Below are 68,435 nucleotides of genomic sequence, written 5' to 3'. Positions count from 1 at the left end.
ATTCCCACCAACAGTGCAGGAGGGTTTCCCTTTCTCAGCATCCTCTCCAACATTTGTTGTTTCCTGTCTGGTTAATTTTCCCCATCCTCACTGGTGTGAGGTGTTATCTCATTGTGGTTTTGATTTGTATTTCCCTGATGGCCGGGATGCGGAGCATTTTCTCATGTGCTTCTTGGCCACGTCTATGTCTTCCTCTGTGAGATTTCTGTTCATGTCTTTTGCCCATTTCATGATTCCATTGTTTGTTTCTTTGCTGTTGAGTTTCATACGTTCTTTATAGATCTTGGATACTAGCCCTTTATCTGATACGTTATTTGCAAATATCTTCTCCCATTCTGTAGGTTGTCTTTTAGTTTTGTTGACTGTTTCTTTTGCTGTGCAGAAGCTTTTTATCTTGATGAAGTCCCAATAATTCATTTTTGCTTTTGTTTCCCTTGCCTTCATAGATGTATGTTGCAAGAAGTTGCTGTGGCCAAGTTCAAAAAGGGTGTTGCCTGTGCTCTCCTCTAGGATTTTGAAGGATTCTTGTCTCACATTTAGATCTTTCTTTCATTTTGAGTTTATCTTTGTGTATGGTTTAAGAGAATGGTCTAGTTTCATTTTTCTGCATGTGGATGTCCAATTTTCCCAGCACCATTTATTGAAGAGAGACTGTCTTTTTTCCAGTGGATAGTCTTTCCTCCTTTCTTGAATATTAGTTGACCATAAAGTTGAGGGTCCATTTCTTGATTCTCTAATCTGTTCCATTGATCTATTTGTCTGTTTTTGTGCCAGTACCACACTGTCTTGATGACCACAGCTTTGTAGTACAACCTGAAATCTGGCATTGTGATGCCCGGCTCTGGTTTACTTTTTCAATATTCCCTTGGCCATTCAGGGTCTTTTCTGATTCTACACAAACCTTAAGATGATTTGTTCCAACTCTCTGAAGAAAGTCCATGGTATTTTGATAGGGATTGCATTAAACGTGTAAATTGCCCTGGGTAACATTGACATTTTCACAATATTAATTCTTCCAGTCCATGAGTATGGAATATTTCTCTATCTTTTTGTGTCTTCCTCAATTTCTTTCAGAAGTGTTCTGTAGTTTTTATGGTATAGATCCTTTACCTCTTTGGTTAGGTTTATTCCTAGGTATCTTATGCTTTTGGGTGCAATTGTAAATGAGATGACTCCTTAATTTCTCTTTCTTCAGTCTCATTGTTAGTGTAGAGAAATGCCACTGATTTCGGGGCATTGATTTTGTATCCTGCCACATTGCCGAATTGCTGTGTGAGTTCTAGAAATCTTGGGGTGGAGTCTTTTGGGTTTTCTAGGTACAGTATCATGTCATCTGCGAAGAGGGAGAGTTTGACTTCTTCTTTGCCAATTTGAATGCCTTTTATTTCTTTTTGTTGTCTGATTGCTGAGGCTAGGACTTCTAGTACTATGTTGAATAGCAGTGGTGAGAGTGGGCATCCCTGTCATGTTCCTGAACTTAGGGGAAAGGCTCCTAGTGTTTCCCCACTGTGGATTATATTTGCTGTGGGCTTTTCATGGATGGCTTTTAAGATGCTGAGGAATGTTCCCTCTATCCCTACACTCTGAAGAGTTTTTATCAGGAATGGATGCTGTATTTTGTCAACTGCTTTCTCTGCATCTTTTGAGAGGATCATATGGTTCTTGTTTTTTCTCCTGTTGATATGATCTATCACGTTGATTGCTTTCCGAGTGTTGAACCAGCCTTGCATCCTGGGGTAAATACCACTTGGTCATAGTGAATAATCTTCTTAATGTGCTGTTGGATCCTACTGGCTAGTATCTTGTTAAGAATTTTTGTATCTGTCTTTACAGGGATATTGGTCTATAATTCTTCTTTTTGGTGGGGTCTTTGCCTGGTTTTGGAATTAAGGTGATGCTGGCCTCATAGAACGAGTTTGGAAGTATTCCATCTCTTTCTATCTTTCAGAACAGCTTTAGTAGAATAGGTATGGTTTCTTCTTTAAACGTTTGACAGAATTCCCCTGGGAAGCCATCTGGCCCTGGACTTTTGTGTCTTGGGAGGTTTTTATTTATTTTATTTATTTATTTTTATTTTTTTATTTTTACTTTATTTTTTTTAATTTTTTTATTTATTTTTTATTGGTGTTCAATTTACTAACATACAGAATAACCCCCAGTGCCCGTCACCCATTCACTCCCACCCCCCGCCCTCCTCCCCTTCCAACACCCCTAGTTCGTTTCCCAGAGTTAGCAGTCTTTACGTTCTGTCTCCCTTTCTGATATTTCCCACACATTTCTTCCCCCTTCCCTTATATTCCCTTTCACTATTATTTATATTCCCCAAATGAATGAGAACATATAATGTTTGTCCTTCTCCGACTGGCTTACTTCACTCAGCATAATACCCTCCAGTTCCATCCACGTTGAAGCAAATGGTGGGTATTTGTCATTTCTAATAGCTGAGTAATATTCCATTGTATACATAAACCACATCTTCTTTATCCATTCATCTTTCGTTGGACACCGAGGCTCCTTCCACAGTTTGGCTATCGTGGCCATTGCTGCTATAAACATCGGGGTGCAGGTGTCCCGGCGTTTCACTGCATCTGTATCTTTGGGGTAAATCCCCAGCAGTGCAATTGCTGGGTCGTAGGGCAGGTATATTTTTAACTGTTTGAGGAACCTCCACACAGTTTTCCAGAGTGGCTGCACCAGTTCACATTCCCACCAACAGTGTATGAGGGTTCCCTTTTCTCCACATCCTCTCCAACATTTTCCCAAAGATTTTGAATGGTTGTATCTTCATTCTCATTAGTTTCCCTGAATCTTTTTAATTCTTCTCTAATCTCCTGGTTGACCCTTTCATCTTTTAGCAGAATGGTCTTTAACTTCCACGTGTTTGAATTTCTTCCAAATCTCTTCTTGTGATTTAGTTCTAGTGTCAAAGCATTATGGTCTGAAAATATGCAGGGGACAATCCCAATCTTTTTGGCATCAGTTAAGACCTGATTTGTGACCTAGTATGTGGTCTATTCTGGAGAAAGTTCCATGTGCACTTGAGAAGAATGTGTATTCAGTTGCATTTGGATGTAAAGTTCTGTAAATATCTGAGAAATCCATCTGAGCCAGTGTATCGTTTAAAGCTCTTGTTTCTTTTGGGATTTTGTGCTTATAATATCTGTCATTTACAGAAAATGCCATGTTGAAGTCTCCCAGCCTAAGTGTTATTATCTAAGTATGTCTTAACTTTGGTTATTAATTGAGTGATATACTCAGCAGCTACTACATTAGGGGCATAAATATTCATGGTTGTTAGGTCCTCTTGTTGGATAGATCCTTTAAGTATGATATAGTGTCCCTCTTCATCTCTCACTACAGTCTTTGGAATAAAATTTGAATTATCTGATATGAGGATTGCTACCTCTGCTTTCTTTTAAGGACCATTTGAATAGTAAGTGGTTCTCCAACCTTTCATTTTCAGGCTGGAGGTGTCCTTAGGTCTCAAATGAGTCTCTTGTAGACAGCAAATAGATGGGTCTTGCTTTTTTATCCAGTCTGAAACCCTGTGCCTTTTGATGGGATCATTAAGCCCATTCATATTCAGAGTTATTATTGAAAGGTATGAATTTAGTGTCATCATAATACCTCTTCAGTCCCTGTTTTGTGGATTGTTTCTTTGGACTTCCTCTTTCCTTAGGAAAGATATGTTTCCTAACCACCAATATTTTGGTGGTTACATATTCTTTCAGTTTTGGCCTATCTTGGAAGCTCTTTATCTCTCCTTCTATTGAATGAGAGATTGAGAGCCTTGCTGGATAAAATATTCTTGGCTGCATGTTCTTCTCATTTAGGACCCTGAATATAACCTGCCAGCCCTTTCTGGTCTGCCAGGTCTCTGTGGAGAGGTCTGCTGTTAATCTAATACTTCTTCCCATATAGTTAAGAATCTCTTGACTCTCGTTGCTTTAAGGATTTTCTCTTTATCTTTGGAATTTGCAAGTTTCACTATTAAATGCCAAGGTGTTAAGTGGTTTTTATTGATTTTAGGGGGGATCTCTCTATCTCCTGGATCTGAATGCCTGTTTCCCTCCCCACGTTAGGGAAGTTTTCAGCTCTATGATTTGTTCAAATACACTTTCTGGCCCTCTGGCCCTTTTGGTGCCCTCTGGAACCCCCATTAAACGTAGATTTTTCCTTCTGAGGCTGTCATTTATTTCCCTTAACCTTTCCTCATGGTCTTTTAATTGTTTTTCTCTTTTCTCCTCAGCTTCCTTCCTTGCCATCAACTTGTCTTCTATGTCACTCACTCTTTCTTCTACCTCATTAACCCTCGTTGTTAGAACCTCCAGTTTGGATTGCAACTCATTTAATTGATTTTTAATTTTGGCCTGATTAGATCTAAATTATGCAGTCATGAAGTCTCTTGAATCCTTTATGCTTTTTTCCAGAGCCACCAGTATCTTTATAATTGTGCTTCTGAATTGGCTTTCTGACATCGAATTGTAATCCAAATTCTGTAACTCTGTGGAAGAGAGTACTGTTTCTGATTCTTTCATTTGTGGTGAGTTCTTCTTTCTAGTCATTTTGCTCAGTGCAGAGTGGCTACAAACACATTGTACTTGTTAGAAGCGCAAACTCTTCTCTCTGTAGCATTCCAGCTGTTCTCTCTTTAAATCTCAGGCCGAATTAGTAGGTTTTCAGGATGATTTGAAAGTTATCCAGGTAAGTTGGTGGGGACAGGTGACTTGGGGACCCTACTCTTCTGCCATCTTGCCTATCCCTCACATGTCCTTCTTAATGCTCATCACCTAGTTACCCCATCCCTACCCTCCATCAGCCCTCAGTTTGTTTCCTATAGTTAAGTGACTCCCATGGTTTGTCTCCCTCTCTGATTTCATCTTATTTTATTTTTTCGTTTCTTCCCCTGTGATCCTCTGTTTCGTTTATTAAATTCCACAGGTGAGTGAGATGATATGATAATTATCTTTCTCTGATTGACTTATTTCACTTAGCATAAGACCCTCAGTTCCATCTACATCGTTGCAAATGTCAGGATTTCATTCTTCTCAATGGCTGAGTAATATTCCATTGTATATATACCCTATATCGTCTCTATCCATTCATCCGTTGATGGACATCTGGGCTCTTTCCATAGTTTGGCTATTGTAGACATTGCTGCTCTAAACATTAGGGTACAGGTACCCCTTCGGATCACTATATTTGTGTCCTTTGGATAAATACCTAGTGATGCTAGTCATCTATGTTGTGAATGAACTGTAATTGCTGTTGTTGCTCCTTTGAAAGTAATGTGCCCTTTCTTCCTTCACTGCTTTTAAGATTCTTTGTGTTTCAGCACTTTTACTGTGATGAGTCTTGGGTGTGTTTGTATTTACTTTCATCGAGGTACAATGGACAAAGAGCACGCATATCAAATGCACAGTTTGATAAAACTGCACGAATGGAGCACTCTCATGTCACCATCACCCTGGTTCATAAACAGAGCATTACTAGCACACACAAGGCCCCCTTATTCTGCTTTCCAGTTACTTCTTTCCAAAAGTAATGCATATCCTGATTTCTAACAGCATGGATTCAATTTGCTTGTTTGTGTTCTTTACCCAGAGGTGAATATACTCCACAGTCTCTTTGTATGTGTTTGGCTCCTTTTACTCCACCAAATTTGGTAAGATTGATCCATAATAATGTGTGGAAATGTAAACCATCAATTCTCGTTGCTCTGGAATATCTTGTTGTGTGATAACCACAATGTATTTATCCATTAGTGTTAATGGGCATTTATTTAGCTTCTTGTCTAGGACAGAGAGTATTGCTCTGAATAGCCTAAGACATGTCTATTAGACATGAGTCTAATATAGATGAGTGTATAGGTGCATGTCAGTTGGTACAAATGTAGGAGCGTAATCCTTGTGTTTTGTGTTGCGTTCTTATCCACTGTTAGCAGGTATGGCCAACATTTTTCATGGTGATTGTATCGATTTATACACGGTACGTTTGAGTGCTTTGGTTACTGTACGTCCTTACCAACTGCTGGAGTTTTACATATTCTGTTGCAGACACGCCACTACCGGTGGTGGTATCTCCCTATGGTTTCAGTTTGCACTTCTTTGGTGACTAATGCTGCTGGGAATATTTTCATATGGTTTTGGTCATTTGGATATCTTTTTTTGTATTTATGTGAAATGTCCCTATGAGTCCTTTTCTCATTTCCTCATCTTAAAAAATTGCATTGACTCTCTTTTGTGAGTAAATGGTAGGAAGCTTTCTATTTTTCTTGTTAGCACAAAGTTCTTTGTCAGGTATATGCATTGTGAATATCTATTCGAGCTCTAGATGAGGCTTGATTCTCCTATGGTGTATTTTGAAGAACACAATTTCTTGCAAACGTGGTTGCAAGGGAGACCATCTCCCAAGGACACTCCTCCTTTGCGAAGGGAAAAACTCACACATTCCCAGTGAGCAAACAGACACCTCCACCTCATGTGGGAAGTAAAGAAGAAATACATGAGTCTGTATAGCAACGGAGTGTACTATTATAACCCCTCCATCCTATGCACCATCTGGGCTGACTGACTCTTCAAGACATAAGAGGAACTGGACAAATGGGTGTTCCGAGTAACATCACAGAGACACGAAAAATAACATGCATCTTGGTTAACTTGAAGAGACTTGTCACAACCAAATAGAAGAGAGAGAGATTAGTCATGTGAGTGGGGGTCAGTTCCCATTCTCTGGGTTCTTGACTTTGGGCTTGAAGGACTCCATGGGGCCCATTCATTTTCCTTTTGGTCTGAACACAAGGAACAAGACCCAAGATTAGGCAACATCTGGGTATCTGTCCCACCAGAAATCACCAGCTGTGATCACATGACACTGTGCTAGGCTGCCACAGTGACTGTCTCTTGCAGAGACATGGCCGTGTTCCTATGCAGTCAGGCGTGAAGACAGATGGACAGAGTGTGGGAGTCAAAGACTCAGTCCCAATCATCTTGTGGTTTTCTTACCAAGGGTCTTACAGAAAGGTCATCCACAAGACCTAGTCCCTCCTTCCTTTGACTGGAAGGATGGGACAGAACTGCTCCATCCCACCCCCTGACTTTCTTTTCCACACTCACGCCCTCCTTGAACATTATTTCAGTCTGAAACGTGAAGTCCAGATTGGCAACCCTGGCTCTGGGGTGTGGAGAGGGATTCCGAGCACTGACTCAAGTGTTAGATGTAAGTGTCTCACAAAGAATGCAGTACCTCAAGCCAGTTATCTCCCCAAGGAATTTTAATAAATGTGATTTGGTGAGTTTTCTTTTTTCCCCCCAACTAATACATATTTATTGGGTACCTCGTAAGGGGCCTGTGCCTGTCCCAAATGCTTGAGATACACAAATTAATGGAGCTCATGGTCTAATGAGGAAGACACCTATCGAACTGACCTATTGAACTATTCAAATAATTATATAATTGCAGTGGTTATATGTAACCTACAGTAACCTTAGTTTTTTTAAAAAGTTTTTATTTATTTATTCATGAGAGACACATAGAGAGAGGCAGAGAAATAGGTAGAGGGAGAAGTAGCTCCCTGCAGGAAGCCTGATGTGGGACTCAATCTCAGGACCCCGGGATCGTGCCTTGAGCCAAAGGCAGACACTCAACCACAGAACCACCAAGGTGTCCCAGATTTTTTTTAAATAAATCAACCTCAAAAATATCAGTAGTTCATGGCAATGGAATGTTTATTGCTCAGTCAGGTATGGGTGTCCCAGATTGACACTTGGAGCTCCTCCATGGGGCGACTCATGCTCCCAGGATTCTTCTATATTTTGGCTCCAACACCTCCCAAGACCTTGGAGTACTCTGTCACCAGAAAGGAGAGAGAGTAAAAATGGTACATCCATTTCAAAACAAAACAAAACTCTGAAGTGACACATATCTCTTCTGCTCACATTCCAAAGGTGAGGCCAAGTCACAAGTCCACGGTGGGTGCCATGAGGCAGGTAACACTGTGCCCAGTAGGGCGGCTGTCTCTGGTGATCATGCCATGCTATCCAAGAGAAGCCATGACATTCTGGTGCTCAGTAAGCCACCCCTGCTCATGGAAGAAGGGCACTAAAGAAAGCAGTGGCCTTGAGCTTGGGTGAAAAGGGGACTTGACCTTGTGTGTGGATATAATAACACTGTTTCGGCAGGAGTGCATGGACCGATAAACTCCTGGCCTGGGAAAGCAGAGTGGAGGGCTAGGAAGAGTCTGGGCAGAGGGGAAAGCTTCTGTGGGAGAGTCAGGAAACAACTTTGCCAGCTCAGACAAGTTGTAGCAATTCCAGAAGAGCCAGAGATGGGAGAACTAAGCGGGAAATAGTGGGGACTGAATTACCGTGTAAAGATTTGGGATTTTATCTTTAAAGATTATGGGTGAAGTGTGAAATATAAGCCTGGCATAATCAGATTTTTGTCTGAAACATTCACTATGAATCATTTATGGAGACAGAACCCAAGGAGGCAGTAAAAATCATGGCAAACATTTTTCTGAGCACTTATGTGGCAGATGCTATTGTGAGTCTTACAAATGGGTAGTTCACTTAATCAGCATCATAGCTCAGGAAAGGAGTTTCCATTATTAGACCCATTTTATAAATGAGAATACTGATGCTTAGAGGATTAATTAATTTGATTAGTGTATCCAAAATCTATAAAGAACTTATCATATTCAACACCCCAAAAATAAATAATCCAGTGAAGAAATGGGCAAAATACATGAACAGACATTTCTCCAAAGAAGACCTACACATGGCCAATAAGCCCATGAAAAAATGCTCAGCATTGCTTGGCACCAGGGAAATAGAAATCAAATCACAATGAGGTACTGCTTCGTGCCAGTCAGAATGGCTAAAATTAACAGCACAGGAAACAACAGATGTTGGTGAGGATGCAGAAAAAGGGGAACCCTCTCACACTGCTGGTGGGAATGGAAACTGGGGCAGCCACTCTGGAGAACAGTGTGGAGGTTCCTCAAAGAGTTAAAAATAGAGCTACCCTATGGCCCAGCAATTATACTACTGGGTATTTACCCCAAAGATACAGATGTAGTGATCTGAAGGTACACCTGCACCCCAATGTTTATAGCAGCAATGTCCACAATAGCCAAACTGTGGAAGGATCCCAGATGTCCATCAACAGGTGCCTGGATAAAGAAGATGTTATATATAACATTAGCTATCAGAGAGGATGAAATCAGAAGGATGAAATCTTGCCATTTGCAACAATGTGGATGGAACTAGAGGATATTATCTTAAGTGAAGTAACTTAATCAGAGAAAGACAGTTATATGATTTCACTCATATGTGGAATTTAAGAACAAAATAGATAAACATGGAGGGGGAAGAGAGAGAGGGAAGGAAATCATGAGACTCCTAATGATAGAGAACAAACTGAGAACTGATGGAGGGGAGGTGGGGAGGAATGGGTTGGATGGGGGATGGGCCTTAAGGGAGAGCACTTGCTGTGATGAACACTGGGTGTTATGTGTAAGTGATGAATCCCTGAATTCTATTCCTGAAACCAGTATTTCACTGTATGTCAACTAACTAAAATTTAAATAAAAACTTGAAATTAAAATAATAATAATAATAATAATAATAATAATTTGAATAGCATGTTCATCAAGTAAGAGGTGGACCTGGATTCCAATCCTGATGATCCTATGCTCTCACCTAGTATTGCTACACTATGTTTAACAGTAATTTAATAAATTATACTTTACATTTATTAAAGGAAACAAAAGCTGTGTAATTAGATCAGTTAGGAAGCTCTCCACCTCCAGGAGAGAGATGAGTTGTTTGGATTTATACAAATGTATGGACTTAAGACAGGAAGGTAGTCCCCCAAAAAGAAGCTGATGGAAAGTTTGGTTTCCAGAAACGTCTGACTAGGTTGTTTTAAACTACATTTTCCACTGTAAAACACACACACACACACACAAACAAATAAAATAAAATAAAATAAAATAAAACAAAATAAAATAAAAACATGTGTTTGCAGGCCTTGGAGAGCTTCCAAGCAGGCAGAATCAATGATTCTAAAATATCAGAAAGGGAGACAGAACGTAAAGACTGCTAACTCTGGGAAACGAACTAGGGGTGGTAGAAGGGGAGGAGGGCGGGGGGTGGGAGTGAATGGGTGACGGGCACTGGGTGTTATTCTGTATGTTAGTAAATTGAACACCAATAAAAAATAAATTAAAAAAAAATAAGATGTAAAACAGAAGAAAGCCAAGATAGGGGAATTTATTTTTGAGGGTAGTTTTACATGGACAGTTTACTGATTCTGAAAGTAAAAGCAGTACATGTGCGGCTGAAAAGGTGAAGGAACATTTGAGTTTTTTTTTAATTTTTATTTATTTATGATAGTCACGGGGGGGGGGGGGCGGCAGAGACACAGGCAGAGGGAGAAGCAGGCTCCATGCACCGGGAGCCCAACGTGGGATTCGATCCTGGGTCTCCAGGATCACGCCCTGGGCCAAAGGCAGGCGCCAAACTGCTGCACCACCCAGGGATCCCAAAAGCTGAAGGAACATTTGGCAGTCTAATTAAACGACATTTCAAATCAAGGGTGTCAAGCTGAAGGACCCTTCATGGTTGAGGGACACCATAAACACCCCAGGCTCTGGGATGGGATCTGAGGGGATGAAGGTCAATTGGACATTAGTAAGATCTCAGTAGGGCAGAAATCCAGTTTTAAACAGAGGCACCTAGTCCCAAGCCATCTCCCTGCCAGAAGCAAAACCAAACCGGAGAAAGATTGCCACAAAGAGGCAAAGCAGCCTTGAACTTGTTGCACGGCATTTTTGGCAAGTCATCAAAAACAACCATGTATCATGAGTTCAAGAGGAGGCCAGAAAGCTCAGAGGAAAGAAATGTAATAAGAATAGACCACACTGGGCGTTGAATAACCATAATTTATGGTGTCAAACAAAGAAATGGAGAGTGTTGGAGGATATAAATGCAAATAAATGAAAATTCTGGGGGCACCTGAGTGGCTCAGTGGTTGAGCATCTGCCTTTGGCTCAGGTCGTGATCCCAGGGTCCTGGGATCGAGTCCTGCATCAGGCTCCCTGCGGGGAGCTTGCTTCTCCCTCTGCCTATGTCTCTGCCTCTCTCTATGTGTTTCTCATGAATAAATAAATACATAAAATATTTTTAAAATAAAAAAATAAATGAAAGTTATAGAATTTTGAAAAATGTAGCGACTGAAATTATGAACTCAACTGATAGTAAACTGGACTGACAAGGGACATCGTGAGCTGAAATGTGGCCAGATGACTGGACCCAGGTGGAGGCATAGAGAGATTGAAGAATATTCAAGGAAGGATGTGAGACAAGCATAGAATGTGGTGAGAAAGTCTAACATTCGACCAGAGTCGGGCATGCACCCCCAGGCCCCAGAACTGGGAGGAGGCTGTCAGGTGAGACCCCCTGGCTCATTTGACAAGGAATGTCCAAGCTGTGTGCCACCGACTCCTAGTACCAGCCCCAGAAGGGAAGTGTGAGGATAACACCTAGGTATTTACACAGAGGTGCCCAAGGGATGGGGCAGCAGCAGCTCACCTCAGAACATGGGCTGTGCTTTTATGAAAATCGGCATCCTCGGGGCGCCTGGGTGTTTTAGTGGTTGTGTGTCTGCCTTTGGCTCTGGTCGTGATCCTGGGGTCCTGGGATCAAGTTCCGCATCAGGCTCCCCACAGGGAGCCTGCTTCTCCCTCTGCCTGTCTCTCTCTCTCTCTCTCTCTCTGTGTCTCTCATGAATAAATAAATAAAATCTTTAAAAAAAACAAAATCAAAATGTTGGATAAGAGTCCTCCCCTGTGAGCTCATCCTGGCGTCCTTTGATGGTTTCCTGGTAGTGCGATGATTTGGAGGTGGGTTTCTCCTCGAGTGTGACTGGGTCTCCACCAACACAGAGAGATAGGCACATGGGGGCTTTGTGTCTCCCATGTTTCAAAGAGGTGCTGAAATCCAAGAACAGGAGCAGGTTCATCATCAAAGACCACCCACCTGGGGCCGTAAGGAATTAGCATGTATCTTGTTCTCCCTCTTGTGGGCAAAGTGGAGAAATGCTTTTAGAAGTCAAAGGGAAAACAATTTTTTTTCATCTGAGAAATTATTTTTTCTTTCATTCAGTAAGTATTTGCTGATCCTCTACTGTATGCCAGATACTATTCAATACTCTTGAGATTCATCAGATGAACAGACAAGGATCCCTGCCCTTGAGAAGCTTATATTTCTGCAGAGGGAAACAGGCCATACACCATGGACAGCAGTAAATTCGAGGTCTACCAGAAGAAGAGTGATTTGGAAAATAGGAAAGTGGAAGACACCTGGGTGGCTCAGTGGTTGAACGTCTGCCTTTGGCTCAGGTCATGTTCCCAGGGTCCTGCCATCAAGTCCCACATTAGGCTCCCCACAGGGAGCCTGCTTCTCCCTGTGCCTATAACTCTGCCTCTCTGTGTGTGTCTCTCATGAATAAATAAATAAAATTTTTAAAAAATGATTTAGAAAGTGGAGGGGAGGTCCAAGAATCTAGAGCACCTGGGGGCAGGGGAGGGCTTTGATGTTCATGAGGAAGCCAGGGAAAGCGTGAGGACATGGCATGTGGCAACAGTTGGAGCAAGAGGTGAAGTTGGTCAGTGGTCAGCTGGCGGTACACAGCTCCCAGTAAGTAGAGGCAGCAGCTGGAGCAAAGCCTGCAGTGGATGCCTGTGGTGCTTGTTCAAAGATGACCAGGGGGAGCAGTGTGGTTGGTGTCTGAGTGAGGGATGGGGAATTTGTATAATCACGCAAAGTTACTGAAGGATGCATAGTCACTGGAATGAGCTAGGAAATCATGGCGTAGTCTCAGGAACCAGCTGGATAATTGCATGAGGAGCTCCAGAGCAGGCCTGGATGCCTGTCTGGGAAGTCTCAGAAGTGGTCTTGCATTCAAAGTTTCCAAGGGACTGTATTGAAAATGGAGTTTGTGGGATGGTGACCTGGAGTTGTGCAGGGCACAAACTACCCAGCTGTCCAGGAAGCCCTGCTGTCTTCTCTCTACAGTCCTCTGTGGTCCCACCAGGTTCTGTGCTGGCTCTGTCATGTCTCTGGGTGATACAGTGCCTTAATTTCTCTCCTTCCAACAGCCTATAAGCTCTTTGAGGACAAGATAGAATCAGAATTCCATCTATGTTCCTGCTACCCAGAAAAGGGACTGAAATCCCAGAGACCTCAGCAGGACTCTACATAATACATAAAGTAAGAAAACTGGGCAATTATGATTGGATTTCTATAGAAGGCCAGATATTATGGCAGTGTTCTAGGAATTGGCCATAATTATGCAAAATCACTGAAGGATGTAAAGTCACTGGAATGAGCTAGGAAATCATGGTGTAGTCTCAGGAACCAGCTGGATAATTGCAAGAGGAGCTCCAGAGCCAGCTGGGTAATTACAGTGGAGTTCCCAGAATCTGCTGGGTGACTAGCATGGAGTCATAGAATCAACAGTAATAATAGAAGAGTCCCAAATACAGGCATCAGGGAATGTCTGGAGACAGTTTTGATTGCCACAACCTGAGAGAGAGGAATCTCCTGGCATCTAGCAGGTGGAAGCCAGGGGTGCTGCGAGGCATCCTGAGATGTGCAGGGCGGCCCCCACAGCAAAGAATCACCCAGTCCAGTCTTATTTTGGGCTGAATACCACAGGCAGGGTGGCTTAAACCACAAACATTTGTTTTTCACAGTTCGAGGGGCTGGGAAGCCTGAGATCAGGGTGCCAGCAGGGTTGGGTTTTAGTAAGACATCTTTTCCTGGTTTGTTCATATGGTGCAAGAGAGAACAGCCCCTCACCAGACACCAAAGAACTGGCGCCTTGATCTTGGGCTTCCAGCCTGAACTGAGGAATACGCATCTGCTGTTCATAAGCCACCCGGTCTATGGTATTTTGTTCCAGCAGCCCGACAGACTACGACCAGTGAATGAAAGCACTGTCTACACACTGAGCTCTTATGCCAGGTTAGTTGGTAAAAGTACCAGTGATTGTAAGTGACTGTACTCCTATTTGGACTGTACTCACTCAGAGTCCTGGTTCACAAGCAGCAGAAAACACTTGGCTAGTTATGGCAGAGAAGGAATATATTCCCAAGATGTTGTGTAGCTCATGGAATCTAAGGAAGAATGAGAGAATCAAGCCCTGAAAATGAGCAGGAAATAAAGGGGCAAAGCATCCTGGCCTTAACTCCCCCTAGAGGAAGGTTTCACCGTGTGAGATTACGTGTAGGGTGAGCCCAGGACCCATGCCCACCATCTACCTGTGATACTGTGATTTATAATAAGAAATATGTATTTGGCCTTCACCCAGTTCCTGGCACAGAGCTCCTAAAATCCTTGGAATTTCCTAAGTGAGAACGATAAATATGTTTTTTGTTACGTGAGTAAGTGACTTTGGGGAAACACCTAATGATGGCTGGAGGTAGAATCAATCACCAGCGGCCAGTGAGTTCATCAGGCATGGCTACGTGATGAAGCCTCCATTAAAAGAGCAAAAGGACAGGTGCTGGGTGGCTCAGTGGTTGAGCACTTGCCTTTGGCTCAGGACATGACCTCCAAGTTCTGGGGTCCTGGGATCGAGTCCCACATTGGGCTCCCCACTGAAAAACTTGCTTCTCCCTCTGCCTGTATCTCTGCCTCTCTCTCAGTGTCTCTCATGAAGAAATAAATAAAGTCTTTTTAAAAAGACACTTTCAAAAAAAATAAAATAAAAATAAAAAGACACTTTCAAACATACAGAAGAGTTGAAAGCATTTTACAGCAGACACCCACATGTGCAACACAGAGATTCAGCACTAACAGATTCCTCTACGTATTTTATCACCTAACACCCATCTTGGGTGTTTTGCGTGCATTTCAGAGTAAGTTGCAGACATTGGTATGCTTCACCCTGGATGCTTCAGCAAGAGCCTCACTACCTAGAGTTCAAGCTTTGCTTGGAGTTCCTTACTTTTTATTTTGTGTTAAAGTTTGCATACAATGAAATGGAATGCACAGGTCTTGAATATACCAGTAGCTGTGTTTTGACAATTAGATACCCAAACTCAATCAAGATATAGAATATAGGGACGCCTGGGTGGCTCAGCGGTTGGGCGTCTGCCTTGGGCTCAGAGCATGATCCCAGAGTTTTGGGATGGAGTCCCACATCGTGCTCCCTGCAGGAAGCCTGCTTCCCCCTCTGCCTTTGTCTCTGCCTCATTCTCTGTGTGTCTCTCATGAATGAATAAATGAATTTTTTAAAAAAATTCAATAATTAAAAAAAAAGATATAGAATATAGCCTGGGGGTTGCCAGGGGCTGGGCGAGAGAGGCTGGAGAAGTGGTGTTTAATGGAGACAGTTTTAGTTTTGTTTTAGAAGGTGAAAAAGTTCTGTGAATGGATGGAGGTGGTGACAGTACTATGATGTGAATGCATCTGATGCCACTGAACTGAACATTTAAAATGGTTAAAATGCTAAATTTTTATGTTGTGTGCATTTTACCACAATTTAAAAATTAAAAGTTAAAATTAAAAAGAGCCTTATGCAAACCAAAACCAGACTCTTAACTATACAGGACAAAATGATGGTGACCAGAAAGGGGTCGTGTGGGGGGATGGGGGAAACAGGTCATGGGATGTGGGAGGGTACTTGTGATGAGCACCGGGTGATGTATGGAAGTGATGAAATACCATATTGGATGCCTGAAACTAATATAACACTATGTTAACTAATTGGAATTTAAATAAAAACTTTTAAAAAACCAGCCTTCTAGAAGTAGGGATCGTTTTTTGTTTTTGTTTTTGTTTTTTTCAAATTTTTACTTAAATTCTTGTTAGTTAACATAGAGTACAATACTGGTTTCTGTAGTAGAATTCAGCGATTCATCACTTACATACAGGTGCTCATCATATCAAGTGCCCTCCTTAATGCCCATCTCCCATCCAGCCCATCCCCCACCCACCTCCCTCCTCCAGGTATCATTAAGAGACTCTTATGGTTCCTTTCCCTCTCTCTCTTCCCCCCTTCCCATACATTCATCTATTTTGTTTCCTAATCCTACATAGGAGTGACATCATACGGTATTTATCTCTCTCTGATTAACTTATTTCACTTTGCATAATGCACTCTAGCTCCATCCACATTGTTGTAAATGGCAACATTCCATTCTTTCTGATGGCTGAGTAATTTTCCATTGTGTAAATGTACCACATCTTCTTTATCCCAAAGTGGGGATCATTAGCCTCATTTTGCTGCTAAAAGAAAAAAAAAAAATCAAGGCCGGATCAGGAGTGTGTTCTCCATGGAGTCACAGACCTATTACACAGGGAGGGTTTCGGGATTCGAAATCATGTCAGTGCCCTCCAGACTCGTCCACTTTGCTTCTCCGTCCTCTTTGGCAAACATCCCCAAGAGTTGTAACAACAGTAGCAGGGATGATAGTGGTAATAGTGGTAGTCACCATGAAAATAAGAATAATAAAGAAAATGTGGTCTATCCACACAACAGATGGTTAGTCATAAACAGGAAGGAGGGTGAACCTCAAAACAGGATGCTTAAAATGGTTCCTTTATGTTTTGTGAATGTCAGCTCAGAAAATAAAATAACTATCACTTATTGAGCATTGACTGCATGCCACATGCCACGGATGCCTCTGGACAAGCATTGATTTATTAATTCGTGGCACCTGATGAAGTGAGAATGGTCATCTCCATTTTGGGCACTGGGTATTCCTAGTCATAGGGTCCAAGGCCTGCAAGCAGCAGATGTGAGATCTGAACCCGGCTGTGTCTGGCACCCCCTTTAAAACCTACCCTGTGGGGGCAGAGGAAGGCCATGGTGTGGGGGCGGGGCTTCCCTTCCTCCACCAAACCAGCTCTGTTTCATTTCTCTGCCCAATCTCCTGAGCAAAGTTTCCGGTCTGGCAGCACCATGTCGGAGCCGTCACCCCACCAAAGACAGCAAGTGCAAAGCAGAGAAAGCAAAAGAAATTAAAAAGAAGAGAGAGAGAGGGAAAGTCCTTGAATGTTCCTTTTTCTGCCAGCACAGGTGAGGCATACCTGTCTGGCCTCGTTCAGAAGGGATTATAGGATCTGCAGGTTATGCTGCCTTTTCTTGAGCTGGTGGCCAGTCCCTGTCCCTATGTGCCTGTCAGGCTATAGTGAAAATGGTTTTATTCTGGCACACCTACTAGAGCTGAATGCATCCACGGTGTCTGGGCCTGCGCACCTTGTCCTGTCAAATTGCATTCACAGACTCACTGCCATGCCCAGCATTACTCCAAATCCCCCAAAGGCTTCTGTTGCATGAAGAGAAGCTCTAAGCTCCTCTAGACTGCAGGCCCTGCAGGAGGCGGCCCTGGCTGCATCTCCACCAGTGCCAGCCTCTAGCACCCCGCCCCTCTTGCTCACTCCGTCCACATCACCCCCCACACATAGTTTTTCCCTATTCCTCCAGCTGGAAACTTATCTCTGCCTCAGGGCCTTTGCATCTGCCATGACTTCTGCCTGAAACTCTCCACAGCTTCTTATCATCTTCAGGTACAATCTTGAATCACTTCCTCTAAAATATTTCCTCATCAGACCAAATAAAATGAGGCTCTGGTTTTATTCCTCATGGCTCTCCACCTTTTTTTTCCCCATAGCTCCTTCCACAATTTATACATAGGTAGTGCTGTGCACAGGGGTCCCCATCACCACCAGAAAATAACACAGCATCAGGGAAAAACAGCCTGTGTAACGAGAAGGGCACATCACTTTGGGGGGTTTCTTCCCCCCCAAATCCACAGTCTCAGTCCAATCATGGAAACACACACACACACACACACACACACACACACACCCCAAAACATCAGACAAAACTGAATTAAGGGAGTTTGGACAGAATCCCTGTTCCTCAAAGCTGTTGAGGTTGTGAGAAACAAGGAACAAGGACTGTCACGGCGCAGGGGACATTAAATGTCACATGGGATCCTGGATTGGAGACAAGACATCCGGTGGGAGCTGGGGTACCAGGATACAATTTGTAGTTCATCTGATGCTCCTGTGCCTGTGTGGGTCCCTTAGTTTTGACCGTGACCGTGAACCCTCCTCACATCAGACATTAAACCTCAGGGAACACAGCACGAGGGGTGCCCGGGAACTCCGGACTGTCTTTGCAACTCTCCTCTAAATCTAAAAGTTACTTCAAAATAAAAAGTGGAACATACAAACACAAAGCAAACACGCACTGGTGATTTCCATCCTGGACGCACCCTCAGTTGGAGAAGGGAAAGCAGAATCTCCAGCAGAAGCTGGGTACCCTGCTCGCAGCAGCACTGTTCACACACAGCAGCTGGAGGTGGAAGCACCCCAAGGCCGCCAGCAGGTGAGTGGGTAAGCCAAATGCCATGCATGCACACAACCGAATACTATTCAGCCTTTGCAAAGGAAATGGTGACAGAGTCTGCAACACAGAGTCACTTGAGGACATGACGTGGAGTGAAACAAGCCAGTCACAAAAGACAGTTAGTGTACAATTCCACTTACGTGAGGGACCCGGGAGTCAAATTTATGGAGACAGGAAGTAGAACACCAGGGGCTGGAGGAGGGGAGTGGGGAAAATTCGTGGGAATAGTTTCAGTGTTGTGAGATGAAAAAGTTCTGGAAATTGGTTGTGTGACATTGTGCATGTATATAATGCCACTGAGATGCACACTTAAAAATGGTTAGGATTGGGGGAGCCTGGCTGACTTAGTGGGTTAAGAGTCTGCCTTTGGCTCAGGTCATGATCTCGGGGTCCTGGGATATCGCTCCCTGCTCCCTGCTCAGCGAGGAGTCTGCTTTTCCCTTTCCCCTTTTCCCTCTGCTCATGTTCTCATTCTCTCTGTCACTCTCTCTCTCTCTCTCTCAACTGAATAAATTTTAACATCTTAAAAAAATGGTTAAAATGCTAAATTGTATGTCATGTGGATTTGACTCCATTTAAAACATTTTTTATTTAAAAAATGTAAAACAGCATAAAGCAAAAATAAAAAAGAACAAAAACAAAACTCTGATCTATAGGTAAAGTTCTGGAGAGCTCGGTGGTTGTTTTTCTGGAAGGATGCAAAAGCCTTCCCACAGGAGAGTATTTAAAAGTGTGTTAAAGAGACAGCAGCAAACTGGGAAGCGTTGGCAGCACAGGTTACCTGGATTGTGGTGAAGACGTCATGGTGTTTGCACGCATCCAGAGTCAGCAAACCAAATATGAGACATGTGTACCATTTTTTCTATGTCAGCTATACCTCAATTAAGCTGGTTTTAAGAGAGAGGAAATTTCCCCACCGTCTCTGCTCTATGGTTGAGGTTCTCAACAATGTTTCCCATTGAGGGAGAGGCTTCAGACGTCCCCACAGAGCCTGTCCCTAGCAGCCAGCAGTGCCACATTGACCCAGTTCCACATTTTGAGGTGAGACTCATAAGAGGATGGTATTCTCTGAAGTATACTTCGCAGAGTAGGGCCTGCATTCCCTTCTCGTAGGGTGCAATGGACTGAACGTTTGTTCCCCTGCCCCAAATTCATATGTGGAAGCCCTAACCCTGAATGTGACACCTTTAGGAAGGGAGGCCTTGCAGAAGTGATTATTAGCCAAGGCTATGAGATGGGGTATACGAAGAGAAGAGATTAGAGCATGCCAGCCGAATCAATCTCTCTCTCTCTCTCTCTCTTTCTCTCTCTCTCTCTTTCCCTCTCTCTCTCTTTCCCTCTCTCTCTCTGTTCTGGAAGGATGCGATGAGATGTCCATCACCTGCCACCTAGGAGGAGGGTGTCTGTCCTGTTGGAGTCTGTGACTATAACCAACCATCTTCCTAGTACCAGCTGCCTGCCTCCTGGTCTGTTGGCCATGCTGTACCTGAATAATAACAAAACTCATAGCGTAAAGCATCTTGATGCCTGCAGGGGATTGAGCCAGAGCATGGTGTCCCCGAAGCATGCGGGTTCAGGTGAGCAGCTGGCTGGACCGCTCTGGCTGGCTCCACAGCACATAGCAGAAGCCTCCTCTAACAAGGCAGGAGCTGCTGGAATGGAGCCCCCACCCCTAGACCCCATGTGTCCTGCCGAGTGTGGGCAGGAGAGTCAGGCAGAGTGTGGCAAAGAGCAGGTAAGCCCACTTCCCAGGTTTGGCACAACCTGTGTGAGGGTCAGATGCCCGAATTCTCAGGCCAGACTGGACCCTGCTGCAGGTGGCCAGGAAGAAGGCACACCACACAGGCAGGAGTTCTGGGTCCAGCCTGACGCTGATGCCCATCAGCTCTGTAGGTGTTCCAGGGCCGGAAGCAGTCTCTGGGCCTGGGTGGGACCAGAGGACATGAGAGTGGGGACCTGGCCAGCAGGCTGCTTCCCACTGAGACAGGGACAAAAGAGCTCTGGACTTGTAGCATGAATGTGCAGCTCTCAGCCCCGCCAGGATGGCCTGGAGATGCAAACAATCTCATCGAAACCCCCCACTTTCTGACAATACCCAAATCTGGAGCAAATCACTCTTCTTTGACCCTGTTCAAAGTGACCCAAGTACATTGGAATTCCATGAGAGCTCATTTCCAGCACCCCCTGTGCTAGTCTCCAGGCTGTAGCAACAGAGCACCACCAACCAGCGGCTTGAACAATAGAAATTTATTTTCTTATAGTGCTGGAGGCTGGAAATCCAAGATCAAGGTGTTAGTATGGCTGGTGTCTTCTGAAGCACCTCTCCTTGGCTTATAGATTGCTGCTGTCATATTGCAATTTATAATAAGAAATGTGTATTTGGTCTTCATCTAAAGCCCTTGTTATTTCCCCAAGTGATGAGAGACATGAAGGTGTGTCTCACTGTTGGTGGGAGTGCAAGCTGGTGGAAAACAGTGTGGAGGTTCCTCAAGAAGTTAAAAATAGAGCTACCCTATGACCCAGCAATTGCACTACTGGATATTTACCCCAAAGATATTGATGTAGTAGGACACCTGGGTAGCTCAGTGGTTGAACGTCTGCCTTCCGCCCAGGGCGTGATCCACAGTCCCGGGATCAAGTCCCACATCAGGCTCCCTGCATGGAGCCTGCTTCTCTCTCTGCCTCTGTCTCTGCCTCTTTCTCTCTGTGTTTCTCATGAATAAATAAATAAAATCTTTTTTTAAAAAAAAAAGATACTGATGTAGTGAAACGCAAGGACATCTGCACCCCAATGTTCATAGTAGCAATGTCCACAATAGCCAAACTGTGGAAGGAGCCTTGATGTCCTTCAACAGATGAATGGATAAAGAAGATGTGGTGTGTATATCTATATTTCTCTATCTATCTATCTAACTATCTATCTATCTATCTACCTATCTATCTATATACATATGGAATGGAAGATTACCCAGCCATCAGAAAGGATGAATACCTACCATTTGCTTTGATATAGATAGAACTGGAGGGTATTATGCTGAGTGAAGTCAATCGGAGAAGGACAATTATCATATGCTTTCACTCATATGTGGAATATAAGAAACAGTGATAGGGACTATAAGGGAAAGGAGGGAAATGGAAGTGGGGGAAAAATTAGGGAGACAAACCATGAGAGATTCCTAACTCTGGGAAACAAACAAAGGGTTGCAGAAGGGGAGGTGGGTGAGGGGATGGGGTAGGAGGGCACTTGATGGGATGAGCACGAGGTGATATATATACTATGTTGGCAAATTGAATTTAAATAAAATTTTAAAAAATAAATCGCAACACATCCCAATGCAAATCGAAATGTAGTAGATTTGTTGGCCCCAGGTGAACAATCTTCCAGTGAAATTTTTAAAAATAATAATAATAAAAAAAAGAAGTGACCTGTGGATGGCTCCTAAGTGTGGAGGGTAGGGGGCTGGAGACAGTTCAATCCCCAACGGCTCTATGTAATGAGGTCTCTGTGGAGTCACGTCCTTCTATAATAAACTGATATAATGTCTCTCTGAGTTCTGTGAACCACTCTAGCAAATCCATGGAACCAGGAGGGAGGCACCGAAACGGGAATCTACAGCTGCTGAGTCAGGAGGCTGGGTGACAACCTGGCCTTGGGATTGGAATCTGAGCTCTGTGTTGGGTGCGGGGGGGGTGGGGGGCAGCCTTGTAGGACTGAACCCCTAACCTGTGGGACCTGGCTCTGCCTCCAGATAGATAGTGTCAGAATTGACTTGGAAGATGCCCAGCTAGTATGCAAGAACTGGTTGGTGGTGTGGGAGGAAAACACATCAGAACTGCCGTCAGGATCAGAGCCACCTCCTCCCTGTGTCTTCACACGGTCTTCCCTTCCCTCTTTGCCTGTCTGTGTCTTAATCTCCTCTTCTTAGAAGGGCGTCAGTCACATTGGATTAGGACGCACCATATGACCTCATTAACGGAATTACCTCTTCAAAGATCCTGTCTCCAATTACAGTCACCTCCGAGGTAGTTGGAGGTTAGGACTGCAACACAAGAATTTAGGGGAAACCCAGGGCAGCCAGGGCAGCCTGTCATTGGGTGTGTGCCACCTGCCACCACAGTGAGGAGTAAACCCATCGTGTTCCACTCCAGGTGTGTTCTGGTGGTCTCTGGTTGAAGAACATAAGCACCATAATCTGACTCTGAGGAAGGGAAGCAGAAATTCTTAATAGACCCAGAGAAAGGGAGGTGGCATTGCAAGGATCCAAAGAGGAGAGTGGACGAAGTGACGCTGTGCCCCCTCCACACCCTTGGTCTGTGGGATCTCAGCTTAGGCATCCCCCAGGTGACAGGGAATGATTTTGAATGCCAGATGGATGTTTTGGTACTGAGTTAGGCTGGACTATTGACCCCCCCAAAAAATGGGACAGTTGGAAAACCCCAAAATGGCAAGAAAATCTGGAAGATCTGCTCCAGATATAGCCATGGGGGAGGGACAGGGGACTCAAACAGATGGTATGTGAAGGCAGGGTGAGAAAGAATAAAGCTGCTTCCTGTTCACACCAGTGAGCCCAGACTTTTTTTTTTTTTACTATCCTACCATTTTTTTTTAATTTGGATTTTTTTAAGTAAAAATTTTATTTTAGATTAGTTTTAAGTTTACAGAAAAATCTCAAGAGTTCCCATACACTCTTCACCCAGCCTCTCCTACACCTGCTTGATCATCTTCTATCACTATGGCTATGGTATGTTTGTCATGCTGATGAACCAATGTGGAGGCATTATTGTTAACCAACATTCACATTGTATTAGGATCTCCTTAGTTCCTACCAAGTGTGCTACTGAGCCAGTATCCTACCCAGGTGGACACATTGTATTTGTCACCAAGTCACCTTATGCTCCTCTTGGCTCTGATAGTTTCTTAAACTTTTCTAGTTCTTGATGAACTTGACAGTTTTGAGAAGCACTAGTCAGGGTATTTTGTAGAATGTGCCTCAGTTGGAGATTGACAGATATTTTTCTCATCATTGGACTAAGGTCACGGAGAAGAAAACCACAGAGGTAAGTACTATTTTCAGCATACCATATGGAGGGCATAACCAACATGGCTGATCATGGTTAATGCTGGTCCTAATCCCTGGGAGGCAGTGTTGGTGAGGTTTCTCAACTACAAAGTTAGTCTCTTCCCCCAATTTTCATGCTGTTCCCTTTAGAAGGAAGGGAACATGCTCAGCCCAACCTTAAAGAGTAGGGATTTCTGCTCCATCTCCTGGGGGCAAAATATCAACATAAATTATTTGGGATTTTTTTGCATAGGAGATTTGTCTATTCTTTTCCATTTATCACATTTATTACACCATCCAGTCATTTATTTATATCATTTTGGATTATATATATATTTTTTGTGTTTGGTTTATAATCCAATACTGCTTTATCTATCCTGTTACTCTTGTTACAGCCTCACTCTTTTCTTCTCAATATTTTGTTACGAAAAATTTCAAACATAAAGAAGTTGAAAAAATATTCCAGTGGGAAAAAAAAACCCAAAGAGTCCAATTATAAGATGGGCAAAGATGCTGAGTAGACATTTTTCCTGAAGAAGACATGCAGATGGCCAACAGGTACATGAAAAGGGTGCAACATCACTCACCATCAGGGAAATGCAAATCAAAACCACAGTGAGATAGCACCTCACACCGGCCAGAATTGGCTAGTATAAAAAACCCAAGAGACAATGAGTATTGGTGGGGACGTGGAGAAAAAGGAACCCTCCAGCACTGTTCATGGGAATGCAAACTGGTGCAGCCACTGTGGAAAACATTATGAAGGCTCCTCAAAAAATTAAACAGAAATACTTATAATCCAGCATTTCCACCTCAGGTATTTATCAGAAGAAAACAAAACCACTAACTCAAAGATATATGGCCTGAGTGGCTCAGTGGTTGAGCGTCTGCCTTTGGCTCAGGGCGTGATCCTGGAGTCCTGGGATTGAGTCCCATGTTGGGTTCCCTGCCTGGAGCCTGCTTCTCCCTCTACCTGTGTCTCTGCCTCTCTCTGTGTGTTTCTCATGAATAAATAAATAAAATCTTAAAAAAGATATATGCATATATGACATATATGTAAATCTTTCGACATATATGCATACACAAATTGCTAATATATTTACATATATGCATGTATTTACATATGTATGTAAAATGGAATATTATTCAACCATAAAGATGAAAGAAATCCTGCCGTTTGTGACAATATGCATTAATCTTGAGGACATGATGCTAGATGAGCTAAGTCAGAGAAAGACAAATACTGTCTGATCTTAATCATGTGTAGAATCAAAACCCTGAATCCACAGATACAGAGAACAAATTGGTGGTAGCCCAGGGTGGGGGCAGGGGATGGGGAAGGGGTGAAAGTGGTTGAAGGGCACAAACTTGCGGGTGTAAAATGTATTTGTGCTGGGGATCTAATGTACAGCATTTGGCTATAATTAACAATACCATATTGTTAAGAGAGATTTTGAATTAACAGTACCATGAAAGTTGTTAGGAGAGATTCTGAAAGTTCTCACCACATACGCATACAAAATGCGACTATGTGAGGTCATGGATGTGCTAACTAACCTTACTGTGATAATCATTGTGTAATATATACATATATCAAATCGTGAAACCCAAACCCTTATCAAGATACAGAATAATGCCTTCCCTCCAGCCCCTTCCCAGTCGGCCCTGTCCCCACCTTCCCAGAGGTAACACTTGCTCTGATTTCTGTTGGTATCATAGGCTGGTTTCATCTGTTCTAGAACACCATCAGATTGGACTCATACAACATATACTCAACCACCTTGTTAAGCTGGCAAGTATCCCAGAGTTTGAGTCTTGTGGAGTACATGCTGAACCCTTTAGCCAGGAGCTGATTTGGCCTTCCATCGAGAGAGGTAGGTTAGGAGGCCTTCCTGGAGGAGGTGGCTTTGCTGCCTGTCTCTGGCTTCCCTCCTGCATCTCTGGGCTGCTCCTCTGCAGCCTCCTTGTGGGTACCTTCCTTTGTTTGCTGGTGCTGCTGAGCATCTGGCTAGACCAGAGCTTATAAATCAGCCAGATCCAACCCACAGACAGGTTTTATTTGGCCCACACAGTATTTTTTTTTTTTTTTGGTATTTGAATTAGTTTTAACATTTAAGAGCTGAGGGATTTTGCTTTTAAAAATATCCAAATTTCTGTCTTCTCCTGAAAATTTGAAACATCTGGCATTGCTGGGTCCCTCTTCCCATATGGCAATCATTGCCTGAAACCAGACAGGAACAACCACATTCTCTGAGCCCTTCTCCAATGGGGGTTTCTCAGGGACCCCAGCCCTGAATTAATACCTATAGAGCTTGAGATGGCATTGCAGTGGTATTCAGCCAAGAACTCTAGAAATGCTTAGGGACTACCCTGGAAAAACATTTGTCTTTCCCATGAGAAACAGACTCAGGGAGCAAGGGCAGGAGGAGGTCAAAGAGAACAAATTTCTGTCAGACAGCATCTCAGCTCTCCCATTGACTGGGATGGATGTCTTGGGCTCAATCAGTAAAGGTTGGAAGTAAAGCCTTAAAGAATGCGAACCTTCTGGGACCCAAATCATATGAGAGAGACAGAGAGATACAAGAGGAGACAGAGGGAGAAAGTGGGAGATTCAGTCAACAAACCTTTTTCTGAAGGGGAGTGACAGGGAGTGGTGTGTGCCTGTTTGTGCATGTCTGTTCATGTATGCACACACTTTGTGAGAAGGGGTGCAGGAATAAAACACTGCACCATTGCCATCCCCCAACCCAGAAGCCAGTGTAACCTACATCTTTTCAGTAGGAGTTACTCCTTTTCTAACACCAACCCAGATTGTTCTCTGGAATTCAAGATTAGTGTTTTTCAGATTGCAGGTCAAGACCCATTAGCCAGTCATGAAAAATTTAGGTTGTGACCAGATTTTTATTTCTGAAATAGAATTAGATGGGAGAGATCTGAGAGCATCGTGCTGAGTGGAGGTCAGTTTTGTTCGTGAGACTTTTCACTTCTGACATGTGTGTGCCAGATCACACTGTAAAATGTATTTCTCAGTGTGGTTGAGGTTCCACAGGTTGGAAATCTACTACCCTTAAATATCTATATTGAGGAGGGTGGACATAAGGCCAGATGGTGGAAGACATGAAAGCAAGACTAAGAGGGTTTGTTTGACCTGATCCCATGGGCAATGGGAGCCACTGAGTACTCTTGAGTCACTGAGTCACAATGACCACCTCAGCCCACCCATAGATACATGAGCCTAACTACACACATTATGGAATTTGGAATTCTTCTCCCCCTTAGCAAGTCCTGCTGGTTCTGCAAACATTGGCTCAGACACGATGTAGAAAATTATCTAACAAGGGGTTTTCAGACAGGCTAATCTCACTTCTTTCCCTTCATTTGACAGATATGGAAGCAGAGACTCCAAGATGGGGATTCACTTGCCTGGAGTCACATAGCACAACTCATGGCTTCTCATCTCAAGAACTTTATCATCTCCAGGCCCCACGCAGCCTATCTAGTTGACGACAGTGGAGGACATGACTCCAACCACTGGAGTTGGAATTGGAGGTGTGCTGGAGAAGACCAAGGTAGAGATGATGAGAGAGAGAGAGAGATGAGGGCAGCTATTCTCATTCTTCCCTGTCACTATGGGTCAGTATCACCACCATCATCATCACTATCATTTCCATCAGCACTACTATCATCACCATCACTATCATTACCACCATCATCATCACCATTATCACTATCATCATCATCACCACCATCATCATCACCACCACCACCATCTCCATTACCATTATCATCACCATTATTGCCATTATCACCTTCATCATTATCGATCACCACCATCATTACCACCATCATCATGACTATCACCATGGCATCATCACCATGACTATCATGGTTTTTCTCCTAGTAATGGGATGAGCAACTACCCCTTTGTCACCAATCTGGGGCACAATATCAGGATGAGAATTGTGAAATACTAACTTCCCCTTTTTCTTCCTGCCCATCTCAGTCCTTGCAGGGGAAGCCAGCTGTGGGGACTCCAGGTGGCAAAGACTAGCCTAGCTCCGCAAGGGTGGGGAGGCTCCCTGGGGCAGATTCCTGAGAACCTTAGTTTTATCGCCAACAGTGACTGCCTGGATGGTGATGTCAAGGTAGCTGAGTGCCCTCCAAGTGTCTCTACTTCCCCATATGTCAGCATGGCACCAGTGGGTTCTGTGAGACTCATTACAGATAGTGGCTGGAAAAATACTCTGTAAACTATAAGTGAATGGCAAGGGGCAGGGAGAGTTTATGTACACTGAAGTAATCCTTAAAGAGTTTGGGGAGGTTCTTAAACACATGCCAGGCATTGTTATACAGATGGAAGGGGTCCCTAGATAGATAGATGAGCGGGGTTCTTCTCGGAGTAGGAGAGGTCCTTATGCAGATGTGAGGGGTCCTTAACACTGGTATGCAAGCGTACATTCTGGAGTGGTCTGTACACATAGGAAGGTTTGTGTATAGAAGCTGTGTTCTTACACCGATTTTAAAAGGTGGGGATTTTACCCAAATGACATCCTTTACAGGCGAGAGTACTTTTACACACAGAGTGTGTGTGTGTGTGTGTGGGGGTTATTGACGCAAATGCCTGTCATGTGTAAAATGCTGTGCAAATACTTAATGACCTTTGCATAGACATAAAGGTTCTTCCTAGAGATAAAGGGGTCCTTATGTGGCTGTAGGACTATAGCCAGTATGAGCGGCTTCATTTGGACAAGGATATCGCCGGACAGCGTGGTACCTGCGCCGGCCGCAGGTGGAAGCCGTCACTAAGGGGCGGAGCGCTGGGGGCCCGCTAGAGGCGCCGCAGTCCCCCCGGAAGCCACCAGGGGCAGCACCGTCCCCGTCTGGCCCGCGCCTCCCCCCTCCTCCCCCAATCTCCGCCCCCCACCTCTCCCTCCCCCTGTTCCGCTCCCCTGAGCCCCGCCAGACCCCGCTCCGCCCGCGCCCCGCTCCACTGCCGAGGCTCCCGCAGCCCCGGCATCGGCCCCGCTGAGCCCTCCCCGGGGGCTATGGGTGCGCCCCCGGGCTACCGACCCTCGGCTTGGGTGCATCTGCTCCACCAGCTGCCCCGCGCCGACTTCCAGCTCCGCCCGGTACCCAGCGGTTTCGCGCCCCAAGAGCAAGAATACCAGCAGGTGGGAGCGGGTGTGGGGTCCTGGGGGCGGGGGCGGGGGCGAAGGCAGAGCTTCTGGGTCCCGAGGGAGAAGGGGGCTGGGTGTTCTCTGGGGGCGTGGGCCGGCCCGGACTTTGGGGTATCTGGAAGAGGAGGAGCATGGGGCTCCCATACCTAGAGGTTCCCCTGGGACAGGTGCAGGGAGACCAGAGCCCTGGCTCCTTTTAAATAAGGGGGGGGGCAGGGGCCTGAACCCCTTAGTCCCAGAGGAGGGAAGGGACTGGGGGCGCCTTGGATTCCAGGGTCTCTGAGAGCTACCTGGGAAGCTAGCCTCCAGGGTCATCAGGGCGATAGGTACACTCTCCGTGTCCTAAAAGATGACCCCTCCCCAGATGGGTTCTGGGCAGTCTAGTTAAGTGGGACTCAGCAGAGATAGGAGCTGGTCATGGTGGAGAGGAAGGCTGGGGTGCCAGGGTTCAGGACACGATTGAGACGTGAAATGGGGAAGGGGTGAGAGGGATTTAGGGTCGGGGCTGGGAAAAGGAGGTGGAGGTGCTAGAAGAGGAACTCCTGGGACAGAAGGGGTGGTCAGCGCGTTCGGGGTGGGGGTGGGGGTGAAAATGAGGTTCCATTTGGGGACCAGAGGATGACAGAAATGGGTCGGCAGGGTGGGGCTGGGGTGAGAACCTCACGGAAGCGGGGGGGGGGGGGGGGTGTCCCTGGGGAAGGGGTCCAGCCTGGGTCAGCTCCGACAGGGGCAAAAGAACTGTCCCCTGACCCAGTTTAATTCAAGTCCTTGACTTTGAGATTAATGAGGAGCAAGGCTTGGCTGAGCCCGCTAAGGGTGGGGGAGTGTGTGCGTGGGGGGGTGCTGGGAGTCCTGGCAGAGCCTTTGGATGGGTCCTGGGGCCTGCCTATACGGTCTAGGCCCCTCAGGTCTGTGCTGGGGAGCTCTTGGGATAAAGGGCTGGGGATTGGAAAGCTTAGAAGGAGTGGGGGGGTCCCAGAAAAGCAGAGAGGGGGATGTGTGCTGTATTCTGAGCTATTTGGGTCATGGCTGTGCCAGCTGGGAGCAGCTTCTCCCTGCCTACTCCATGCCGCCCTCTCCCCACCAAACAGGGACGGCCACCCCCTCGCCCACAGCCTCTCGTTTACACAATCACGACCTCCAGTGCTGTTCACTGACGCCCGCTCACAGCCGAGGAGACCTGCCCACACAACCACACACCGGTTGCTGGCCTCAGCCACTGCCGGAGGCACTCGGAGAGGCTCCCTCCGCCCCCCTCATAGACAGGGTGACAGCACTGGGACATGTACCAAGTCACATGACCCAGGAGGGGACATTGCCCCTCAGGAAGATCACTGCTATGGGCACAGCTGAAAAAAGTCAGGCACTGGGTGACACCAGGCTGGAAGGCACACTCACACTCACACACACACATTTACTTGTATTCACACTCACAGTCACAGGTTTACACACTCACATTCCTGTCCTCGCTCATACACTTACTTACATACCTCACGTTCACTTGTATACACTTACAGTCATATATACATACACACACACATTTCCTGCCCTCAGTCCAACACTCACACATTTACACACCCCAAGCTCACTTCTATACACACTCACACACTCACATTCACACATCTTGCCCTTAAACGTATGCATACACTCACACACACACTCTACACTCACTTGTATACACTTAGTCACATATACATACACACACTCACACAGTTCCTGCCCTCACTCCAACATTCACACATCCCAAGCTCACTTGTATATACACCCACACACCCAGACACAAACTCACACATATGTACACATACATTCACTCATACATAACACATGTTCACATTCACACAAACACACTCACACACTTTCACATACACACACACCCCACTAGAGACCACTCAGACTCAATCATGCCCAGAAACACACAAGTGCCAACAGATCAGTCTCACACCTGCAGATATAGGTGCTCCCATAGAGACACACATTCTCTCTCCCTCACACACACACACACACACACACACACACACTCAGGTGTAGTATCTCCTGGCAGACAAACTCAGTCATAGATAAAACATCCAGTTTCACAGCTAGAAACACAAATGCCCCACACACTTGTGTCATTCACACACACACACACACACACACACACACTCCACACTATGATGAAGGCAGAGACACTGTGGTTTACAGGAAACAGTGTTGGTGAGTCTGCATGTCTGATTCTGTTCCTGATGGTGTCCCTACCTGCTGTGTGGCTCAAGGTAAACCCCTTCCCCATCTGAGGACCTGGGAAGGGGACTGGACTGCACAGCACTCCCTGTGAAGTTCTGTCTTGCAGAGAGCCCCGATGTCCTGCAAGGCTTTCCAATGACACATACCTGTTCTCTTCCTGCTTCCCTCCTCCCAGCCTTCCACTTGGACACCATTTATCTCTGTGTCTCCTTTCTCGGCATCTCTACTTTTCCACTCCCTGACCCCACCCCACCTCCGCTCTCTTTGTGCCTCTGTGTCTATCTCCAAGTCTCCATCTCTGAGTGTTGCACACATACACTGTCATGGAAGCTGTCACGTCCCCCTCCCCGTGAGTCCCTGGGTGACAGACTTACACTGCGGTGGGTGTGCAGAGCTCACCAGTAGGGGGGAGAGCGAGCAGTGAGTGGGGGTGACCAGCAAGGAGGAGGGAAGAGGAAGCCTCCCACCCCTGACTATGCACACATCTCTGGGAACAGGCGCCCCTGTCCACCCCCTGATCCCAGCCAGTTCCTGATCTGGGTCTCAGCGGGTCCTAGGTGATGCTCTGTTCTAATTGCCTGGTTGGGGATGAAGAGGAGACAGTCTCACAGAGGGGAAGGCCCCTGCCAAAAGTCATGCCAGGAGCAGAACTGGAACCCAGGATTTAGGCCTCTCAGTTGGAAGTCCCCTCCAGTGACCCAGCCCCAAACCACTGAGCCAAGCTGCCAGCCTGGGAGGGGTGGGGACCCCATCCTTCCCCACAAACCTGAGAACCACAGGGTGGGCTTGGCCCCCATTCTAGCCAGGGCTACTTTCACCTCCACTAAAGTCCCAGATCCAGGACCTCCAGCCAGGCAGGGGTGGGGGGAGCAGAGCCCCTCTGAGGCTTCACGTCTCCCCCTTCCCAGGCCCTGTTGCTGGTGGTGGCCCTGGCAGGCCTGGGCTTGGGCCTGAGCCTCATTTTCATTGCCGTCTACCTCATCCGCTTTTGCTGCTGCCGGACCCCAGAGCCCTCCGGGGCCAAGAGTCCCCCACCAGGGGGAGGCTGTGTCACATGGAGCTGCATTGCTGCCCTACTCGTCGGCTGGTAATGGGGCCCCAGGGTGGGTGGGGAGTGGGGACAGGGCTCCCCACAACCTCGGCTGGTCTTCCTGAGGGTGTCCCACCTCAGCCTTGCAGCGGGAAGAACTGCTCCCATTTCATGGATGGACAAACTGAGTTTCAAGAGGAGTGACTTCCCAAGGACAGCCAGGCCTGCAGGAGGGGTTAGGGGTTAAGAGCTAGGGTTTGATGGCTTTGTCATTGAATACCTCGTGCAATGAGGGGAGTGATGTAATCTCTCCAGGACTCAGTTTCTACATCTCTACAATGGACATTATGGTAACACCCACCTCCTAGTTACGGTAGGATTAAATGAGAAACTGTATAGGGCTCATAGTTATGCTCTGTGAATAGTGACTGGTGATGTCATTCATTAACTCATTCATTCATTCATCCATCCATTCCACAACTATTACTGTGTTGATCTACTCTATAGGAGATATCCAACTGGCCAGACAAGAGTCTTGCCCTCATGGAGCTGAGGTTCTAGTCAGGGAGAGAGACAGCAAAATAATATCTATATTTACAGTCCAGGAGCACCTCTGGGAGCTCAGACCCGAGCTGGTCTAACTCCTTCCAACGTAGCCCTGGGCAAGTCTCAGGGAGACGGAGAAAGCATCTCCTCAAGGCCCTTCTGCCCAAGTGGCAGAGCGGAGATTCAGACCTGCAAGCCCCTCTCAGAGCCCGGCGTGGGAGGGTTCTTCTGTGACCCCCCACAAGCTTGGGGAAGAGAGAAGAGTACTTGAGGACACACCCTTACACCACTGTCGGAACACCAGCCCTAGAGCACAGCCCTCCCCTGCAGGCCACCCCCAGCCCAGGACAGGCGGCCCAGTCCACGGATCCCAGAGAGACCCGCCCCGATGGATGCGGGCTGGGCTCTACCCCACTCTCTCCCCGCAGGGAGCCGCACAGCGTGTTTGGGGGTGTCTGGGGGGAGGACGCTGGGCGACCTATATCCAAAGCGCTTCCTCTCCTGGGTCTCCTGACTGGGGGTGGATGCGGGGGTGGACAAAGGCCCCGTGGGGGAGAGACACGGCCGGCCCCCAGCGGCCTGGGAACAAGAGCAGCTTTATCCCAGGGTGAACAATGGGCGGGGGCGCCAGGGCGGGCGTGGGATCCCAGGGCCGAGGCTGGGAACTGTGAGGGCGTCCGGCTCCCTCCGCCCGCTCCGGCCTGGCCCCTCCGCGGAGGACACGCTGGGGAGGTCGGGTGGGGGGGGCCCACATTCAGACCCTACAATGGAGCTCTGTGTGCCGGCTGCGGAGGGGCGGGGGCGCAGGCTTCTGGCCCATCGGCCCACATTCCCTTGTCTTGCTCTCAGCTGGCCAGACGCTTGGGTCCCGGGGGTGGGGTAAGCGGAGAGCTACAGGCTCAGGGTCCCGCAAGAGATGACAAGGGGGCCAGCACTCTTAGGAAACCCCAGGAAGCGGGGGACGGCGGCACCCCGAAGGGGCAGATGCACAGAACTCCGGATGCTTGAGGAAAGGATGGAGGGATGGGTGTGGGGCCTGCAGTCCTGGTCGGAGGGCTTCTCCTGGGGCCCCCGGGGTGACAGGGGTTCCGCTCCAGTGAGGTGCGGGTTAAATCTGCACCCCTCCCCGCCCCGCCCCTCCACCCACCATTAGCATCACAATGACGTCCCTGGGGCGGGGGAGGGGGGCTTCCCGTTACCTTGGCAACCAGTGGGGGCCAGGCTGGAGACAATCCTTTCCCACGACGGGCTGGACCAATGGGGTGGGGGTGGGAGACCCCAATAGGGTGGGGGTGGGTGTATGAGAGGGTGGAGGGACGCGCCCCCCGGGGTCCCAAGACAGGTTGTGATTTCCCGTCCCTCCCCCTCTCAGCGCCGGCATTGGCATCGGTTTCTATGGCAACAGCGAGACCAGTGATGGGGTGTCCCAGCTCAGCTCCGCACTGCTGCATGCCAACCACACGCTCAGCGCCATAGACCACCTGGTGAGGGGCCAGGCACCCGCTGGACCCCAGACCCACACCCAGACTGGTTCCCCCTACCCAGACAAAGGTCCACTTCTCAGAGAAATGGGATCCAGACTCAGAGCCAAGACCCCACACCTTACACTTAAGACCCCAGACTCAGAACTTGAGACTGCAACTTGTAGATCTCAGACTGTACACCTGACACCCAAACCTGACTGCATATGGAACTTTCAGAACCTTGGGTTCCCCAGATTTGCATCATGGGGCTTAAATCTGGACCCTAATTCACACTTAGTCTCAGCCCTGGACCCAACACTGGGGACCTCAGCCCCTGCTCTCAGGTCAGATCCAGGCCCTCAGTCCTGATCTGTGGTGTACACGAAAGCTCAGGGGGACCTCAGTGCTGAGACCCAGGACTCTGACAAGAGGCCTAACTCCCATCCCTTGGCCCAGGGTTCCAGATCCAGAGCTGAGACACAGGCTGGCCCCAGACCCCAAATTTCATGTCCAGTGCAGACCCTGGACCATGAAATCCAGACTTAGGACCCCAGACTCAAGCAGGCAGATGCCAACTTCAGCCTCAAACAATTAGCCATTGTTTGAGCCAATCCCAGTTCGGGAGCCCATGCCACTGTCCGTCCAAAGCTCCTGATGGGAGGCCACAGAACTGTACCCCTCCCTCCTTTCTTCATTCCACAGATGTCCTAGCCCCCAGATCTCAGACACCTGTCACTCCTACTTTACCTCCACAACCCTGTACCCAACCCCTGGCCTCCCTCAAGAATGCCCTTCTCTGACCCCCGATTCACCCCTGCACACAGGTGTTGGAGACAGTGGAGAGGCTGGGTGAGGCAGTGAGGACAGAGCTGACCACTCTGGAGGAGGTGCTTGCGCAGCGCACGGAGCTGGTGGCCGCTGCCCGGGGGGCTCGGCGACAGGCAGAGGCTGTGGCCCAGCAGCTCCAGGGGCTGGCCTTCTGGCGGGGAGTGCCCCTGAGCCTCCTGCAAGTGGCCGAAGATGTGTCCTTTGTGGAGGAGTACAGGTGGGTGATGGCTCTTCCTTGCCCTGTAGGGCCAGCATTCTCATCCTAGCTGATGGTGCCTCCAGGACATCAGACAATGTCAGGAGACATGTTTGGTTGTCACCACTGGGAGGAGGAGGTGCTACTGGCACCTAGGGTCCGGAGAGGCATCCTACAACACGGAGGACGGCCCCTGCAGCTCCAGAGGTGGACCCCATGCTCCCCTCACATTCACCCGCTCCCTGAACCCAGACTGCCTCTTCCTCCTGTCATCCATCTGACATGTGTATCCACTCAACAAACATTTCTTTAGCACCTTGTGGTGAGAGAGAGGAGTGCCCAAGTAGTTAGCGACATGAACTCTAAAGCCAGATGGCCACTCTGGAACCACATGACAAGTGCCTCAGTGTCCCGATCTGTAAAATGGGAATGATGGGTTGCACTCCCCTCATTGGATTGTTGCAGATCAGATGAATCCATATCTGTTAAGTGCTTACAACAGTGACCAGCACGCACTATACAGGTGTGTGTAAAATGTAATTGGTTGTAATACAGAGCAGTGAGCAGTACAGACAGCAATTCTTGCCCATCTTCCAGTAAAGTGGCCAATAAGAGACAAAATGCATGTACTTGGTGGGTGGTAAGACCTTTGGCGAAAAATGAAAGAGAAGGGGATGGTGCTGGGCTGGGGACAGAGGCTGGCAGTTTGAACATGGAGTGTGTGTGTGTGTGTAGGGAGTGTCTGGGATGGCCATCACCGAGGTGATATTTGAAGGAGGGACAAAACAAGTTATGCAGACATTTGGGCAGCCACCCTTCCCAGCAGCCAATATGATGAAGTCCTCATTGCTTCAGCTACTAGGAATTATGTCTCTTGTTTATCCAACATGCTCTGAGGGCCCTGCCTAGGCATGAGGGCAGGGTCAAGAGACTAGGTCCTGGCTTCTATGCTCCAGGGTGGAGGCACACCAGGGCTGGAGCAGTCTGTGATGAGGATGCCCATGTGGTGCATCGGACAGGCCTGGGTCCCAGGCAGTCCAGGTTTTGCACTGTGGCTAAGCCACATGCTAGGCCTCAACCCCCTTCAGGGGTCCTGGGCAGCTATGCAGGCTACACTGGGGTGAGGCAGACCCATACCACCACCAGCAAATGTCTCTGAATGTACCAATATGAGTGCCTGGTACTTGGGAGTCCTCCCTCAATGAAGGTGAGGGAGAGCTTCCTGGCCGAGTTCCTGGGGGCGGAGAGCAGGTGTGCAGAGAGGCTTAGGGCAGTAGTGTGGGAAGTGAGATGTGAAGCTGGGATGGGCGGTGGGGATGCTGGGAGCAAAGGCCTGGAGGTCTCGGGAGCCACTGGGCCCAGCTCTGCCTGGGAAGGGAGGGTCCTCTGGCCGGTCTGGCGCCCAGCCTGGGCCCAGCTGTGTGGGGCCAGTGACAGGGACACTGTTTATGGAGCATTCACGACATGCCAGCACTCCAGTCAGCATGAATCCATCATTAATGCTTCACTGAATAACATTTAAAGTTCCCTGAGTAAGGTTCAAGCTCACATGTGCCTGTATGCTCAGCATCCTTCTGAGTTCTTGCTCATTAGCTTTCCAACACCCTCTTGGAGCAAATGCTCTTGTCCCCCCCACCCCCCACCCCCCCATATACAGGCAGGGAAATTAAGGCACAGGAGGCTAAGTTCCTGAGACAGGAACCAGGTTGCACACAGGTAGGCAGTGGAGAGGCTGGTGCTTGGACCCCAGGTCATGTAGTAGGACACTCAGCCTGTGCCTGGGGACGACTTGCTGCCCTCTGCAGGGTGAGGTGGCCGTCAGGGGCTCCAGGAGACCAATCGCTGTGCCTGGATACAGGGTTTGTGCGTGGTCCAGCCAGGGTAGGGTTCTGGGTGCCTCCCCACCCTGGGACCTGAGCTCTATACCAGCTGCAGTGGCCCACCTCTCAGCATGCATGTTCCACAACCAGCTGGCTGTGGCCTGGGGACATGGCAACGGGGAGGTCACATGGCCAGGCAGAGCAGGGCGTGAATGTGGGGTGCTGTGCCCCTCTGCCAGGTACCGGTCTGGGGCCATGGGTACTGAGGGCTGGATTGTCTGCTGAGCCTCACCCTTGTCCCTTCTCCAGATGGCTGGCCTATGTCCTCCTGCTGCTCCTGGAACTGCTGGTCTGCCTCTTCACCCTCCTGGGCCTGGCGAAGCAGAGCAAGTGGCTGGTGATTGTGTAAGTCTGGGCGCCCCTGTAGCAGGCTCGTTTCACAGCACAAGGGGGACCTCTTTATATCCCATAGTGCCCTTACAAGAGGGACCGCTGTCCTGCCCAGGTTCATACTTTCATTCTCTTGTCCCACAAACTTCCATGAGGGTCCTGGGCTGAGCCTGCCTGTACAGACACCAGACCTAGCACAGCCCAGGAAGAGCAGGGCAGACCTGGAAACCTAAGTCTTGAGGCCCGGAAAGGGCTCCAAAATCCTAGGAAAAAAATATATAACGGTTACACTGAGGATGGGATGATTACGGACTTAATCCGGGAAAGAGGAGCCCCTCAGGCACCTGACTTGCGGGGACCAGAGGCAGAAGGCAACCACATCTGAGGCTGCATGGCGATTATGTGGTTCACAGGAATTTCAAGACCACACTTTGAACAGCTCATTCTATGTGGCCGGCCCTCTTTGGAACCCTCATGCTGACTCTATGAGGAGACATTTTCCTTTTCTCCATTTAACACAGGGCAAGACTGGGGCTCAGAGAGGTTGGGCCACTTGCCCCAGGCCACACGGCCAGGAAGTGCTGTTTTCTTTCTTTTTTAAGATTTAATTTATTTATTCATGAGAGACACAGAGAGAGGCAGAGACACAGGCAGAGGGAGAAGCAGGCTCCATGCAGGGAGCCCGAAGTGGGACTCCATCCCAGGATCACGGGATCACGACCTGAGCCAAAGGCAGGGGCTCAACCACGAGCCACCCAGGCACTTCCTAGGGCTGGTTTTCCAGTCAGGCTGGGCTATCCCATTTAGAGGAGCCCCTGAGTCCTCCCTGTCTCTGGGGGCCCTGCTGGTACTTACAAGTCTCTACACCCACCCTGGATGAGAAGTCCTGCTGTCCTGTTGGGGCTCACCCTGAGGCTCTGAGGTTGTGACCACCCTCCAGTGCAGTTCCAGTTCTGGCGGCGCCCACACCTTGGAGGAAGAGTGTGGGCAGAGCAGGAGGCTAACCAAGCTGTGCTCAAACCTAGGAGGTGTGCTTGGGAATTACAGGGCTCTTGTGGATTCAAAGCCAGGAAACAGATCCCAGAAGTGGGCAGTAGTTCTCCCAGAATCCCAGAGCAAGTTGGGGGCTGGGCTGGGCTCTGGGCTGCGGGCTTGCCAGCCCAGGGCCCTTCTCACAGTCCTCCCTGTCACTCCTGGGCGGGCCCAAGGTATTGAGTTTGAGGTCAATGCTCACAGGTCTACATCCTGCACTCTCCATCCTCCCCCTGTCCCCCAGCTTCTCTGCCCCTAGTTCTGATCCTCCAGGCTCCAGAGGTTGGTAGGGAAGGGTGGTGGGGCTGTGATGGGATTTGGGGCAAGGGAGAAGAGGTGAGGCAGGGAAATTACGAACCCCCAAACCCCAAACTAAACCCCTCCCCCTTTATAGGATGACAGTGATGAGTCTCCTGGTTCTTGTCCTGAGCTGGGGCTCCATGGGCCTGGAGGCAGCTACAGCTGTGGTGAGTGCTGGAGGTCAGGCCCCTAGGCCCTGGGGCAGGTCCTGAGGTCTAGAAGCTAGAGGCTTGGACACTTGGGTCCGAGGGAGGGGTGGGGGTCTTGACTCCTGGGTCTGAGGGAGGAGGGGCTGGGGGTCTGGACTCCAGGGTCTGAGGGAGGAGGGGCTGGGGGTCTGGACTCCAGGGTCTGAGGGAGGAGGAACTATAGGGGTCTGGACTCCTGGGTCTGAGGGAGGAGGGGCTGGGGGACTGAGCCCCTAGATCTAGAGGAGGGGTTTGGACTCCTGGCTCCCCAGGAATGGTGGAGGCAGGGGTGGGGGGTGGTGAGCCAGACAGTGAGTTCTGTGGGAGTGTGGAATTGCAGCAGTTTCTGGTCTGAGACCCTTTTCCGAACACTTCTCTCAGGGCCTCAGTGACTTCTGCTCCAGTCCTGACACCTACATCCTGAACCTGACCCAGGAGGAGACTGGGCTTGGCTCAGGTGACCCCATCGACCCCGTGTGGGCCTTGCATGCCTCCCTGCACAGTCCTGCCTGCGGTGGGGTGGGCTGGGTGCCCAGTCTCAGATGTTCTCAGTACCTCTCCTGGTGGGCTGGAAGGAGGGATACAGATGCTGGACTCAGGAGAGAGGACTTGGCCACTTGGGGGAAATGGGAACACAGTCTAGTCAGGGGCAGGCCGGCAGAAGCAGGGGTTTCCAGGGAGTGTGGAGAGCAGTGTGGTTTGGGCTGTGGCAGGGCAGAAGGGGTGGGGAAGGTGTGGGTGGTCTGTCCCTGAATGTCATGCCGATGGGAATACCAGAGGCCCCTGGGCTGGAGAGAGGCCCCTGGCCCTGGCCCTACCCCTTCCCATGAATCAGGGGACCCAGGCTCATAGGCTCCCCCCTTTCCCTCCTGTTTCAGACATCCTGAACTATTACTTCCTTTGCAACCAGGCAGTCTCCAACCCCTTTCAACAGGTAGGGCAAGGGAGCCTGATGGAGGAGGGCGGACTGGGGCCTGGACTGCTGGTCCTGGGGGAGGCTGCAGGCACCAGGGACCCCAGTCCTGTGTCCTGGGGCCGAGGAGGGCAGGCAGGGGGCGTCCACTACCCGGTCCTCCTCTGTCTTCCCACAGAGGCTGACTCTGTCCCAGAGAGCTCTGGCCAACATCCATTCCCAGCTGCAGGGCCTTGAGCGAGAAGCGGTCCCCCAGTTCCCTTCTGCGCAGGTCGGCAGAGGGCGCTCCCCACCCCCCACCCCAAGGGGAAGGGGGGGGCAGGTGTGTGGGTGGAGCTCCCCCCCCCCCCACGGCGGGAGCGGGTAGGGTAACCCTCCCCTCCCACGCAGAAGCCACTGCTGTCCTTGGAGGAGACGCTGAATGTGACAGAAGGAAACTTCCACCAGTTGGTGGCACTGGTGCACTGTCGTGGCCTGCACAAGGTGAGCCCTGTCCCCCTGCCCCAATTTTTGCAGGGAGCCCCAGAAAGCATTTCTCTCTCTACCATACAGCTGTTCTTTGCCTACCCACGTCCATCTCTGCATCCCCCTTGCCTACTCCACCTTTCCGCCCCGCTGTACCCTCCCTTCCCTCCCATTTCCACCCTCCTCCCCCACTACCTCTCCTCCCCCTCCCTCTCTTCCTCCTCCTGCTCACTCCCTCCTGGTCTCCCTCCTAGAACCCTTGCAGCTTAGTGAATTCTGAAGCAGGCCTGCCCATGCTCCTGTCCTAGCTCCTGACCTCAGACTCTGTGCCTCAGTTTCCTCACTTAGAAACCTGACTCTGCAGGGGGCAGTAGCCCTAAAGCTGTGGTCTTGCTGAGGCAGCATGGAGGCGGAGCAGCCCAGAGAAAGCAGGCCTGGTGTCCTACACACTCATTCCAGCTTTGACTCTGCTGCCACCTCCATGGCTGTGTGGCTACAGGCAGGGGAGCATCCCTGAGTCCTGGAAGAGGAGACCTGCTTTCCTGGGCAGGACCACAGTCTGTTATGGTGACTCACCTGCACATGGCTTTGCTAGGTGTGGCACTGGCGGGATGCATCTGGGCCCTGGTTAGTCATGCTGTCATCACCCCATCTCACAGGCTTGGAAGATAAAGTGCAGAGGGCTGGGTCTCCCAGCTGGCCCTGGACCTCTCCCTCTGTGGCCTCCATGGCCAGGCAGTCACCCAGTGTCAACCCACTCCCATCCCAAGCCCCACTGCGCTCAGGCTTGTCTTCCCTGCAAGAGGAGGACACGTGCCTCCTCCCCCTTCTCGTCTGTCCCCCCCAAGGGCTCCAACAGAACTGCCAGATTCAGCAAACAACAAAAACCTCTTTACCGTAGGTATGTTCCAGGCCGAATTTGGACATGTTTGTACTAAACTTTTTTTGTTGCTGGGCATCTGAAATTCAGATCTAAGCGGACATCCTGCATTTGATCTGGCAACTGAACAGAGTGATCCATTTGTCCAACAGCACAGACCTGAACTGGCTCTTGCTGTGATCATATTCCTTCCATGGCTCCCATTGTCCCCAGAGCTTCTCAGATTGGCCCTCAAGCAAGGGGGCAGTGGGTGGATGGTCAATACTCAGAACTGCTGAATGCCTGAGCTGCAGAATCCTAGAAGGCAACCCTGCTCTTTTATTCAAAGACAAACAGAGGCCCACAAATTTCTCTATGGTCCAGGCCGACACTGGCCTGGATCGCACTTCCCAAGGTTCACCATGGACAGAGGGAAGAGAGGCAGGAGAAGGGAGGGTCAGAGTCTCACCCTCCATGCCTGTACCCTGTGACCCCGGGCCTCACTTTCCCCTCTCGGGCCTTAGGATCTCCATGCATTAAAATCAGGATTGAGGACGTCGGGGATAAAGTGGCAGGAGGGTGTCTCTGAGCCTGACAGACCTGGCTCCAAGCCCAGTTCTGCCCCTTTCAGGCTGTGTGACTCTAGGCAAGTGGCTTGCCCTCTCTGGGCTTCAACTTTCTGCCACTGCAAAAGGCAGCCATATTTTGGAAGCCTGATCTGTACCTTGCAGTGCTAGGAGGACCATGAAAGGACACTGTATAGGTACCTGATATAGTAAAAACAGTGCCTCATGGTTCTGACAGGCCCCTTGCTCGGGCTTCACTGGCACAGTACCAGATACCCCTGTCCCCGACCCAGGGGCTCAAGCCAGAATCCCAGGATCATCCTTTCTGCCATCTGTCCTTACCTCCCAGAACCAGACAAGTTCTGTCCTCCTCTGCAGCCCATCTGGATTCAGGTCACTGCTCCCTCCTCCGCCCCTGCTGCTACCCTGGTCACTGACCTCACCTCCTACCCAGTGACCACAGAGCATATTCCTCATCCCCCTGCTTGCCCCCACCCCCACCCCCATCTGTCCTCCCCTGCAACAGCCAGCAGCTGGGCGAGCCTCTCACACACAATCCGATCAAGCTCTTTCTCCACTAAAACCCTCCAGTGACTCCCTGCACATGGATTAAAGCCCAGCTCCTAGCCTCATATACAAGGGCGCTGGCTGGTGCTAGCCTCAGGCCCTTGCACCCTCTCCCTGCAGGGGCCGCAGCAGCCCTCAGGCAGCTCTAGGGCCCAGGAGACTTCTGGTCCCCTCTCAACTTACAGTCATCTCGGATGACCTTCTGGAGCCCAGTTACTCAAGTATCCCTGGAACATGGAGCCACACCCGTACAGAGCAGGCCCTTGGCTCATCTGGAGAATGAATTATGGCCGGGCATTCAGTACGTGGCTGTGCTGATCCAGGGATGACCGTAGGGGCAGCCAGCACTTCCCAAGCATGTAATTCCAAGTCTGCAGTTCTTCTAAGTGTTACTCTAAGTGTTGTAAGCCAGAGATTTTTGCCCCCCCGGGGGACATCTGGTGATACACGAAGACCTGTCTTGTTGTTACAACCAGGGTGGGGCTGCTCGTGGCATCAAGTGGGGCAGGGCCCAGGGATGCTGCCTAACATCCTACAGTGCACAGGCCACCCCACAACAGTCATATCTGGCTCACCATGTCAGTGGTGTCCAGGTGGAGAAGCCCTGCACCAGACCAAGGCTGAGACGGTGTGGAGGGAGGTGGAGGGAGGCCCAGATTTGGGTTTATACCTGTGGGTATAATGACTGCTCAGAGCACCTCCCATGTGCTTGTACTGAGGTGCACAGACATGACTTATCCAGCATGGCACAGCCAGGTGGACACACTGTGTGTTGGGGAGAGGTGTCACACTGCCTGCTGACACCCTCCCCTGCCCACCCCAGGATTATGGCGCTGCCCTGCGGGGCCTGTGTGAGGATGCCCTGGAAGGCCTGCTCTTCCTGCTGCTCTACTCCCTCCTGTCTGCGGGGGCCCTAGCCACCACCCTCTGCAGCCTGCCCAGAGCCTGGGCCCTCTTCCCGCCCAGGTCAGGAGGGGAGGGAGGGCGTGACCCTGGGAGGAGGCAACAGGGGTTGGGGGGATGGATAGCCCTCTGATGGATCCCCCATCCTGCTTCTCTGCCACTCCATTGCACCCCAGTGACGACTATGATGACACAGATGATGATGACCCTTTCAACCCTCAGGTACTGGATGCACTGGTCTGAGGGAGGGGCTCTGCACTACAGAGCCAGACTCCCTCCATGCCTCTTCACCAATCTGCCCACAGGAATCCAAGCGCTTTGTGCAGTGGCAGTCATCTATCTGAGCCCCTCCTCTATGCCAGACTGGAGCCTGTGCCCCCACCCCGGTGAGCTTCCAGAGCAGCAACCCAGCTCCTACAGCTGGCCCTTGCTCACCTCTCCCCTTGCTCTGGGCACTGGGGTGGCCCTGCTGCCTGCATCTGGCGCTTCTTGTCTGCCTCTTTCTACAGTTCCTTCCCTGGCTGCCGGAGACTACCCCACTAACCCAGCCTGACTGGGCTCTCACCTCTAACAACACCTCTGGCCACGGACACCTACACAGGACACGGCCTCCCTGCTCTGCCCCCTGTACTCCCGCCCTTGGCCCTGGGAGTAAGCTAGGGGGTGGGCCAGGCCCTGGGGTTGGCAGGGAGGGGCAGCCAGCCAGCCCTGCACCCCTCACCCCTGGCCACCAGGCCCATCCTTGAAGGGACAGGAGTGCCCCTGCCATGCCCCAGGGCACTCAGGGCCGTGATCTCAATTTGCAGCACTAACTTGGGAATGGGTTGATTTGAAATAAAAGGGAAAACTTTATTTTACAAGCAGCTGGGTCCTTATTTGTCTCCTCCCTGCTCTGGCCTCCTTGGTTGGGGCCTGGGAGACTCCTTCCCTGCAGCCTCCTGGCTGCCAGGCATTTCCAGCACAGAACAGACACCCCAGGAACAGATCTGTGTATGTGTGTGTGTGTGTGTGTGTGTGTGAGAGAGAGAGAGACAGACAGACAGAAAGATGACAGAAGACACGTGTTCAGTCAGGGTGAAAGGCTGCATGGTTTCAAAGCTCTGCAGATACAGTTGGTCTTCATCTGGAAGAAAACATCCTACATACAAGGCAGGTCTAAGCATAGATGAGGGAAGGGGCAGACATACTGCAAAGAATAAGTAGGAGACTCCTGTATGTGGCATACGTTGGCTGGAGAGGCAGGGTTTCCAGCAAGATATCCTAAAGCCGGCAAGGAAAAAATAATTTATTTGACAAATTGTGGAACTAAAAAAATAACCTAAGCCAGGAGGCAAATGCGGTAGTCTAGGTAAAAACAGTTTTGACACACATGGCAGATAAACGTGTTATTATTACTACATCATCTACAAAGCTTCTATAAACTAAGAAAAAGACAACTGAACTTGAAAATAGTGATTATGATGAACACTCGAAAAGTACAAACCCCAAGAGCAGTGAACGAAGTGCTCAGACCCTAATAATTAGGAAGTGCAATCTGAAACAAGTGGGAAGGCTCGTCTTCCAGCACTGCGCGATGCCACGATGAGAACAGTGCTAAGGCCTACTCTGTTGGCAAGGCTGTGGAGGAGCAGGCGCACGGCAGTCTGCTCACCTGTGACCCAATCCAAACAGCAGAGACCCTCTGGCCAGGCCATCCTACTCTGGGGATTCATTTTACGGAAATAAAGCAGAGGCATCTAAATCTCAGGACACGTATTAAGGGCAGTGGATTGGCTGAACTCTGAGCTGAAGACCACAGTGAGAGGGCGGGTCCCATAAATCACCCACTGCAGAGCTCCAGAACACAACTCTTGGGTTTGAGATTTTAGGGACAGCCTGAGAGGAGAGGTAGGCTGGGAGTGACAGGCAGTGGAAGCACAGCAGACAAATGCAGGGGAGGCTAAGATGAAGGGCCGTGCCTGCCACCCACCACCGGATGGCTGTGGGCAGTCACTGGACCTGGGGGAGCTGAGCTGCCTTATCAACCCATGGTGGTGGTGGTGGCGGGGGTGGGGGTAGAAGGTAAGACAGCTCCCCAGGTCTTCCTCTGCGATTCCAAAATTTAAAGCTCTCTTAGACCACAGGTCTCCCTTAACCCGCTGGGCAGCAAAAACAGACTACTTGTCCTGCTTGGTATGAATGCTCATCTCCATCCTCCAGAAACACTGACAGGGTTACTTCCAAGTGCTGTGCGGGGTACTGCGGGTACTGGGTACTGAGTGGAACACAAACCATATTGCCTCTTGAAACGGAAGAATCCTACAGTTCAAGTACACATCCGAGGATTTTATTTAGGTCACAGAGTGCCCAATGTCAGGCACCCACGGGGGAGTGCTCTTGTGCTTCCTCATCGTCTCCACCTTGTGCACTGCAAGGAACGTTCGAGGCGCTTTCTGTGTGGAGTGATCTGAGTGGGGAGGGAGAAATGGACTGCACTTTCCAGGGAGGGGCTCTGGGGAGCATGCACGGACTCAGTTTGTCCTCTTCACTGCTAGGTGAGCAGCCTGACCCTGGACAGCCCGCAGCTGTTCTGGCTGCGCAGATCTCAAACACTGCCCTCTAGTGACCTCAAAGTCCCTGTCTGCAAGCTGAAGCTGATGTGTTGGATATTCCAAAAGCACCCTAAGATTCAGGCTACCTGATTTCCCACCAATAGGTGCAGGAGTGATCTTTCACCCAGAAGCCGTAACCAAAAAACCAAAGACATTTGCATGACCTTGACAAATAATAAACCTACCTTTATTTTAAAATCATACACTCGAGGACTTTTATTTCCGACCAAGATGGAGTAACAGGGACTAGATTTGCTCTCCTTCTTGGAACAACCACAAGGCTGGACAAAATACGGGAAACAACAGGGCCCAAGGCTCAGCACCAGGCAAAGGACGAGGGTAATCCCTGAGACGGAATACATCATGGTGAGCCCTGACCTCCCACAGCCCACGGTAACCAAGGCTGACTGCAGGGCTGCCCAGGAACTGAGGTGGGACACCTCCCAAAGACCCCACCTAAAACTGCTCTAAAAGATAGACTAAAAACAAACAAACAAACAAACAAAAAGAAAAGAAAACAAACAAACAAACAAAAACCCCTCAAATCAGAAGGCAGAAAAAAGGGAAAAAAACAAAGAAAGATGGGACAGGTAGAAACCCAATGACAAAACAACAGATTTATTGTTTTTAAAGATTTTTTTTTAAATTTATTCAGGAGAGACACACAGAGAGAGGTAGAGACATAGAGGGAGAGGCAGACTCCTCGCAGGGTGCCAGATGCGAGACTTGATCCTGGGACTGGGATCACGCCCTGAGCCAAAGGCAGATGCTCAACTGCTGAGCCACCCAGGCATCCCAAGACAACAGACTGAAATGTAATCATCCCAAAAATCATGTTAAAAGTGCAGTTATAACACCTCTTTTAGGGAGACCTGGGTGGCTTAGCAGTTGAGGGTCTGCCTTCGGCTCAGGTTGTGATCCTGGGGTCCTGGGATCAAGTCTCGCATGGGGCTCCCCCTGAGAAGCCTGCTTCCCCTCTGCCTATGTCTCTGCCTCTCTGTGTCTCTCATGAATAAATAAAATCTTTAAAAAAATTTACAAGCAAAATAAACCCCTCTTTTAAAAGGCAAAGATTGTTGGCTTGAATTAAAAGAAAGATCCCATCATATGCTATCTACAAGAAACTCACTTTAAATGTAATGGTGAAAAGTAAAGGGATGCTAAATACAACAGGTCCTTTAGACTGGATTCTGGCACACAGGGACATGTGAATGGAAAACAAGAAATCCAGATAAAGCCAAAGTTCAGTTAAGAGTAACGTGCCAGGGTTGGTTTCTTGGTTTTAGCTAATGTCCTACAGGAATGCAAGATAACAGCATCACGGAGAACCAGCAGTAGGTACACAGGACTCTCAATCACCTTTGCAACTTTCTTGTAAATCCCAAATTATCCTAAAACGAATAGTTTTTTTTTTTTTTAAGTGAAAGGACAGAAAAAGATCAACTGTGTTAACAAACAAAATGACACCCAGTCATCAATACAAAAATTTCTAATAATAAAAACGGAAGGAAACTACTTCTGAAATACTTCCATTGCCTACTACTACTGCATTGAGCGGTCCCTGAGCTAGGTCCTGTCATCAGTCAGAAGCCTGGACGGAAACACATGGTACACTGCTACCTGCCAGGTCCACATTTCCCAGCCTGGCCCCAGAGCTCTTGCAGGGGCCGCCACTTGCCCACATGTAGAGACCTCTCCCCTCACCCCGGGACCCCGCCAGGTCCACATTCCCCAGCCTGGCCCCCAGAGCCCTTGCAGAGGCTGCCACCTGCCCCCCATGTACAGACCTAACCGCTCACCCCGGGACCTCGCACACGTCTACTGCGCCGCAGCCACCAGCTCCCCCTGTGCCCCCCGGCTCTGCCGGTCGCCCGCCGCCTGGTTTCCGCGAGCCGCGTCCTCTGCAAATTTACGTGCTAGAGAAGCTCCTCTTCCCTGCTGGAGGCTGTTCTCATCCCCTTTCCCGATTTCACCATTCTCTGCCCTGGGCTTCCACATCGCGGCACAGCAGTCTTACAGCCCCCCCTTACGCTAGCTTGTGTCTGAAAACAACCATGGTTACCACTCACTGAGCCCAAACTAGGGCTGCGTGTGCGGGCAGAGCGCGGAGGCCCGCCCTCCGCCGCGCAAGTCCCCTCGGGGCCACCGTTCCCTCCCGTCTTCCGGCTTGCCTTGAACGCCCACGCGTCCTTGCGTAAGCGGGGGGCGGGCTCAACACAAACCCGCGGCGCCCATTGGCTGTGCAAGGTCGAGGGAGGTGGGGAGAGGCCTCCGCATGACGTCAGGACGCCGCGGTCAGAACGTCGAAGCCCAAGGAAGACAAGAACCAGCCGGGTCACGAGCAGTTCCGCACTGGTGTCGGTGTCGCCTTGGGCCGCTGCTGACGAGTCCAGGGGGCGAGCGGCTGAGGTGAGTGTGAGGCGCGGCGGGCGAGCCGGCGGGGACGGCGTCTCCTTCCGGGCCTACGCCCGGCGGGTCCCGAGGCCTGGTGGGCCGTCGCACCAACGGACGCCGCGCGCGAGCGACGACAGGGTGTGGCGGGCACTGGCGGTTTCTGCGCCTGCGCGCTCTCGCGCGTGCGCCGTCGGCCCGTGGCTCCCCGCCCCCTCCCCGGAATTCCTGGGGCCTGAGCGCCCTCTTCTTCAGCCCCCAGTGACCCGGCGGTTCCACCCGGAGGATGGCGTTGCCCCGGGCGACGCGCAGCCCCTGCGCTTCGGTGCTCCCTTCGCCTCACCCCCGAGCCGTGGTGCGCAAGCGCGGCGCGGCCGGGCGGTGGTCTGGAGCGGGTGGCGGGCCTGCGCCTGGCGTCTCTGCCCTCTGGACGGCCTTCCCTGCGGCCGTGAGAGCCGCTGCTCTCACCTCCTCCGTCGTAGTAGGACCGGCGAGGGCCTGCCTCGGGGCCCACCCGTGCTCCTCGGTCTCCGCGGCTGAGGCCGCCCGAGGCCCTCTCGCTCTCTTGCAGTCCTGGGTGTGCGGGACGTTGTTGGGCCCCCGGCCACCCGGCAGAGGAAGTGCCTCTGCCCGTGGGGGGCACTTCCTGAGAGGACGTTTCTACAGTGCAGGGCTCCCCAGGGGCACGCGGCGCTTGTCCTTGTTTCCTGGAGCGACTTCCGGGAGCCCTCCCTCCTGCCTGCTGGTTGTTCTGAGTGCTCGCTAGAGTCCGTCTTTCCGGACTGCTCCCCAGAGCACCCTCCGGGACCTCGTGCTTTCTCTCAGGAGCAGGCTTTCCTCTGGAACACGTCCTAGCCCTTGCTCGAGGTGTCTGTCAGCACCCCCCCCCCCCCCCGCACCTTCTCTCCTGCCCCGGGGGCTCCTTCGGACCTTCCCTTCGCGAGGTCGTCGTTCCCCCCCTCCCTGGGGCTTCCCACTAGCCTGGGGCTCCTTCCTGAGGGCACCCCCCCTCCCCGCCCTCTGCACCATCCATTTCCCCTTAGGGTTTCAGGTCCTTCTCTTTCCCTTTGGGGAATCCCTTCAGCCTTCCCTGTTTTCACATCCCTCATGTTCCACCCAGAGCACTGCAGGGAGCCCGGGGGCTCCTTACAGGAGCCCCTTTATTCCACACCCAGGATTCTCTTCAGTGGTTCCTCGTCTCCTAGTGGCTCCTAACTTCTCATACCTTCTCCTCTGCCCGACTTCCCGTGAGCCCATCTCCTCTTCCCCACTTCGTGACTTGTCTCCTGCTCCTTCCTGAGTCTCCCTAACTCCTCCTTTTTCTCATAGACAGTGAGAAAGCAGTCTGGCTCCTGAGATCCACCCCTTATGCCCCAAGGTCCAGATGGCGGCCAACGTGGGTGATCAGCGGAGCACGGATTGGTTAGTGTGGCTAGAGAGACAGAGGCTGGAGGGGAGGGCAGGCAGAAGCAGGACTCAGTGGTGTTCCCTGAGATGACTGGGATGTGCTGGAACAGTCCTTGTGGGGGTGGTGAGGAGGAGTGCCTCTGGTCACACGGTGAAGGGAAGTGTTTGGTTGTTGGGTGGACAGCAGGTTTTCACCTCTCTGAACATTGTGTCCATGGAACAGTGCTTATTTCTCAGAATTGGGGTGATTCATTCCATGGACTGATTAAGGGGCAGCCTCCAACACACTTAATCCTCTCATTTATTGTCTGTTAATACCTTGTTTTTCCAAAACAGTATGATGATAGTCTTCTGTTGGCTGGGGACCTGTGAAAATTGACTCATAAGACATTTAGACTTAGTAGGCACCAGGTTCTGTTAATTTCTCTGGACACTGGTAATCTTTTCATTCGGTATCTAACAATTACTGTGTGTCAGACACCTGGAAAAATGTCATAGGTCTCTGTCTTTAGTCGGATTTCTTTCTCAGGGAGGTGTGAGACAGAAAGGAATTGTTAGCATGTTACAGATTAAAATATATCTTAGATTTAAAAATTTAGACTCTAGTAGATAGCATGAAGGAGTCTAGGATTCAGGCCCTGGTATGTGCCTGCCTGCATTTTGCCCGCCATGTACAGGGAGAGAAAAGACTGACTTGATGTCCCTTCCTTGCAGGTCTTCTCAGTACAGCATGGTGGCCGGGACAGGCAGAGAGAATGGCATGGAAGCTCCTATGCATGAGAACCCGGAGTGGGAGAAGGCCCGCCAGGCTCTGGCCAGCATCAGCAAAGCAGGAGCCGCTGGCAGCTCCGGCAAGGCCAGCAGCAATGGGCCTGTGGCCAGTGCACAAGTGAGAAGGCACACAGGACCTGGGGACCCTGAGCGGGGGTTGCTAGGGAGGGAAATATATGGTGTTCCCTGGTATCACAAGGACACAGTGCTCCGAAGATGTTCTAGGAGCCCTTGGATGGGGGAGCAAGGTCTGTTTCCTTGAAGAGCCCAGGGCACCGTGTAGTCCTTGTCCCTGGGAATCTAGCCTTAAGAGGGAGGCATGTCCTGGGCCCCTGAGATGCCTCAAGTGCGTTAGTAGAAGCTGTGGCTCTTGGAGAGAGATGGACCCAGTTGTGTTCCTTAGTAGTTAACCACATTTGGGGGCCGGAGGGTGTGTGCTGCTGCCAGTGCTGATGGCATGTGGGCCTCTCTCCACAGTATGTGTCTCAGGCAGAGGCCTCAGCTCTGCAGCAGCAGCAGTACTACCAGTGGTACCAGCAGTACAACTATGCCTATCCTTACAGCTATTACTACCCCATGGTGAGCATCCAGCCCAGCGGGGGCGGGTAGGGGGGTGGGTTCCAGGGCCAGGGGAAGACTTGAAGACAGCAGTGACAGCTTCCGAGACACTCCACTAGCATGTTGTTCCCATGATCAAGTTGAAGGCCCTTTCTAGGTCCCACCTTCTCTGCTCTGGCCACTTCCTCTCCCCATGCTTAGTCTGTTACCCATGACGTCCACCTGTGCTCTGTGTCAGCTCTCATTCCCTTTTCCCACACCTCTCCGTGTTCTCACCGTCGTGGTGGTGGTGGGGGTGCTTCCCAGGTTAGACCTTTCTCTGACTGGATAAGTTAAAGCAGGGTTGCACCCCACTCCTTCTTGCTTTCACAGTGCTTGCTGCCAGATACTCTGTGTATCCATCTGCAACTGTGCACGTGTTTTGAGCGCAGACTTCATGAGAGGGTGGATTTTTACTGTTTATTTTTGGTTCTGTTGTAGCGTTTAGGAAAGTTGGCATTCGGTAAATATTTCTTAAATGGAGAATGGGATTGATAGAGTTTTTTGTTGTTTTTCTCATAAGAAGGATTTATGTAGTGGAGAAAGATAGGGGTAAGAGTGTGGAGCACAGAGGTTATGTCTGGCACCTGAGAGGGCGGGAGAAGGGGAGGGAGCTGGGCCTGTCCTGATCCTCATTTCTGTGCCTCTGGCAGAGCATGTACCAGAGCTATGGTTCCCCTTCCCAATATGGCATGGCCAGCTCGTATGGCTCCACCGCACCCCAGCAACCATCAGCACCCCAGCACCAGGGGACTCTGAGCCAGGTAACACCCCCACCAGCTTTGTGGCATGTTCAAGATGGGGAATGTAGTTTTTCTGAGTGGGTGAATGGTGGGGACCCCTGTATTTGTTACAATGGCTGCCTCTGGGTAGTCTCCTGCCTGGTGACTACCGATCTGATAACTGAGGAGGGCAAACTATAGTTTTTGAAACCAGGATGGGGGCACCTGGGTGGCTCAGTGGTTGAGCGTCTGACTTCGGCTCAGGTCGTGGTCCCGGGGTCCCGGGATCGAGTCCCACATCGGGCTCCCTACAGGAGCCTGCTTCTCCTTCTGCTTCTTCACCAGTCTGCCTGTGACTCTGCCTCTCTCCTTGTCTCTCATGAATAAATAAATAAACTTAAAAAAATGAAACCAGGATGGGTTTAGGGCTTGGGCAAGGCCTGGGAGTAGGTGTTGGGGTTGATGGTAGCTGCGGTTTGCAGTGTGGCAGCCTATCTTGGGAATCTTCTCTCAGTGCAGTGCACACAGACATGCATAGTCATGCACATTGTCTGGCCTTGCACTTAACGTGCAGCGTGGAGTAGTGCAGAGCTGTGCAGGGGAGGTGGAGTGACCTGGGCCAGAGTCCCAGCTCCCCTCCCTTGGTGTCATTACAAGTCTCATACCCTCTCTGCGTCTCAGCCAGTCCTGTCAAGTGGGAAGGATAACCACTTCTTCACAGGGTCCCCTAGAACGTGGGTGACCATATGTGTGTTTTGACCGGCATACAGCATGTGTTCAGACAATAACTCCTGGGTGTGTTGGCAGCACTCACTAGAGCGCTCACTAGTTGCCTAACTGAGGTTTAGATGCCTACTGCTGCCACTGAGTGGCTGGGGACTGTGGGAGAACATCTCAGGATCTAAGCTGGAGCCTTCTCAGCTCTGAAGAGGGTGGGCACTAAACCTCCGTTCCTCAGGGAGACAGTGCTTGGGGCAGTGAGATGTGGGAGGGTCACAGGACGGAGTTGAGGGCTGAGTGGTGCTGTGATCATGAGGACAGTGTGAGAGCCAGCACTGGAAGCTCTGCTCCTGCCCTCAGCACCTGCTTCCTCCAACAGCCCCCAGTCCCTGGCATGGAAGAAAGCATGTCCTACCAGGCCCCCCCTCAGCAGCTGCCAGCAGCCCAGCCCCCTCAGCCCTCCAACCCCCCGCATGGGGCTCATGCTCTGAACAGTGGCCCCCAGCCTGGAACAGCCCCAGCCACACAGCACAGCCAGGCAGGGCCTGCCTCAGGCCAGGCCTATGGGCCACATGCCTACTCTGAGCCTGCCAAGCCCAAGAAGGGCCAACAGTTGTGGAACCGGATGAAGCGTAAGTTGGAGGTGGAATTTGGGGAGAGAGAGGGCATAGGGGCTGCACCTTACAGAGCCAAGCGTGGGGCACTTCTGGGTGTGGTGCTCATTCCCTGGCTCTGGATGCAGTTGGTTTGGAGCCCTTCTCTAGAGCTTGGCGTCTCCCATTCCTGGAGATCAGGCAACCTGAGGAAGGCCACGGTAAGGTCTAACCCCAGCTCTTGCGGCCCTCACAGCAGCCCCGGGGACTGGTGGTCTCAAGTTCAACATTCAGAAACGGCCCTTTGCTGTCACCAGTCAGAGCTTCAGCTCCACCTCGGAGGGCCAGCACAGCAGCTTCGGCCCCCAGCCCAACCCTGAGAAAGCCCAGAACCACAGGTGATGGCCACCCCCTTGATCCTGTCCCAGCTCTCTCCTTCTGCTGTGCGTATAGTCCACTGGCAGGTTGTGCACCCCTCTGAGCCTCAGTCTGCCCCTCCAAGATGGGGAGGGGTTCCTCTTTTAGGGTTGCTGTGAGCATGAAATGAGAGGGGAAGAAGATGATGCTCGCATTGTTTTGGGTTTGTGTCTGCTTTGTGAGTGGTAGTGACAACCATCTTTGCTGGGGTGTGGGGTGCCGCCCAGCTGAGTCCCACGTCTGCCTTCACCCAGGGGGAGCCTGTCGGGGAAGCCTGATGATTGGCCACAGGACATGAAGGAGTATGTGGAGCGCTGTTTTACTGCCTGTGAGTCGGAGGAGGACAAGGACCGGACAGAGAAGCTACTCAAGGAGCTGCTGCAGGCTCGGCTGCAGGACGGCTCAGCTTATACCATTGACTGGAGCCGGGAGCCCCTGCCAGGGTTAGTCTAGGCCAGGGATGGGGAGGAGGGCGATTCTGGGTGCTGAAGCGGAGACCTGCAGACTTAGGTATCTGAAGCCCCAAGAATGAGCAAGAAAGTTGGCTCCCAGGGGTAGAAGGCCAGGAGGGTAGAGCTGAGGCCCAGGCACTGCCTGGTGGTGGAATCCTGGGGTGGGGTGAAGGCCCTGAAGCCTGGCGAGTGCATGGTACTCAGCAGCGAAGAACACTCTCTAGACAGAGAAAATCTTGGGTTTGCCTCCCATTTTTGCAGTGTGTTAGCTGAGTCGCCTGGGTAAGTTTCTTTCCTGCCTGAGGTGGTGTGTTCCTGGGGCGGCTGGCAGATGCTGGGGTTGGTGGAGGCGCTGGATTGGTGATGCCCTGCCCTGCTATATCCTCAGGCTGACTCGGGAGCCTGTGGCTGAGAGCCCCAAGAAGAAGCGGTGGGAGGCCCCTAGCAGCCTTCATCCTCCCAGGGGGGCAGGCTCAGCGACAAGGGGCGGGGGTGCCCAGTCCCAGCGAGGGACACCAGGGGCTGGGGGTGCTGGCCGAGCCCGGGGCAGCAGCTTCGCCAAGTTTGGCAACCGCAATGTCTTCATGAAGGACAACAGCTCTTCCTCCAGCACGGACTCCCGCTCCCGTTCCTCCTCCCGGTCCCCCACCCGCCACTTCCGCCGCAGGTGTGAAGAGTTCAGGGTCCGGGGTGGGGGGGGTGGGGCGTAGGGGCTGTGGGGGGGTTGAGGGGCATGGGTGGGGTCTTGGGGGGAGGAGCCATTTCGGGCCTTACCTTCTTGCTGCTTCTGTGCAGTGACTCCCACTCGGATTCAGACAGTTCTTACTCAGGGAATGAGTGTCACCCTGTGGGTCGCAGGAACCCGCCCCCAAAGGGCCGAGGAGGTCGGGGGGCCCACATGGATCGGGGCCGAGGCAGGGCGCAGCGTGGAAAGAGGTGAGACTTGGGGCAGGTGGCCCAAGGGGTGGGGCTGAGATCGGGGTTCCTGGGGAGTGGTGGGAGAGGCATGCTGTGACATCTGCCTATTCACCTTGATCTCTTTTCAGGCATGATCTTGCTCCCACCAAGCGCAGCCGCAAAAAGATGGCCACGCTAGAGTGTGAGGACCCTGAGCGTGAGCTTAAGAAGCAGAAGCGGGCGGCCCGCTTCCAGCATGGACATTCCCGCCGCCTGCGCCTTGAGCCCCTGGTGCTGCAGATGGGCAGCCTGGAAAGCAGTGGTGCTGACCCTGACTGGCAGGAACTACAGATTGTGGGCACTTGCCCTGACATCACCAAGCACTATCTGCGTCTCACCTGTGCCCCTGACCCATCCACTGTGCGCCCTGTGGCAGTAAGTGCTGGGAAGGGCAGGTCCTCCCTGCAGGGCAGATGCTGGCACTAGGCTGTGGTACCAACACGGGAATCACGGCAGAGGTTGCACAGGAGACTGCTGTGGCAGCAGGGGCTTGCAGCTGGGCAGGGACTTTGGGGCCTGGGAGCTCTCTGAAGGTGACTTGGAGACAGAATTTGTGCTGGGTTGCATATCCTCATCAGGAGACTTGCTCAGCTCTGAGCTTATGTTCCCTGATTAGGAGACGGAGAAGGAAGTGGCTTTCCTAGGTCAGCACTTCATGTGACGGAGGCAGTCAGACCCCTCTGTGCTCTGCTGAGACTGCAGCAGCGGCATGGCTAATGTTCCATCCAGGGGACTGGACACGCAGATGTGGGCAGCTGAGGTTGAGAGTAGTAATTCTTGCAAAATGTGTTGGGTTCTTTTCAAAGTTGGCAGTGAGTTACTAAAGGAGTTTGATATTGTAGCTATTGTCTTAGAACAGAGTTAGTGGAATCATAATGGGTGTTACAGCCTTGCTCATCCTGCTGTGAAATCACACTGAGCCTTAATTTGGTTCCCTTTCCAGGTTTTGAAAAAGTCTCTGTGCATGGTCAAGTCCCACTGGAAAGAGAAGCAAGACTATGCTTTTGCGTGCGAGCAGATGAAGTCAATTCGGCAGGACCTGACGGTGCGGGGGCTGCGGGGAAGGCCTGCCCTGGGTGAGTCCTGTTCTGCTCTGGCCTCATTGTTCGTTCTGCCGATCCAGGTGCAAGGTGTGCGAACAGAGTTCACAGTGGAAGTATATGAGACACATGCTCGCATCGCCTTGGAGAAGGTGAGTGTGGGGTGCTGAGGCCCTTTCAGGCTCTTCCCGGGCTCCCTGTGCTGGCCTCACCATCTTTCTTGATGTCCACACCCTGGGTGCCAGGGTGACCATGAGGAGTTCAACCAGTGCCAGACGCAGCTCAAGTCACTGTATGCCGAGAACCTGCCAGGCAATGTGGGCGAGTTCACTGCCTACCGGGTCCTCTACTACATCTTCACCAAGAACTCAGGAGGTGAGAGGCGCTGCCTGCAGGACAGGGTGGCTCCAGGCCCCCAGGGTTGGGCGCTGCTGATCCTCCTTTGTCTTGGGCCCCAGACATCACCACGGAGCTGGCCTACCTGACTCGGGAACTGAAGGCAGACCCTTGCGTGGCTCACGCTTTGGCACTGAGGGCAGCCTGGGCTCTGGGCAACTACCACCGCTTCTTCCGGCTCTACTGTCATGCGCCCTGCATGTCTGGGTACCTGGTGGACAAGTTTGCAGACCGGGAGCGCAAAGCTGCCCTCAAGGCGATGATCAAAACGTATGTGAAGCTGGGTTCTCCCTCGCCCCCTCTGCTGGCCCTGTGGCAGCCTGCCTTCCCCTCCTTCCCCCGTCCCTTCCTTTTCTCCTCCTGCCCCTGCACACTCGGGCTGTCAGGCCTCCAGCTGCTGTGCCCTGGACCGTAGTCCTCTCCCCCCTTGTTTCTACACGTACCCTGCTCCCCAGGCCCTTCTGCTTCCCTCCCCACAGTTCACCGTGTCTCCCACGCCTGCGTCTGCATCTCCTTCCCCATTCTGTCTTGCTGCTCCAGGGTTCCCTCTTTACCCCTGAGTCTCTTTTTTCTGCTCGCATCACCTTGGACCCTGGTTTGTTTTCTCGGTCCCCTCACTCTGAGATCTCTGTTCACCTTTCAAGGCTCTCTTGACACTGAGCTCCCACTCGGTAGAAACAAACTAGAAAAGATGGCCCTGCTCTTGGTAGCTTCTGATGTAACAGGACAAGACCCTGTTCTGACTTGAGTTCCTTCGAGAGTGCAGGAAATATTTAGGGAGAAAGGTGTGATGTGGGGGCTAGGCAGATCAGGGGCTGGACATAAAAAGAGCATGCTTCTCTGTCATCAGCTATCACGTGTGCTGTGTGTGTGCGCGCGCGTGTGTGGCATGCATGCGTGCATGTGTGTGGTGGGGAACCTGTGTTTTTTCCAGCAGGGCAGTGAAATGCCCCTGGGCGACATAGGGAGATGTCAGGTGATCTCTTCTAGGGGTGGCTACTGGTGTCTAGTGGGTAGAGGCCTGGGATGCTGCTCAACCCCTTGAAGTGCCCGGGATGCCCCACAACCGAATCACCTGGCCCCAGTGTCAGTCTTGCCAAAGTTGAGAACTCTTGGTCAGAGGTTGGTAGGTCCAAGGGGCCACAAAAGTTACCTTAAGAGTCACAGGAATGGTGTGAGACTGGGGAGAGAGGGTCACCCTGAAGATATGAGACCACAGATTCCATGCTCCAGTTTGGGTCCAGGAGATTTAAGGCAGAGGCTGAGCCAGGGTAGGGGCCACAGAAGTAGACAAGGACATGGGCAGAAACATGAAGGCGCTAGGATGAGCAGAATCTGACTACCTACCCAGGAGTGTCGGGGAGGTGGTATGTCTAAAGGCCCTGTGGGCTGTCCCTCAGAGTCTGCTGTCTGCAGCGGGACAGCTCCCAAGCTTCTGTGCTGCTCCCAGGGGTGTCATGTGGGCAGGTCGCCATTCGGGTTAGTTTATACCTGCTGGGTCTTGGTTGGGGCCACAGCCATGAAAGCGCCTTGTAGGAGGGGCCTTGGCCCATCACTGGCCACATGCTCTCACTGCCCCCCTCCACCAGCAGACACGGACAGCCCTGGCCCTGAGTCTGAGAGTCCCCAGAACCAGGTCCCTGCAGGATGGCCAGGAGGCCAGCTCAGCTGTGGTAGGAATGGACTCTTTTATGCCCTCTGTGGATATCCAGGCCAAGACCAGGCACAGACTTGAGGCAGGACTGGTTTATGTCCTGTGTGATATAAGGGCAGGGTGACAGGGTTTCTGGGAGAGAATTCAAGTTAACAGCTATCTTCTGGCACATGCTGTGTCTTGTTAGCAACCGCAAGTGACTGTAGCCAGCACGTCATAATACATGTTGGCTGAAGCTTTGCTGGCATTCCGGAGGCACTTTGACCCAGGCAGGGGAAACAGCCAGGGCGGGTCCCCCAGAGTAGCTGTCAGACCTGCCAGCCCATGCCCACCACCATCCCCTGGGGTCCCTCCTTCTGCTTGGGCCACAGTGGGCCCTTGAGCAGCAAAGGAACCAGCTGGGCCCTTCCCTCCCACCCTCCTTGGTCCCCCCTGTACAGGTAAGTGAGGGTGAAGGGGGGGCACAGCCGGGGCTGGGGCCACTAACCCCACCCCGGGCCCCCCCAAGCCCCTGGAGGTGGGGAGGTTGGGTGGGGATGGGTGAGAGGTCAGCAGGTAATGTGCTGAGGAAACCCTTTGGGTGCCCGAAGGGGGGGCACCCACTCCCTGCTTGTGGGGCCCTCCCCTGCCCACTGCCTGCCTCATCGCATTCTCCTCTTGTCTCCGTAGCTTCCGCCCTGCGCTGCCAGTCTCCTACCTGCAGGCCGAGCTGGCCTTCGAGGGCGAGGCCGCCTGCCGGGCCTTCCTAGAGCCCCTGGGCCTGGCATACACGGGCCTGGACAACGCCAGCATCGACTGCCGCCTCAGCCTGGCGCAGCTGTCAGCCTTCTGAGCACCAGCGCGGATGGGGTGGGGTGGGGTGGGGTGGGGGCAGGGCTGTGGCCCCCCAGCGCCGCCTTTGCCGATTTTGTTTTTGAGCCATGGACTTGGGTTGTAAATTAATTCATGGGGAGTGGGCTCCAGGAAGAGCTGCCATCCCTGTCCCCGTTTTCCCACCGGGGAGTCTGTACAGAGATTTTTTCTACATTTTTATTTTTTGTCTCAGAGGAGTGGGATTGGGGGAGGATGGGGTGGGACAGCGGAGGGTTGGGGGCATGGTCTGTAGGCTGCTCTGTGTCCACCTGGCACCTCCACTAATGCTGTCTCAGTGTTTTCTCTCTCTCTCTCTCGAGCTTGTACTCCGGTACCGACCTGGCACCCTGGCCCATCCCATGCCCAGGGGGCCGGAAGAAGACAGGCCACTCCGCCCGTGCCCGCCCGTGGCGGGGCCACCAGCACAGCAGCCCGCCACCCGCCACCTGCCTGCCTCACCACAGACTCTTATTGCCCAGCCCTCTGGGGCCTCAGTATTCGGGGCTAGGGGAGCCATGTAGAGACTGTGCCCCACCCTCAGCCCCCCACGCCAGAAATGCCGCCGCCAAGCCAGCACCACATCCACGCCGACACTGCGCACTGAGGACTCCGGAGGCCATCGCGGGACCTCGGCCGGGCCGCCTCGTCTACAGTTGTATTAAGTTGTCTCCGTGTCCCTCCTCCCTCCACCCCCGTGTTTCTTCTGGTTTTTTTTTTCCTTCCCTTCCTCCTCTTCCTGCTCCCCAACCCTTCTTTGGTTCAGCACAGGTAAAACGGTTACCCTCCCTCCCTCCCTGCCTCCATGGATCACCAGCTCACGTCATGTTTCCTTCTCTTTTCTTTTTGTGTGTGTTTAAGTTAGTTTTCTTCCTCCCCTTTTTCTTTTTGGCCCTCCCCCCTCTTCTGCCATGTAACTGGAGGATGTGCGATGAGTTTGCAAACAGCTGGACTGTCAGGCTGCTTTTTTTCCAGATGTTCCTCCTCTGCCTCCCCTCCCTTCCCTTTCCCCTCCCTTCTCCTTCCTTCATTCTTTCCTTGGATCACTGAGCACCATTTGGAAGCTTGAGAGAAACCAAAATTAAAGAGAGAGAGAGAGAGAGAGTACTTTGTCCCTTCCTGCTTGGACAGGTTGAGAGCGGCCACCAGCGGATCTGAGGGGATCATCACCCCAGAGCTATCTCAGCCAGGGTGCCCTCTGCCGGCCCATGTGGGCACAGCCACACTTCTGCTAGGGGCTGGCTTCCAGCTCCTGCCTTGGCCTGCAACCAGCCTCAGGGAGGCAGACCTGAGAATCTTGGGGCACCTTGGCCAGGGTAGGAGCTGTTATTACTCTGAGCCCCTCCTCTTCCAGCCTCTGTCTCAGCACTTGGGCCATATTTTCTGGGGAGGGGAAGGGGGAGGGTGGGGCACAGCACATGCTGCCCCAGAGAAGCAGGCATCTAAAGCTCAACTGTGGGGTGCCAGGAACCCGGGCCAAGAGCACAAGTCTTAATGCAGTGCCTGTGGCAGCTACCTCCCCAGGGCCCATCAGCCTCAGAAGGGCTAGTCAGGTGCAGGGCCCTCGTGGGTACCAGGAAGGCAGCACTCGCGGGTGTGGTTCCAGACTTTTTCCTGGGCCTTGGCCACCCCTGCCTGCAGGATCGGTCACCATGAGGCCACAAAATGCGTGGGGGCGGGGCTGGCGAGGTGGTGTGCCCCTGGCTCCTGTGGCTTTTCTGCCTTCCGAGGGCTAGGCTCCAGGACCCCATTCTGCTTGTGTCTCAGGGAAGCCCTTCAGGGGACCGTGCCAGGGCTGCTACCAACAGTCTTCCTACCCCCGCGGCTCCGCCAGGGGCGGCCGGCTGCAACACCCTTCCCAGCTCTGTCCAGGGGGACGCCTGGCCTTCGGCCCTATCCCGCTCCCTGGCTTCCGGCCCAGCCCAGTCCGGTGCTAGGAGTTCGGTTCTGGTGCCAGCGGGAGGGGCAGCCACGCCTTCGAACGCGCCCCCGCCGCTATGCGCGTCCTCGCTGTGCTGAGCACCCTCCCCGTCCTGAGCGATCTCGCCGCCGTCCCGAGCGTCCTAACCATCGTGCGCGCCCCCGCCGCCCTGAGCGCGCTCGCCGCCAGGCCCGAGCCGAAGTCCAGATCAGTGCGTGAGGCGGGGTCCCACACGGTGCGGCCGCGAAGGCGGAAGTAGCGCCCCCGAGCGCCGCCAACGGCTCGTCCCAGCAAAAGGCCCCAAGGGCTCCGCGCGCACGCCAGGAAGCGGTCGGCGTAGCCTACCGAGAAGTCGGCCGGGTCGAGGCGCGGGCCCCAGCGGCTGTGCCGGAGGACGGCCCCGGCCGTGCACAGCGGCGGCTTCTTGCCCCCGGCACTGGCCTCGGCTCCACGGCAAGGCCCCGCCGGCCCCGGAGCCCCCGGGTGGGGCTGGCGGCAGCGGACGCCGAAGCGGCAGGCTGGTGGAGGCGCGGGCTCAGCCGGGGGCGGGGCGCCGCCTCGGGAGCCGGTGACCGCGGGCCGTGACGTCACCGGCCGCACCCCTTCCCGCCGCCCTCGCGCTCTCCGCAGCCCGGGTACTCGAAGCCCGCCGCCGCCTGCGCTGCCCAGCGATGCTCGTGTGTGGCCCGCCCGGGTCCAAAGGGCTGACAGACTGGGCACCGCCCGCGGGGGGCCGCTTCCCTCTGCCCTCGAGGAGCCGGGCCTCTGCCCCTAAGATTTACAGGTGCGACCCCGCCCCCTCCAGGCCGTAGGAACGCCTGGCTGCGCCCTCGGCCGCTCTCCGCCCGTGCGGCCCCGGCCCTCACCTAGGATTTGTGTGGAGGCGGCGGCCTCTACGGGGGCCTCAGTGGGCTTCGTTCCGCCCCTCGCCTGGAGTGCTGTACGTGCTGCCCCGCCCTTCCGCCTCCACAACGGTACCCCAGCAGGCTAGACTAGGTAGCCCAGGCTTGGGACGCCGCTGTCGCCATGGGGCCGACACATGTATGGGGGGTGTTTCTCCTCCAGGGACCCTACCTCTTCCCGGCCACTTCCCTGAGCGTTTGCTCGCAGGGTAAAGAGCAGCTCGTCCCGAGGGGTTCACTGGAGATGCAGGCCGGGAGTCGAGGCTCCCGGAGCCACTGCCCTTGGCCTCCGGGAGCCAGTCAGGCCAAGCCCTCTGCCAAAACTGCTGAATTAAAGGGGCACCGTCTAACCACGCCCCCCTCTGATAAAGGGGTCACATCCCACCCCTCCAGGCCCGGCATCCGACCTAGAGCCTGGTCCAGTCTGCCGGGAGCCGAGCTGCAGGTGTCGTGCTTGGCCCTTAAAGGAGCCAGGACCCCATCACCGACTCCCCGCCCCCAATCTTCCCTTCCCATGCAAAGCGAAGAGACAGAACCCGGGGCACAGACGTGGCGTTTATGTATACAGAAGCAGGATGCCGGAAGGTAAAAGCATGGGAACTGGGGTGCCTACAGGCCGATGACATCGTCCAGCTCCAGATCCGCGCTGGGGCGGCAGTGCGCCCTGGGATGCTGCGCCTCGGAGCTGAGGTCCAAGTCGGGCTTGGTGGCGGCGGCCCCCGGGCGCTCCGCGTCCATGACGCCGAGCACCGCGTCCAGCATGGACGGGCCCAGATCCAGGTGGAAGGACAGCAGCGGGTCGGCGGGCGCGGGCGCGCGGAGGGCGGGCGGCGGGGGCTGCGGCACCGCAGGCGGCGGCGCGGAGCGCGGGGCTCCCGCGGGTGGCGCCCGGGGCTCGGGGGGCGGCCCCCCGCCGTGCCGGCTCAGGAACGAAGTGTCCCCGAAGGCGTCGCCGCCGCGCCCCACGTGTAGCGTGTGCCGGAAGTCGCCGAGTGGCGCGGAGATGGACAGGGTGCCGCGCTCCGGCCGCTTCTTGGGCTGCGCGGGGCCCAGCTGCTTCAGCACGGGCATCTGCGGGAGGGGGCGGGGGAGCGGGTCAGCGCGGCCTCCGCCCGAGGGGGAACCCACGCCGCGCACCCACCCTGGGCCTAGGCAGCGGTTCCAAGGATGCGCTCGCAAACACGCGGGACGATGGTGGCGGGGTTACGTCCATTTTACAGGTGTGCAAACTGCGTCTCCAGAGGCCCTAGGTCCCAGATTGCAATTCAGGCCTGCGCATGACCAACGCGCCGCGCTTATCCCAGTAAGAACTAAGATTGCGGTCTTCCTACAGGCCAGGCAACAGGCTTCACCAGCTCTCCCCGAGTGTTTCCTAAGCTTGACAGAGAAACTCCAGCATCTCCGGGGCAGAGATTTTCAGGACCCTTCCCTGGAGACAGGGGGCACTTTGTCCACCAAGTGCGGCAGGCACAGTGCCTAGGGCCCACCACTCACACACTTCTAGAGGCCCAGGAAAATGTTAAAGTGTTTTGATTTATTTCAAAATGTGTGGATTATATCTGTCTTCACACCAACAGTTATAAAATATAAATAAATAAAATCTATACCCATGAAAGCTTTGCCTAGGGCACACACAAGTGATAATGCAAGTCTGCCTAAAAGCTCCAATCCAGGAATCAGGATGCTCACACAGCCTTTTATAATTTGAGTATTTGGTCCAGAAAGAGACAATATACTGTCTTACATTTTGCAAATTTCTCTAAGAATAACAACAATGGCATAAATTGAAACTGGCAGGTTGCACACTATAAACTAGGTGCACTATTTCCTCATGGCTGCCCTGGATTCTACATAAAAGAAGTGTCTGCCAACCTTTGCCTGTATCCTGGAACCTGGCTGTTTTTATGGAATTTCTGGGAGGGACTCTGATAACTTTGTACTTTTGTTTTAATAGTGCCTGTTATCATCATCATCATCATCATAATAAATAATCTTCTTTCTCTTTGAAGTAAAGCCCCACCCTTCGCCAGCTGTATGATTGGGATAAATTACGTGATTTCCTTATGTCTGTTTCCTCTCTGTAAAATGGGTAAAATAACAGTACCTTCCTTGCAGGGCACATAGTAAATCTCAATTAAAGAAAACTATATTTGTAATAGTGCCAGCTAATTGGTAGTGCTAGTGCTGGGTGTGTGTGTGGGGCGGGGGGAGTGTGTCCTTACATAACTGTAGAACAAAATAAAGAATTGATAAAATCCTATGAAGAAGTCAAAGCAACCAACATTATTCTTTCAGTAACTAGCACCCTGGGAAATATCACTGATAATGCAGAGAAAAATTAAAGCTAAGAGGATTTAAAATAATTATAGTCCAGTGTGTTCTGAGGAATTGACCTTTGCCGTACCCCAACACACACACACACACACACACACACACTCACACACTTTACATTTATTTCTCTGGGAAAACCAGTCTTGATTTACAAGATTCTGTAGTGTTTCTCAAACTTCTCTGACCTCAGCTTAGATGAACAAATATATTTTAATTGCAACATGACATGCAATCACCTCTCCTCCCCACCTCTGCATAAAGGAAACCAAAATTTTATGAAACAACATGCTAGGCACTGTGATGTTTTCAATTCTAATCTATTTTATTTTATTTTTTAAATGCTTACCTCTGCTCATTAATGAATCTCAATTCACAGTTGAAAATAAAAAACCCTCTCCCCATGGTCACAGTGAGTGTCATTACTGTGCAGTGAGTTGCCGGTGAAAAGACCACAACTCAGCCAAATGCCTAGGTTTCCATCTGGCTGTGTGTGTGTGTGTGTGTGTGTGTGTGTGTGTGTGTGGCTTTGGGCAAATACTTAACCTTTCTAAGGTTTCTTTCCCCCTCTCAAAAATGTAACATAGGAACACAGGATCTTCCTGTAACACTTCATAGTCTCTTTTCGAGATTGGTGAGATGTTGCCAGTAAGTCTTGGCAGAGTGCCCAGCAGAGAGCAAAAGTTCAATAAAATGCTCAGTGGCCACCTGAGATCACTCCCCCTTGTCCCCGAGGACACACTTAGAGAGGGTTTATGACTGGCCCAAGGTCACAGAGCCCAGACTTAACCACTTCTCCTGCCTGCTGCCTCGTGAACTGAGTCCTCTGGGGACAGCTCTCAGTCCCTGGCTTTCCTCCCTGCCCATGCCCTAGCCTGTAACCTCAGCCCATCCTCGCATTGCCCTACAAGGCATCACTACCACCATTTTCCAGTGCCTGGCCAAACACACCTGCCATTTCTTTTCTGTGGGACCCTGACCTAACTTCCTCAACCTTAGACCTCAGTTTACTCTACTGAAAAGTAGAAGTCAGAATGCCTGATTGCTAGGGGTATTTGTAAAGGACATTCATGATGCTGATGTTATACTTCCTAAGGACTTATTCTGGGGTGGGGTGGGGTGGGTGGGTAGAGGACTTAAATGCTTTCACTCAAATACACAAACTCATTCAATCCTCGGAACAATGCAATGAGTTTTATAGAGGTGGTGGCTGAGGAATAGAGAGGGAGAGTAAGTTGCCTTGGGTCACACAGCAATGAATGTTGTGTCTGGATTCAGAAACCAGGCAGAGTCTAAACCTGATGAGACTCTACAGATGATAGCCTATTGCTCATAGCCCCCCTTGGATAGGGTGGGTGGGTGTGCATCCGAATGTAAAAAACACTTGGATATGCCATAAAGGCCAAGGATTTCCTACATCCTTGACGGTGTTTGTTTGCCTTTTCTTTTCTCCATTCCAGGCAGAGTAATGACTTCGAAATCGCTTCTGAGTGGCCTCTTGCTGGCTCTGAGGGCCTCGGGCAAGTCACTCCCCTTCTCAGAACCTCGAATCCCAGGGTCCTCTTAAATAGAAGGCCCCAACCTCCCGCAAGCAGAGTTGTGTGCTAGAGGCAATGAGGTCATTCTAGGAAAAACCTCCGTCAGCCGGCCAAGGCTCCTACAGAGGGGCTGTTGTTTGTGACAAATGTGCAAAAGACAGTGCAGGAGTGAGGGTGGGACCCCGGAGGGCCCCTCCCGCTGCCATCCGCCCCTGCAGGCCCGCCGCTCCAGCTGCAGGAGGGAGGGCACAGCTGGTTCACCTCTGTCCTCTCCGGGCCCCAGCCCCGCCAAAACGGAAATAGGCGCCCGCTCCACACCCGGCCGGACCGGTTCCCGAGGCGTCCGGGAGGGGGAGACCCCCGCCCCACGGCTCGCCGCGCTTCCTCCCGCCACGTGGCGGCCGCCCCGAGCTGGAGCGCCCGCGGTCCCTGGGCCCGTCTGTCCCGCGTCCTCCCGAAGCTGACCCGGGAGCCCGGCTCCCCGCTGCCCCCTTACCTCTCGGTCCTCCCCGAGTGGGGCAGGCGCGCTCTCAGGCTCCGGCGGGGGGACCCCCGTCTCCTCGCTTCGGAGCCCGCCCCGGCCACCGAGTCCCAGGTCCGCACCCTCTGCCTTCTTTCTCCAGGCGGTTCTCACCTGGCAAAGGAAGTGTCATGCGGAACCTGTCAGGGGCCCGGGACCCAGGCGTCCGGGCCCGCGGGGCCACCTCCACAGGACGCCTCCTCGCGCAGGTCCCAGGGGTCCTGCCTCCGACCTTTCTCAGTCCTCGGACCGGGGAGTCCGAGCCCGCACCCCTTGCTGGCCCTGGCCCCGGGTCCCTTCTTTACCTGCACCGGGGACCGTAGCGTCAGCCCCTCTCGGGGGCCATGGCTGGAGCCGTCCAGGCCAGCCCAGGCCGTCTGGGCACAGGCCCCTCCCAACCTCCCTTAGTATCCGAAAGTTTGCCTCTAGGGTTTAAAGGACTAGAAAGCGGCGGTGGAAAAGCTGAGGCCTGCGGGCTGAGTGTGGGGCGGGCCGAGGCCGGGACTGGGTGTGCTCAGAGGACGCGCAGAGCGGGTGGGGGACGGCCAGGGCGCGCCCCCCAGCCCGGCCCCTCCCCCTGCCCAGCTTGGAATTTCCTGAAGCTGGCGAAGTCTGGCTGTTTGGAAGAGTAATTTCTAACAGATTGCAGCAGTTGGAGGAGAGAGCGAAAGAGAGAGCGAGAGCTAGAGAGAGAGAGAGAGAAGGGAGGACAGGAGAGAGGAAGGGGCAGACACAGAGGGAATGTAAGAGAGAGAACGAAACAGACGGGGTCCCTGGGCCCCGGGAGGATGGAGGTAGTCCCCGAGGGGCAGCCATGACTCTGCTTTGGAGAGTTTCCGGGATGAACGTCCGTGTCCCCTCTTCCCCACCCCGAAGCTGCTCCTAGAAAGACCATCGCATGACTCTGAGCGCTTGGGCCTTTTGCTGACAAGAAGAGTCTCAGATCTGTGTTGGGAAAAACCGGTCCCTGGTGGCTGTGAGGGAGGAGGGCCTTGGGAGGGGAACAGAGCCCCCAGGGAGGTGCTCAGTTGGGAGGAGAGGTGTGGAGACAGAGGCCCAGGGCCCAGGGCAGACCTGGCTCAGTGCTGAGGCTCTGCTGAGGCTGTGGGGCTGCAGTTTCACTGGTTACAAGGAAGTGCAGCTTGAAGGGAATCTCCCAGAAGTGGCAGGCCATGGGGCTGAGGACAGGAAGAAGAATGCTCAGAGCCGCGGGGAGGCCAGGTGGAGCCCAAGGCAGTAAGGCCTTCACATTGGAGTTCTTTTTACCTGGAGACATCAGCTCACAAGCCACTACACACCGCAGTACTGCACCAGGCAGGCTATAGGGCAGGATATCAAGCAGGGTCAGATCCAGGTGCTAGAAAGTTCTTTCTGGGATTCACAAGCAGGGGGATGGACCAAGCAGAGCAAGGCTGCGGTTCAAATCCAGAGCAAAATTTAGGGTGTGGGTATTGGGGCAGGGGTGGGGTGGTTTACACAAAACTCAGTCACCAAGATAAATAATATATTTAAATACAGATTTTTATTACGAATTTTTATGGATGTTAAAGTCACATGACATAAAATGAACTATTTAAAAGCAGTGCTCTGTACATTCCCAGTGTTGTGCAACCACCACCTCTATCTAGTTCCAAAATGGTTTCATCCCCATAACTCCCTCCCCTACCAAAGGAACCCGTTACCCATAAATACTTCCTATTTCCCCTCCCCCAGCTCCTGTGGGCCACCAATCTGCTTTCCATCTCTGTGGATTTGCTTGTTACAGAGGCTTCACGTATACAGAATCCTAACCTTCTGTGTTTGGCTTCTCTCAGTGAGCATGATGTCCTCAGGGTTCATCCACATAGTAGCACGTGTCAGTGTTTAGGTTTTTTTTGTGGCCAAATAATATTCCATGGCATGGATAGACCACATTTTGTTTAAGATAAATATTTATTTTTAAGGATTTTACTTATTCATAAGAGACACACATAGAGAGGCAGAGGGAGAAGCAGGCTCCCTGTGGGGAGCCTGATGCAGGGGGATTCAATCCCAGGTCCCAGATCATGACCTGACCCAAAGGCAAGATGCTCAACCACCAAGCCACTAAGGTGCCCCAGGAAGTATTTTAATACAATATTTTAAAGATGGATGTAGGAAAAAAAAATCCATAATGAACAAAGAAATCAAAAACTTCAAATAAAGACAGGATCAGGGTCGTGATAAGCTTTAACTGGATCCTGAGACAAAAGGGAAAAAATCAATTATATTGATGCCATCTTCATTTAAAATTTTGATATTTTGTTCACCATGGATGTGTTATTGATTGTTTTTGTTACATCTATTCATCTGTTGTATCACGCTGTTGCCAATCTTGGTTACTGAATCTTTCATGTTTCCTTTTATTTTATTTTATTTTTTTGCCTCACCTTCCTCCTGACCCTGGTTGGGAGGCTGTGAGGCTGGGTGCAGGGACCCTGTGGAGGGGCCTTGTTTGGAACAGGGGCCACAAGGATGGAAAGGAAGGTACAACCAGAAGGAATTTGGGCAAGCGAGATGGGATTTGCAGGAGAGAGAAGAACTAAGGATGACAATATTGATTTTCCATTGCTGGTGTGAGGGATCTCCACAACCTGTATGGTTGACAACCATCCACCTTTTTATTCCATTTTTTATTTCTGTAGGTCAGAGTGTGAGTGGGATTTAGGTCTCTCAGGGCTGAAATCAAGATGTCA

At 51.5% G+C, this 68,435-nt stretch overlaps 4 protein-coding genes and 2 long non-coding RNA genes across 22 annotated transcripts; 2 read left to right on the top strand and 4 right to left on the bottom strand.

Moving 5' to 3' along the window:
* Positions 1–7,709: 7,709 nt before the first annotated feature.
* LOC140623643 (uncharacterized) lies at positions 7,710–14,184 on the bottom strand. Its single transcript, XR_012023200.1, has 2 exons — positions 14,092–14,184; positions 7,710–7,848 (listed from the first exon to the last, which is right to left on the bottom strand). It is a non-coding gene; the product is annotated as an uncharacterized lncRNA (long non-coding RNA).
* Positions 14,185–28,423: 14,239 nt separating this feature from the next.
* Positions 28,424–43,815, top strand: TTYH1 (tweety family member 1). 9 transcript variants are annotated; one of them, XR_012039234.1, is made up of 15 exons: positions 28,425–28,660; positions 31,798–31,976; positions 33,838–33,949; positions 34,753–34,973; positions 37,082–37,177; positions 38,589–38,661; positions 39,064–39,139; positions 39,561–39,616; positions 39,774–39,866; positions 39,986–40,078; positions 40,720–40,961; positions 42,876–43,018; positions 43,132–43,177; positions 43,261–43,341; positions 43,465–43,815. XR_012039234.1 is itself a non-coding variant. In XM_072843983.1 (14 exons), the coding sequence occupies exons 1-13, from the start codon at positions 28,535–28,537 to the stop codon at positions 43,297–43,299; spliced, it is 1,353 nt and encodes a 450-aa protein (XP_072700084.1). In that variant the 5' UTR covers positions 28,429–28,534; the 3' UTR covers positions 43,300–43,341; positions 43,465–43,815. The 9 variants fall into 9 exon arrangements, 8 of the variants coding, with proteins under 8 accessions (XP_072700056.1, XP_072700065.1, XP_072700077.1 ...); XM_072843983.1 differs by lacking the exon at positions 40,720–40,961 and having other exon boundaries at positions 28,429–28,660; XM_072843955.1 differs by lacking the exons at positions 43,132–43,177; positions 43,465–43,815 and having other exon boundaries at positions 28,424–28,660; positions 43,261–43,347.
* Positions 42,485–49,451, bottom strand: LOC140642855 (uncharacterized). Of its 2 annotated transcripts, none has more exons than XR_012039256.1 (2): positions 45,732–49,451; positions 42,485–44,215 (listed from the first exon to the last, which is right to left on the bottom strand). It is a non-coding gene; the product is annotated as an uncharacterized lncRNA (long non-coding RNA). The 2 variants fall into 2 exon arrangements; XR_012039261.1 differs by lacking the exon at positions 42,485–44,215 and adding an exon at positions 44,225–45,401.
* Positions 47,818–59,614, top strand: LENG8 (leukocyte receptor cluster member 8). Of its 8 annotated transcripts, XM_072843916.1 has the most exons (18): positions 47,838–47,955; positions 48,604–48,804; positions 49,267–49,359; positions 50,059–50,233; positions 50,593–50,694; positions 51,366–51,476; positions 52,534–52,786; positions 53,004–53,145; positions 53,419–53,607; positions 53,878–53,898; positions 54,005–54,283; positions 54,412–54,552; positions 54,663–54,948; positions 55,517–55,618; positions 55,697–55,765; positions 55,859–55,988; positions 56,072–56,279; positions 58,333–59,614. In XM_072843916.1, the coding sequence occupies exons 3-18, from the start codon at positions 49,322–49,324 to the stop codon at positions 58,493–58,495; spliced, it is 2,409 nt and encodes an 802-aa protein (XP_072700017.1). In that variant the 5' UTR covers positions 47,838–47,955; positions 48,604–48,804; positions 49,267–49,321; the 3' UTR covers positions 58,496–59,614. The 8 variants fall into 8 exon arrangements, with proteins under 8 accessions (XP_072700009.1, XP_072700000.1, XP_072700028.1 ...); XM_072843908.1 differs by lacking the exon at positions 48,604–48,804 and having other exon boundaries at positions 47,818–47,955; positions 49,271–49,359; XM_072843899.1 differs by lacking the exon at positions 48,604–48,804 and having other exon boundaries at positions 47,818–47,955.
* Positions 59,615–60,264: 650 nt separating this feature from the next.
* Positions 60,265–61,461, bottom strand: LENG9 (leukocyte receptor cluster member 9). The gene is given in 4 exon segments (XM_072781786.1): positions 60,265–60,696; positions 60,699–60,733; positions 60,735–61,204; positions 61,441–61,461. Coding segments are annotated over 4 exon segments (777 nt in total). The 3' UTR covers positions 60,265–60,445.
* Positions 61,462–61,871: 410 nt separating this feature from the next.
* Positions 61,872–66,286, bottom strand: CDC42EP5 (CDC42 effector protein 5). Its single transcript, XM_072844015.1, has 3 exons — positions 66,027–66,286; positions 65,698–65,835; positions 61,872–62,406 (listed from the first exon to the last, which is right to left on the bottom strand). The coding sequence occupies exon 3, from the start codon at positions 62,404–62,406 to the stop codon at positions 61,945–61,947; it is 462 nt and encodes a 153-aa protein (XP_072700116.1). The 5' UTR covers positions 65,698–65,835; positions 66,027–66,286; the 3' UTR covers positions 61,872–61,944.
* Positions 66,287–68,435: the final 2,149 nt, after the last annotated feature.

This window comes from Canis lupus, chromosome 1 (genome assembly GCF_048164855.1).
Source record: "Canis lupus baileyi chromosome 1, mCanLup2.hap1, whole genome shotgun sequence".
NCBI lineage: Eukaryota > Metazoa > Chordata > Mammalia > Carnivora > Canidae > Canis > Canis lupus.
This window is presented reverse-complemented; position numbering and strand designations above follow the sequence as displayed.

What these genes read in the sequence shown, in the direction of transcription:
- TTYH1 (XM_072843942.1), top strand. Translation starts at nt 28,535, where the DNA reads ATGGGTGCGCCCCCGGGCTACCGACCCTCGGCTTGGGTGCATCTGCTC. An exon ending in TCCTTTGTGGAGGAGTACAG is followed by an intron (nt 34,974 to 37,081) that starts GTGGGTGATGGC and finishes TCCCTTCTCCAG; the next exon opens with ATGGCTGGCCTATGTCCTCC. An exon ending in CCCAGTTCCCTTCTGCGCAG is followed by an intron (nt 39,867 to 39,985) that starts GTCGGCAGAGGG and finishes CCTCCCACGCAG; the next exon opens with AAGCCACTGCTGTCCTTGGA.
- CDC42EP5 (XM_072844015.1), bottom strand. Translation starts at nt 62,406, where the DNA reads ATGCCCGTGCTGAAGCAGCTGGGCCCCGCGCAGCCCAAGAAGCGGCCG.
- LENG8 (XM_072843875.1), top strand. Translation starts at nt 47,822, where the DNA reads ATGACGTCAGGACGCCGCGGTCAGAACGTCGAAGCCCAAGGAAGACAA. An exon ending in GGCCTGTGGCCAGTGCACAA is followed by an intron (nt 50,234 to 50,592) that starts GTGAGAAGGCAC and finishes CTCTCTCCACAG; the next exon opens with TATGTGTCTCAGGCAGAGGC. An exon ending in CTCGCATCGCCTTGGAGAAG is followed by an intron (nt 55,766 to 55,858) that starts GTGAGTGTGGGG and finishes CCTGGGTGCCAG; the next exon opens with GGTGACCATGAGGAGTTCAA.